This window comes from Beta vulgaris, chromosome 1 (genome assembly GCF_026745355.1).
Source record: "Beta vulgaris subsp. vulgaris cultivar EL10 chromosome 1, EL10.2, whole genome shotgun sequence".
Classification (NCBI taxonomy): Eukaryota; Viridiplantae; Streptophyta; class Magnoliopsida; order Caryophyllales; family Amaranthaceae; genus Beta; species Beta vulgaris.
In genome coordinates this window covers 23,313,478-23,385,566 of record NC_079202.1, presented here as the reverse complement: position 1 = coordinate 23,385,566, position 72,089 = coordinate 23,313,478, and the positions used below count along the sequence as shown (strand labels likewise).

The window sequence follows — 72,089 nt, the reverse complement described above, 5'->3', positions numbered from 1 at the left end:
CCAAGTCCCTTTAACTCCTTATGTCCAAAACCATTAAAATCAGGTCCGAATAGCAAGGTGATACTTCCAGCAAATGAGCAATAATCTACTTTCTTTACTTCCCACCTTACTTAATTACAACACCTTAAATCAGATTTACAACTTAAATCAGATTAATAATTTAAACTAATTATACCACTTAATTAATTACTAATTTACTCAAATTACAAATTAATTACTTACAACTTAAATTAATTATAAAAACAGAATAATACATATTAAAACTAATATAATATATTCTATACATATTAGGTTTTATACCACTGCAACTTGCCGGCAACCGAACTCCGGCACTGGAACCCTCACGCATGTCACTTCGCACCACCACAGCAGTGACGCATGACGAACAACACCTTCACGACCCGCACATAGCCAAACCACGTCAAAGGCTCGCACAACCTCCGAGCTTCTCGCACCACTCGTCGCTCGCATGTCGCACAACACTCTCACAACCTCCTCGTCCATCGCATACACCCTCGTCGACTCGTCGCTCGCTCGCACAACACTCCAGCAGCGACGACTCGACGTTCCCTCGCATAATACTCACCCGAATCGTACCGCCTTGCTCGCACAAACCTTTGTGGTACCTCGCGTCACACTCGCTCGCATAACCTCCTCGCTGGTTCGCACAACAGTCGAACTCCACACACACACACAACTCGATTACTCCCCTTGCTCGCATAAGACCTTGTGAAAAGAGATAAAGGAGGCGACGAGACAGAGAAGGAGAGAGGGGAGAGAATGAGAGAGAATTTGAGGGAGAGGGAGAGGGAGAGTGAGGAAAAAACGGCTGAGAGAGGAGATAGAGAGTTAGGGTTTTATTTTCTAATTTTTTTATTCTTATTCTCTCTATTTTTAGTGTGGCATATCTAGGTCTAGTAGGACTTGGTTTAATTTATTAATTTCGAAATTAAACTAAACCGAACGATAATAGAATTACGTTAAGGTTGTAAATCTACTCAAACTATATTATTATTATTCTATTATTATTTTTTTGTAAATAATGCTAAAATACCTTTCAATTATATTATTTATAATTTCTTATTTATAAAGAATTAACTCCAAAAATACGGAGTATTATAGAGTTCCTAGGGACTAAACCTCGAGCAAGCTCATAACTTGAGGAGAGACCAAGAGTTGGAGGAGTTAAGGACACGCGTAGAGGAGATGATGCAGCTGTGAGAGCAAGGTAGAGGTGGTGGGCGAAGAAGCAACACTCCTAGTCCTGTTAGGAGTTCTAGAAACACCAATCATGAATCAAGTTTGGAGGAAGAAGTACCCAACCCTAGGCATAGGAGGCAGCCAAGGGATGATGATTGAGGTTTATTTAAGGCTCGACATTCCCGAGTTTGATGGGAGTATGAAGCCCGAAAAATTCTTGGAGTGGATAAAAGAATGGAGAGAGTATTTGATTACAAGGACTATGACGATTCAAAGAGGTTTACGGTAGCAGTGTTGAAATGAACCGATTATGCAAGTTTGTGGTATGAGAACTTAAGTACAAAGAGGAGGAGAGACGAAAAACTAGCCTAAGTTCATGGGAACAATTGAAGACTAGGATGAAGAAGAGGTTCCTACCCTTTGTGCAAGACATGTTCTTAAAGTTATAATTTTTTCAACAACAAACTTTAAGTGTTGAAGAGTATGTGGCTGAGTTTGAAATGATCACAATGATATGTGATCTAGATGAGAAAGTCGAGCACAAAATAGCACTATTTATTACTATCTTGGATAAGAAAATAGCCAAGAAGGTTGATCTTTAACCATATTAGAACTTTGAGGAGGTGGTTCAAGTAGCCATGAGCGCGGAGAGGTATTTGAAGGCCAAGAAGAATTCTTACTCCAAACTGTTTGTCAATATCTTTGATAAGAAGATAGGAAAGAATGAGGAGGCAAGTGGTTCAGAGTTTGTTTCAAAATTTGATAAGTTTAAGGATGAGAAGGGGAAGTCTTCCACGCCTTTAGCCAATGATGAAAGAAGAATTTTCTTCAAGTGTAAGGGCTATGACCATATTTTGAAGGATTGCCCCAACAATAGGATCATGACTTTGAGAGACATCCAAGAGATTGATGATGATTATGCTACGGGCAAGGGGAGATTCGAAGAAGAGGAGTTTGATGACAATGAAACCAAGGACGAAGAGGATGATTGTGTGGCTCACTCTAAGGAAGAAACAATGAAGGAGGGTAAACAATTAATTGTAAGGCGCACCTTACACACATAACCATCCCTATTGGATGAGACTGAAAGAGAAAATATCTTCTTCACTCGTTGCTTGGTGAAACAAAAGGTATGTGTTTAATTATCGATAATGGTAGTTTTGCTAATGTAATTTCTACAACCCTGATTGACAAATTGAAGTGGCCTACAACTAACCATCCATGCCCCTATAAACTGAATTGGCTTAATGATGATAATGGAATTAAAGTTACAAAACAAGCCTTAATCACCTTTGAAATTGGCAAGTTATAGAGAAAGTGTTATGTGATGGATGCAACATGGATGCTTATCATATCTTATTAGCAAGACCATGGCAATATGATCATTTTGTTAAATATGATGGTCGTTCTAAAGTGTGCATTGCCACGGTGGAAGGGAAGAGAACAACTTTGAAACCTTTGCCATCTTCTCCTAAGTATAAGGGTTCCTTATTGGTGGGTGCTAAGGAGTTTGAGAGGGAGTTAGAAGAAGAAAGGGAGGTGTACTTATTGGTGGCACGTGAAGTAGAGGGGGAGCAGCGAGGGTACTAAGTGCCTAAGTACTTAGAGATCAGGGTCCTTGATGAGTACCATGATGTGTTTCCTCAAGATCTTCATCCAAGATTACCCCCTATTCGAGACATTGAACACCAAATCGATCTAGTTTCGGGGGCATCCCCTCCAAACAAAGTCTTCTATAGATGTAATCCTCAAGAGACTCGAGAGTTGCAAAGACAAATTGAAGAATTGATGTCTAGGGGTTATATTAGGGAGAGCATGAGCCCATGTGTCGTCCTTCTTTATTGGTGCCAAAAAAAGATTGTACTTGGCCCATGTGCATTAATTGTAGGGCTGCCAACAACATCACATTAAATTGAAGTATAGGTTTCTAATTCCAAGATTGGGTGATTTGTTGGATGAGTTGCATGTATCTAAAGTGTTTTCAAAGACTAATTTAAGGACTGGCTACCATCAAATCAAAATGATAGAGGGAGACGAGTGACAAACCGCTTTCAAGACTAAGATGGGGTTATGTATGTGACTTGTCAAGCCAAGTGGGCTTATTAATGCACCTAGTACGTTTATGAGATTAATGAATGAGGTGTTGAAACCCTTCTTAGGCATAAGTGTGGTGGTATATCTTGATAATATCCTTGTTTATAGTCGAAGTATGGTGGAGTATCTTACCCAACTTCGTGAGGTTTTTGAGGTGTTGTGTAAACAAAGATTGTATGGGAAGCTAGAGAAGTGCTCCTTTCTAGTTCATTGTGTTACATTATTGGGCTACATTGTCTCTAAAGATGGCGTCTTAGTTGATCCTTTTAAAGTGGAAGCTATCAAAAGTTGGCCTATTCCTTATACCATTTCAAAGGTATGTTCTTTCCATGGTTTAACTTCTTTTTATAGAAGGTTCGTGCACCACTTTAGTAGTGTAGTAGCACCTATGACTGAATGTATTGAACAAGGCAAGTTTCCATGGACTAAATTAAGCAGCCTAAGGTGCATTAACAATGTAATACTCCTATTCTAGCACTTCTAGATTTTTCACAACAATTTGAAGTGGAATGTGATGCTAGTGGGGTTTGCATTGGGGTTGTTTTAATTCAAAAGAACATACCTATTGCATACTTTAGTGAAAAATTGAGTGGTGCTTAGCTCAATTACTCTACATATGACAATGAGTTTCAAATGCAATAGTTCGTGTAATTGATTATTGGAGTCATTACCTTCGTCCAAGTCATTTTGTGCTTCATTCTGATCATGATGCTTTGATTTATATACATGGGTAGCAAAAGCTAAATTCGAGGCATGCTAAATAGGTTGATTTTTTGTAATATATAATTTTTCATCTAAGTACAAGGAGGGCAACGCAAATGTGGTGGAAGATGCTTTGTCAAGGAGGAATTCCTTACATGGGGTGTTGAGTTCGAGGCTTCTTGGTTTCAAATAGGTTAAAGAGTATTACAAGGAGTTTGAGAAGTTCAAAGAGATCATAGGTGAATGTTCCAAGGGTTTTTGTGGTGCATATGTGGTTCATGATGGGTTTTGTTTTCAAAGGAGATCATTTGTGCATTTCTTCATGTTCCATTAGAGAGTAGTTAGTGAGAGAAGCTCATGGTTTAGGGCTTGCTAGTCACTTTGGTATGAATAGGACTTTGGCTATTATTCAAGAGCATTTTTATTGGCCAAAGATGTAAGAGGATGTTCAAGGTGTTATTTCACGTTGTGCTACATGTCAAAAGTCCAAAAGTTCATTTCATCAAGGTATGTACACTCCATTACCTGTTCTGGAATGTCCTTGAGATGATGTTGCTATGGATTTTATTGTGGGGTTACATTGAACACAAAGGGAAAGGTTCTATTATGATTGTCATTGATAGATTTGCTAAGATGGCATATAAAATTGATGATGCTTCCAAAGTTGCTGATTTGTATTGTAAGGAGATCATTCGTTTTCCATGGTATACCTAAAACTATTATAAGTGATGGGGATACTAAGTTTATGAGTTAATTTTGGAAGACATTGTGGAAGTTGCTTGGTACTAAGCTATGTTTTAGCACATCTCATCACTCTCAAACTGATGGACGAACCGAGGTTATTAATTGCATATTGGGGGCTTTGCTTCGAGGTATAGTTAGCAAGAGTACTAAGGATTGGGATGTGGAGCTTGCATATGCCGAGTTTGCTTACAATAGGTCTCCTACATACGCTACAAAGTATTCACCATTTAAAGTAGTGTATGACGCAAATCCTAGAGTGCCTATTGATCTGATTCTTTTTCCTAAGGATGAGGTTTATCATGTTGATTTCGAGAAGAAGGTGCAAGACATGCTCAAGCTTCATGCGCAAGTGAAGGCTAGAATTGAGAAGGTAAATGCAAAGTACAAATAAATGGCTAACAAGAATAGGCAGCAACATGCCTTTTATGTTGGTGATTTGGTTTGGTTACATCTTAGGAAGGAAAGATATCCTAACCTTCGCAAGAATAAAGTCATGCCACGCTATGATGGACAATTCAAGATTATAGAAAAGGTTCATGATAATGCTTTCAAGCATGAACTTCTAGGAGATTATGGAGTTAGTGCCTCATTCAATGTGGGTGATTTGACGCCTTATGTCCATGATGATGATATGGCTCAATTGAGGTCAATTGTTTTCGAAGAAGAGGAGGATGATAAAGGAGTAGTTGATGCAAGTTTACTAGTTCTTGTTCATGAAAATGTTACTTTGGACCTTGGTTCAATTGTTTTTTATGAAGGACTCTTCATGGGACTAACTACAAAGGTGGTAGCATGCTTGTTTACCAACCTAGGTGTAGCATGAGTTTGCGTGTGCCATGAGCATGATTAGTTGCGTTATAGTTCTGTTGGAACTCTTCATATGTTTAATTTCTTTGGTGTGTTTATTTCTTATCTTGTTTTAAGAGTTTGTTTCAAAGTATAACTTAGGGGATATATATAGGAGGGAAGAATGAGGAAGCAAGTGGCTCGAAATTTGTCCCAAAATTTGACAAATTTAAACAAGACAAAGGGAAATCTTGCTTCCACGCCTTTAGCCAATGAAGAAATGAGAATTTGCTTTAAATGCAAGGAATATGGACACATCTTGAAGGATTGTCCCAACAATAGGGTAATGACTTTGCGAGACATCTTAGAAATTGAGGATGATTATGCTACGGGCAAGGGAGGCTTCGAAGAAGAGGAGTTTAATGACAATGAAATAAGGAGGAGGAGGATGCTTATGAGGCTGATTCGAAGGAGGAGCCAGTGAGGGAAGGCAAGCAATTGATAGTGAGGCGCACCCTACACACACAACCAACCCCATTGGACGAAACTCAACGTAATAACATCTTCTTCACTTGTTGCTTGGTGAAACAAAGGGTATGTGATATAATTATTGATAATGGTAGTTGTGCTAATGTACTGTCTACAACCCTAATTGACGAATGGAAATGGCTTATGACTAACCATCCACGACCCTACAAACTGAATTGGCTTAGTGAGGATAATGGAATTAAAGTAAAAATACAAGCCTTAATCACCTTTAAAATTGGCCAATTTAAAGATGAAGTGTTATGTGATGTACGCAACATGAATGCTTGTCATATATTGTTAGGAAGACCATGTCAATATAATCGTTTTGTTATGTATGATGGTCGTTCTAATGAATGTGATGTATGTGGGAACGCTCATTTCCACAAGTCCTAGTTCTGTTAGGACCTTTATGTAGTTCCCTAGTTCTGTTAGGAAACTATGTATTTTATTTGCTTTGTAACACTTATTATAGGTTGTTTTATGATGAAGGGATCCTATCAGGGAAATTTCCTCAGGTACCCCTCAGGTTTGGCGTGATTCGTAAATTATCCCTTACATTTGGAGAATTCCTCATACACCCCCCGAGGTTTGTGTTTAGGTCCAAAATACCCTTACTCTGGACGGAACCCTAACGTCGTTAGGTTTTCCTCTCTCTCCCCCCTATTTTCTTTCTCTTCACCCATCATCCTCCATTGGGTAGATCAAGAAAATTGGGGATGGAGGAAGATCCTCCACCCATCATCTCTCCACCCATCTTCCTCCATTAGGGAGAGAGGGAAAGTTTGGAGGTTCATCAATGGAGGATGATGGGTGGAGAGAAAGAAAATTGAGGAGAAAGAGAGGAAAACCTAACAGCGTTAGGTTTGCATCCACAATAAGGGTATTTTAGACCCAAACACAAACCTCAAGGGTATCTTAGGAATTCTCTAAATGTAAGGGGTAATTTGGAAAATTACGCCAAATCTTAGGGGTACCTGAGGAAATTTCCCATCCTATTATGTTTAGGAGTCTAATGCCCTTAATAATAAAGACTTATTAAATTCCTACTTGGATCAGGAGTAGGCTAGGCGTGTGATAGCATTGGTATCCAAGCTTAGATATGATTGCTTATGTTTATCTTATTAGGCGTTTGATGGTTGTTTTCTTTAGCTCGGACTCTTAAGATTCATCTTCTTATCTAGTTGTCCTTGTTTAGGACTTTTTTAGGGCGTATAATATAATATATATATACACGTTCAATATCAATAAAACAACAGATGAATGATTTTGAATTTAAGAAAATCGAATGCTTTGCATTGATTATTGATTATGAACCAAGAACATACAAACCGAGGTTTGTGTGCATCTCCTAATCGAGGTTAGCGAGAGATCCTCTAGTTCTCGAGGGAACAATAGAGCCTATCCATCATAAAGTTACAATCTTTATACCTTAAACCACATAAAGTTTGAATCTTTATTATTATAAACGTGAAATTATATTAGTTCGAGTGTTGTTCTTAATTTTAATATTCACAAACGCATCATTTGGTACAAGAGAAAATGCCTCTAAGCCCCCTTGGTACTCAGACGTTCTTGGAGAAGAAGAAAGAAGGAAAAAGAAAATCACCCGTAATAGACATACTTTTGAGGTAACTTTGAACAACTCGTTCTCCCACCTTCAATCGAAATTTTTGGTGATTCTTGAGCCTAAACTAGACTACTACTTATCTACTTTATTCTCCTAAAATTTAGTAAGATTTGAATTTATTTTGATATATATTCGAGATTGATCTTTCAAATTGGTTGAAAACCGGGTAAGTCTGGAACAGTTTGGGGGAAAAATTAACTGTGAACTTCTGGCTTTGAATAATTGAATGAAATTTTGGACAAGTGTTAATATATAGGGCTATCTCGTGTATCAATTTCGTGTGGTTTGGAGACAAAGAATTCACAGCGAGCAATTATTTTCGATGCAAATTCTCGTTGTTTTGTATCAATTTAAATCTATGGGTTCAAGTGGATGGAGACATGAGTTGCAAGTGGGTTTTAAAAGATTTGAAAAAGAGTTCAACTAGGCCTTAGAAGTCCATCAGCACTCAACGATGTATTGGCAAAAATTCGAGAGGATAATGTGGAGATTGAACTATGGTTACAACAACGAACTACATGTATAAATGAAGAAACAAAGTAGTTTTTGTTGATGATGAAACCGTGGAGAAGGTTCCAGAATTGCTGATGTTGAAGATGAGTTAAAGATTTAATCATTGACTTGTACAAATAACAGAGCTTCGATCTTGACCATTCGAAATGTGCACAACGATAAATTCAAGCGTTAAATAAAGGAGCTTGATATATTGCTTCCTGAGTTTTGTTTCCAAGGTTTGATTGTTGGCACATGTAAGCATATTCTTTAAAAAAGTGTGGCGACAATTTTGTTCCTCTTGTTAATGGATTTCGCGTATGGATGTTTGCATGGCTACATTAGATGCAACTTTGAGACAAGTTAAACTTAAGAAAGGGAGGATAATGTATGTGGGAAGGCTCATTTCAACAATTCCTAGTCCTGTTAGGACTCTTTATGCAGTTCCCTAGTTCTATTAGGAACCCTAGTAGAATAAATGCTTATTGATGCGGTCATTAAGTGTCCTATTGTGGCGGTTTTGACCGCGCAACAATTAAGGGCGCATCAACAGGTAAATAATATATTGCTGCAGTTTCTGGGTAAAACCGCAACAATATTAGTATTTTATATCAGAAAAATACAACATAATTTTTATTATTAAATACAACATATTGCTGCAGTTTTTCCCAGAAACCGCAACAATATACTTGATTTTTGTTTAAAAAAAATATTATATGCACGTATTTCCTCCTCATGAAGGATGCATCACACAAAATGTATCAATATACAACAAAATTTTCTGCATAAATTTCGGCAGAGCTCCGTTTGTAAATTGGATAAACCCATAATTGGGAATTAACCTGTACAACATTATGTGCAACAACCAACATCCATCATCAAAAATTCATCCAACAAACAACATCCATCATCCAAAATTCATCCAACAACCAACATCCATCATCCTTTAAGAACCAATTTTCCTCCAACATCCACCATCCCAATTCCAAGTTCAAAAATAAAAAAATATGATTCAATCCAACACAAACATCATGCGAATCCAACATATATATCATGAAAATCCAAGTCAGTACGATAATGTTGGTTGGTACAAGTTGCACTAATTTATATTCGTTTAAAATTAGAAAAACAAAGAAAATTAACATTAACTAACTAACATACGTAATGCAATTATCAATACAATATCTTACCCACTTATTTTTCACCTCATTGATTTGATCTTCCGTATAAGGATCATGGGTAAAGGTACGAGCAACCTGAACATAATTCACCAAAGTTAGTCTCAAATAGTTAAATATATAAAATATGAAATGAATAATTATAAGTAAACAAAAACTTAATTCACCGAGATCCTTCGAACCAAAAAATGAAGCAAGTAACTAGCTTCAAACTATTCATATTCATTCATTTTCAAGTAAAATGACCCAAAATGGGCTAAAATGACCTATTTTGGTTCCAACATGTCTATATTTTGTATTTTCAATCAAAACTACTATTGAACACATAAAACTAAGTATATATATGATGTTTGAGATTTTCATAACTTAAACTAGCTTCAAACTATTCATTTTCAAGTAAAATGGGTTAAAATGACCTATTTTGGTTACATGTTTATCATTTGTATTCTCAATCAAATCTACTATTAAACACATGGAATAAGTATATATATATATATATATATATATATATATATATATATATATATATATATATATATATATATATATATATATATATATATATATATATATATATATATATATATATATTATTTTTTAGGTTTTAAAAACTTAAACCGGCTTCAAACTACGCATATTCATTCATTTCGAAGTAAAATGGCCCAAAATGGGCTAAAATGGCCTATTTTGGTTCTAACATGTCTATATTTTGTATATCAATCAAAAATACTATTAAACACATGAAACTAAGTATCAATAAAAATACTATCAATCAAAAATACTATGATGTATGAGGTATTTATAGCTTAAACTAACTTCAAACTATTCATATTCATTCATTTTCAAGTAAAATGGCCCAAAATGGGTTAAAATGGCCTATTTTGGTCCAACATGTCTATATTTTGTATTTTCAATCATAACAACTGTTAAACACATGAAACTAAGTATATATATATATATATATATATATATATATATATATATATATATATATATATATATATATATATATATATATATATATATATATATATATATATATATATATGATTTTTGAGGTGTTTATAACTTAAACTAGCTTCAAACTATTCATTTGCATTCATTTTCAAGTAAAATGGCCCAAAATGGGCTAAAATGGCCAATTTTGGTTCCCACATGTCTATATTTTATATTATCAACCAAAACTACTATTAAACACATGAAACTTAGTGTATATATGATGTTTAAGGTGTTTATAACTTAAATAGCTTCAAACTATTCATTTGCAAGTAAAATGGCCCAAAACGGGCTAAAATGGCCTATTTTGGTTCCAACATGTCTATATTTTGTATTTTCAATCAAAACTACTATTAAACCCATGAAACTAAGTATATATATGATGTTGAGGTCTTTATAACTTAAACTAGCTTCAAACTATTCATATTCATTCATTTGCAAGTAAAATCGCCCAAAATGGGCTAAAATGGCCTATTTTGGTTTTAAGATGTCTATATTTTGTATTTTGAATCAACACTACTGTTAAACACATGAAACTAAGTATATATATGATGTTTGATGTGTTTATAACTTAAACTAGCTTCAAACTATTCATTTGCATTCATTTTCAAGTAAAATGGCCCATAATGGGCCAAAATGGCCCATAATGGGCTAAAATGGCCTATTTTGGTTCTAACATGTCTATATTTTGTATTCTCAATCATAACTACTCTTAAATACATGAAACTAATTATATATATATGATGTTTGAGGTGTTTATAACTTAAACTAGCTTCAAACTACTCATATTCATTCATTTCGAAGTAAAATGGCCCAAAATGGGCTAAAACGACCTATTTTGGTTCTAACATGTCTATATTTTGTATTATCAATCAAAACTACTATTAAACACATGAAACTAAGTATATATATGATGTTTGATGTGTTTATAACTTAAACTAACTTCAAACTACTCATATCCATTCATTTCAAAGTAAAATGGCCAAAAATGGGCTAAAGTGGCCTATTTTGGTTCTAACATAACTTACCATAGTGTCTGTCCACATCAAATCCAACAAGGCAGGAAAAATGTTTCTCCTTTCCAATTGATGTTAATCCTGCGTATAGAAAGACCGACCCAAATACCATACTTGGCTCGCCAAGGACCTAATAGACAAACAATTAGAAATCAAACATTAAATTATAATAAACATGATAAATTATAACTATTTTACAATAAATGATTACCTGTTAGTCTTCCCAAATCATCAAACTGTAAGTGCATATCTCCTGTGTAGTGGAGATTCATCGTAGGACCTCTTTTGCTCTTTCTAGATGCCTTTGTATTCCCACCTGTCTTTTTCCCCCTCCCTTGTGCACCATAATATGCATGGGTCTGACGATGATCTAAGAATCAAAATAAGGAAACTAAATTAGAGGATGGAAATAAATTACATATTCAATATTTACAATAATCAAATAAGCACGAACCTGAGGGGGGGGGGGGAAGGGTGGCTGATCAGATCTCACCTCAATGCCATGTAAAGCATTTATATCAGCATCTAGTTCCATTCTTTCCATCCAATCATCAAACACATTTGCAGCACAATCATTGTCCTCCCCCTGGCCAACCTCCTTTTTTGGGTGAAAAGGTGCATCGAAATTCGATGAATGATCGCCCAAACCGTCACTAGCCATATCTATAGCATATACATAGAAACAACAAAAAGTGTTAGCAAAATTTAAAACAATATATATCAACACGTTATTGTGATGAAATCTATTATAAGTACATCAATTTATAATTCAAATTACTCATATAGAACTTTTTTACCTTTAATTTTGGTCAATAGTTTGCTCGATGACCGTTATACCTTCTTGGTGATGCATTCGCATGTAACTATTTTTAGTATCAGACACATCCATCATATCATCATTTGGGATTGAAAGGGGGGGGGGGTATCATCAAACTTATCATATTCTTCTTCGCCGTCAACATCATCTACTCTATAAAATTCGCCTTTTACCAATAACAACAATGCACCACTGAGTGTCTACAGGACCAGTTACATAAACCACTTGTTTTGCTTGTGATGCGAGGATAAAAGGTTCTTCAGTCTCACGCAGACGACTCATATCGATTAGAGTAAAACCGCACTCATCCGTTTGCAAACCACGCCTATTATCCGCCCACTTACATTGAAAAATAGGCACAGTGAAGTCACAATAATCAAGCTCCCATATTTCTTGAATGATCCCATAATATGATGGTTTAGCATCACTCGAAGTTTTATCCTTTGCACTTGCATACTCCCTAGATGATGCAACCATTGAAATCCCACAATTCTGTACCACCTATGATTTCTTGGCCTGGTGTTATCCATTGATATCATACCCCTCATACAGTTTAAACCTGTCGTGTGGTCCGTATGCCAACCACTTAATTGTATCAGGTACATGATGGTTGTTTGCAGACAATTCACCAATTACTTTATTGTGGAACAATCAATGAAAGACTTGTTATGCTCATTCATTAAAGCCCTCTCCCCTTTTGACGGGTTTTTGTGGTGCAATTCACGCATATGTCTTTCTAAGAATGGATTAACTTCAGTAACATGGTGAAACACGAAAAGATGAGCTTTATTCAACTCACTCAATGAAGGTGATATATGTCGCATTCCGACCCCACCCTTGCCTTCTAATCTACCCTTGTGTATGGACTTTGGAAGACCTATCGTCACAACCTTAGCAAAATGAGAAGAACAATATCCTCCGACCTCTTCGGCAATTGTTCCTTAAATAATACTCGCCTCTGGTCTTGTTGGATTCTTCACTTTCTTTTTCAAAGAACCCATATGTCTCTCAAAAGGGTATGCCCATCTTAAAAACACAGGGCCACACAGTTTAACCCCCCTTACCAAATGAAGGACTAAGTGAACCATAATGTAAAAAAAAAGAAGGTGGAAAATACATTTGAAATTGACAAAGTGTGATCACCACCTCATTTTGCGAAGCATCCAACTTATGAGGGTCAAGTACCTTGTTGCATATGGTCTTGAAAAATGAACACAACCTCGTGATAGTAAGCCTGACATGTTTTGGAAGAATCTCGCGTATTGCAATCGGCAAAAACACTTACATCATCACATGACAGTCATGGGACTTCAACCCAATTAATTTCAGATCAATCATAGAAACAAGTCTTCTCATGTTAGATGAGTATCCAGTGGGAATCTTAATACCGTATAAACACTCGCAGAATAATCGTTTCTCTTGCCTCGACAATGTATAACAAGCTGGAGGCAAATATGGTGTTGTTCCCTTTGCTTTCTTAGCTTTTTCCTTAACCTTTGGCCAGAAATTAGGACGAATCTTCAATTTCTCCATATCTCTACGAACCTTCAGACCATCTTAGTCTTTCCCGACATATTCAACAGAGTACCGATAATTGCATCACAAACATTTTTTCAATATGCATTACGTCGAGACAATGTCTAACTGGTAAGTATTTCCAATAAGGAAGTCTCCAGAATATAGACTCTTTTTTCCAAATGACACCATTGTCATCCGAAAGTCTAACCCCCTTACCAAATATTGCGCCCATTTTCTTAACACGATTATAAACTTCTTTTTCGGCTAACAGTCTAGGAGCTAGAGCATTTGCAACTAACCCGTTAAATGGTGCTTTTTTCTTTCGATATGGATGAGAACTATGTAAGAATTGCCTATTAATGATATAGACATGTTTCCCACAATGCGGCAAATGTGTAGTCTCCATACTATTCTCACAAATGGGACATGCCTTTTTCCTTTGACCTTATGCCCCGACAAATTGTCACAAGCAGGATAATCATTTATAGTACGGAATAGCATAACACGAAGCCTGAAATCTTCATTAGAATATGCATCAAACACCATAACACCTTCGTCCCACATCTTTTTGAGATCTTCGATGAGAGGTGCAAGATAGATGTCTATATCATTTCCCGGATGCTTAGGCCCAGAGATCAAGAGAGACAACATAATATATTTTCGCTTCATGCACAACCATGGAGGAATATTGTATATCACCACAAGAACAGGCCAAGTACTATGTTGACTACTCAAAGTACCGTAAGGGTTCATTTCGTCCGTACACAATGGAAGTCTCTAGTTCCTAACTTCCTGATCAAATTCTCTATATCTAGAATCGATAGCCTTCCGTTGAGGAGAATCTACTGGATGCCTAAGCATCCCATCTTTCTTTCTCCGATCAGCACGCCATCTTAGGTTCTTTGCATATTATTTGATAGAAAAGAGCCTCCTGAACCTTGGCTAAATTGGAAGTTACCACAACACTTTCGCAGAAGGACCCGTATTACCCGGCCCGAGCTCAACCCCATACGGTAATTTGTAGCGGGACTTACCACACCTCGGGCATTCATAAAGGTCCGCATACCCATTTCGATATAACAAGCAATCATTCGGACATGCATTAATCCGCTCATATTCCAAACCCAAAGGACACATTTTTTTTTTGGCATAGTAGGTGGATTTTGGTAATAAATTACCGTCAGGAAACATATCTTGTAAAGCTTCTAAGAGGTCTATGAAGCCTACATCAGTTGTAACACCCCAAAATTTCTCTAAAATTTTCTCGCGTTAATTATTATTATTTGAGTGTTAAATTATGTTTTATTAATATATTTTCGGAAAGTATAAATATATATATATACTTTTACACCTACATTATTTTGATCAATATTGTTTCAATGTGTTTTATGTGTGGCATTGTTTGATAGACGTATAATACTTGTATCCGCATTAGTTATATGAATCGGACAATGTAGTGCTCGTGTCTGTGCAAAGTGTATAATGTGATAGTGTGGTAAGTACGTATTTGTATTACGTTAATAATTATAATTTTTAATTATAAAGATATTTATTTATACATATTATTTTCAACGTTTTACTTGGTGCCTGAAATGTACATTGTACTAGTACTTTTGTAAATTGTATTATTTGTTTTAGGAAGTCCAAATTTCTGATTTTATTGGTGGTATATGAACGGTTGTTGGGCAACCTTATTAAGCTCTTGTAACGAAAATTTAACCAAGAGTCATCTCTTCATTTACCTTTCTTAATACACCTCTTAAAACACAAACTCTTCACCTTCATTTTCTGAAAATAAAATCAGAAAAATACCTCCCTTGTCACCTTCATTTTACACGCCTAATACAAGAAAAAGGGAGAGGAAAAGTTTTGTTCTTCCTTCACATTTTCTCACACAAAAATCAGTCCACATTTCTTGGTTTCAAGCTATTTTTGCACCGGTTTTCAAGAACGTGTTGAGTTTGTTGTGATTGTGTTCGTAGGAGACGAAGGTGGTGATTACTCACAAGGCAATTAGACTACGATCGAAGTGTTCTACTACTTACCTCTTCAAGAAAAAGTTAACTAGCGTTATTCTAGTTCGATAGGGAATAGATGACGAACTTAGGTTGTTAGAATTGCGTTAGCGAACTTAGAATCATGCTAGGTGAAACTTAGATGATTGTATGATTGTAGTTTGACGTATTATCATGTGAAGTATGGTTGTTCTTGTGTTACTTTTCATGTAGTGAACATGTTGTTATGATCATCTCGTTGGTTCTTGCTAGTTAGTTTGTCAAATTTCATGTTTTTGTTGTTCAAATGATTTGGTGTAAGTTGGTTTGTTTATTGGATATTGGAGTATTTGATTGTTGAGGGATGTGTCTCATGTTAAGGGTGTTGGTTGATGATGTTTGTGTTGGTGTGGATTGAGTTGGTCATTGGATCACGTACGAGCCTAGCTCGAAGACTACGAGCACTCGCTGCCAGCAAGGAGCCGCGGCTCCTCTCTGGAGCGCTCGCTCCTCACTGAAGCGCTAGCTCCCATTCGTCAGTTTCCCTGACGAGGTTTTTCTTTTGGGAATCGGTGCATGTCTTTTGTGTTTATGGTTGCTCCTTTTCATTAGTAAGTCTTTCCTAGTATTATAGGGATGTTATATAAGGTATGTATGCTAAATATGTTTGAGTAAGTTGGGTTGGTTGAGTAAGTATATTAAGGGTATGTGCCCAATTTTGTTGGGTAGCTTATGGTTGTTTGCCTTGGAGAGTGTTGAATGCTTGTGTTGTGGTTGTGTATTCTCACGATTGAACCGTATTGATTAGCTGGATTTGATTTGCTTATATATCATGTTGTGTATACCTATGAAAGTTGGTTTAGTCGGATTGTGCGTATACCTTGTCGTGTATACATTGTGTTTGAAGAGTTGGATCGATCCTATGAACGGTATGGTTCTAGGAATTTGGGTTTGATGATCCTAAGGGCGGTATGGTCCTAGGAACTTGGTGACTTAACCTTGGACAGTATGGTCCATTGGTTCACTTACGGGTGGTATGATCCGTAGATTATAGCTATTCGAAAAGGGCGGTATGGTTCCTCGAATATGCAACTTAGGCCTTGGGTGGCATGGTCCAATGAGTCTACTCACAGACGGTATGGTCTATTATGTTTGAGCTTGTTGACCACATTTGTTGCATGGTTGATCAGGACTTGGTGTGATATTGAATTTTCCTTATTGGTTACTTGTGATTATTTGTACCTCTTGGTGAGATTGGTAACTCGTTAATGTGTTATTTGAGGTTGCTTCTAATTACTTTTAAGTTCATTATTTGTTTCTATTTGAGCTGGGAGAACTGCTAGTTACTCCCCACTGATTGTGGAAGTTGTTGATTTATTATGCAGATGGTGATGTTGTTTAGGATCGTCACGATTTGGACCGGGGTTGTACGTTATAACCATGTGAGCAAGAAAGTGGTGCTAGTCATAGTGGACGAGCACTTTGAGGCAGGAATTAGGACTAGTTAGTTGGTCTTAAGTAGCTATCCCTTTCGTGTTGTCACATGTTTCAAACTACGGATTTTAGTTGTCTTTTCGTTTGGATATTCTCTATTTTGAGGTTTCTTTTGGAAATCATATGATGTTTTGAGACTTTTTGGAGTGAGGGTATGGGACTTTATTTTCCCTTTTTATATATATGACTTTGGAGATTGAATATTGTCTTTGAAGGATTTTACTTATTATAGATTCATATTCTACTCCTTAGAGCAGCATCTCCGTCTTATTGGTATTTCCGCTGCCGCTATTTGCACTACTATTCTTTTATTTTGTCTCTCTATTTCTTGCACATTGGATCAGAGATGTTACAGTTGGTATCAGAGCAAAATGTTCCAGAAGCTCTCTTTGAGTTGCTATTTATTTCCAGAGCATGAGTAGACTTGTGACTAGGATTACTAATGTCTTAGGTTTCAAGTCTAGTGCTTATTGAGAGTTACTTGGGTAGGAAAGTAACCTTGGGAATCATTTTCGTTTACCGTATTTATCGATTTAATGCTTTCTTATGTGAATTTAGTTGACTAAATTGAATGCTTCTGTTTTGTAGAATGCCTCCACGACAACAATTGGCTGCTAGAAAAGAAGCCGCTCGTCGTCGCCGTGTAAGCCTGAAAAATGCTTTTATATCCTTGGCTAACAGAGCTACTACTCCCGCTGGTGGGTAGTTTGCTTTCGACCGATTTGACTGTCATAGGCCTCCTACTTATGATGGTGCTGCTGACCCTGTGGCTCTGGAGAATTGGTTAAGGGAAATGGAGAAGCTCTTCACGGCAACAAACTGCCCCGTTACTGAAATGGTACCTATTTACCTAAAAAGAGAGGCTGATAATTGGTGGAGTACGGTGAGGGCTGCATGTATGGCTACTGCTGGATTTGGGTGGACTCAGTTCTCCGCCAAGCTGAAGGAGAGGTTCTACCCTGATGAGTTGCGCTGGCAAAAGCAGGAAGAGTTTCTATCTCTAACTCAGGGGAATATGGATATCCAAAAGTACACCGACCACTTCACCGAGCTGTCTAAGTTTGCTGGTACTGTCATTCCCACCGAAGCTGAGAGGGTTAAGAGATACATAAAGAAGATGGATCCTAGGGTAAGGACTCTTGTGCTGTGTGATAAGTGCGTTCCTAACGCACTTTATGACTTTCTTTTGGCTTGTTTTGGCTCTCCTTTTCCCCTTTTCTTCCCTCTTTCTCCTCACTTTTCTCTTCTATTTCATTCACTTGATCAAACTTGATCATACTGACATTTTGCTAGATTTTCGATCTATTTTGATCGAATTTCTAGCACATATGCTTTCACCATGTTTGCTCTTGTTTTTATTGCAGGTATGACCCTTTTCGGGGCCGAGTAATGCGAGATATGGCACAAGGGAACGAGCTAGAGGATGAGAGGGAGCATGAGGTGCGCCTAGAGTTCCCCCGCACACGATGGTGCGCCCGCACATGCTGCTGGTGCGCCCGCACCATCGACTTATTATGAGACACATTACAGACGACTTCGGTGCGCCCGCACCAAACACCAGGTGCGCCCGCACCTGTGTCACGTGCGCCCGCACCGACCAATGGTGCGCCCGCACCAGCTGCGGAGGAAATTTTCCATGAGACAAAGACTCAGGTGCACCCGCACCTGAGGTCTGGTGCGCCCACACCATAGCATGGTGCGCCCGCACCTCTTTACGGTGCGCCCGCACCTCTTTATGGTGCGCCCGCACCATGCGTTCCGGACTAAAAAATTTACATCTCTAAACCCCTTTTGCGCTGGGAGTTTTAGACTTACGCTTTCATTCTAGTTTTTACAGAATATTTTAGGGTTTTGTATTAGAGAGCAAACATTTTAGTTTCCATTGATAATTGAGATTAGTGATCACAGTTTGTGATTCGATTGACATTCAAGGTACTTTTCATTCAATTCAAGTCAAAGTTTTAGTTTTTATTTCATTCTTTCCGTCTTTGTTCTTGCTTTTGATTATTCTAGATCTTTATTCTCTTAGTCCCATAATTGCGATTTACATTAGTTTAATCATTACTTAATCATGTTTACCCTTAGATTAGTCATAGATTCATTGTTTAATTGCTTTAACTCCATGATTAGTGAATAGTTTCATAATCTAAGGTTAGGGTGAAAGTATGAATTAGGGTTTTAAATATGATGTTGATGTGATTGTGATGTTGGAGAAGTTTATGCATTGATCTTGGTGTTTTGAGACCTTAGGATAGATATTGATCACATTTATACTTTGGTATTTTGATTTCAAATGTTCTTAAATCGGATTTTGAACTCTTTTATCATCCCCAAGAATCAACTTAATTTCTATACCAAGATATTGGATGAAATTAAGAGGATCCTTCATTAGGGGTTTTCCAAACTTATTGAATCTCTTAATCAATTAACTAAAGACCATTCGAGAGAGGATTTAGTTGATTGATTAAGTGATTACTCTTGAGGACCATTCGAGAGAGGACTCGAGTATTTTAGAGGAGAACTAAACCTTGCATAATCGTCTTTGTTGCTTCACAATCGCATTAACAATCATTATCCGTTCTTATTCATACTAGTAACCTTAACTCTAGTGTCTTTTATTTGATATTTAAACTCGTGATATTTGCTTATTCTAGTTGTTAGTTAGTCTTAATTGTTACCAAACATCTTTCAAACCCCCAAATACCTTTCAATTAGGTAGTCTGGACTTGATAGACTTTAATCAATCCCATTTTCCCTGTGGATCGACCCTTGACTTGCCCTTACTATTCTCTTAGTAATTGCTTGTTAGGACTTATAAATACTGTTTGGAAAGCGGTTCTTAGTGCCTTAACGACACACTAAAAACCTCTTATCACTGTGTTAGGGAGTTACTACTTTCCAAGCTGCTATGAGATGGCCCTGAGTGTCCATGCGTCAGTATAGGAAGAAGAAACTGCTAAGATTGCGTCTGTGAGGAAGCCTGTCCCATCTTTTGCTCCTGGTCCAGCTAAGAAGCCGAGGTTTGAACCGAATTTCCGTGGTGGATATCAAGGTTCCAATTCTAGGCCGAGTTTTGATTCGTCCAAGTGTCGGAGGTGTGAGAAGCCTAATCATCCGGGGAAGGATTGTGATGGATCTGCTATTGTTTGCTTCTACTTTAGGGAAGCGGGTCACAAGAGTTATGAGTGTCCTAAGAATCTGAGGGCTACAGCTAAACCTCCTGCTACTCCTAGTCATTCTGCTTCGCCGAAGAATCGAGTTTACAAAATGACTCATTCTGACGCCGATGTTCATCCCGACGTCATCTCTGGTACCTTTCTTATTAATTCAGTCCCTGGTTTTGTGTTGTTTGATTATGGTGCTTCCGTGTCTTATGTGTCTACATCTTTTGCCAAGAAAGCTAACCTGTCTTCGAGTTCTCCTCTTCGAACTCTTATATCTTTGCCTTCTGTGGTTGTTATTGATTGCCGGGGAAATTGTGCTATTGATTGAAGTATATTTTAGTTTAGTTTGCTTAGTTGATTTTTCTTTTATTTTCTTTTTGACTGTGGTTGTTATTTGCTAATCCTCTGCTTAGCTTTGTTGTGTTACATGAGAAGAAGAACTCACGGTTCACTCACATTGCCTCTAGATCCTGAAATCGACCGTACATTGCGAAAGCTTCGGAAGAATTTGGAAAATCTGACTTTGGGTTCCGAGCCATCTTCACCAATCTCAAGTACATCAAGTGAAGTTGAATCAGAAATGGGTGAAGCAAATCCACAACTGTTTAGGGATTTCGAAAATCCGGTTCCTATGTTCTTCAAGGTGGAATTCGACTCCCCACCACCACTACAAATTTCAGCATTCACCCTCAGTATACTCGGATGGTGAAAGCAGAGCAGTTTTGTGGGGGGTCAGATGAAGATCCTCTATACCATCTCGACAGGTTTCTTGAGATCTATGCCATGATAACAACTAATGATGTCTCTCCTGACTACATCAAGATGCATTTGTTCCGGTCCTCTCTTACCGGAAAAGTAAAGTCATGGCTCAAGAGCTTGCCTGCTAATTCCCTCACTACATTGGAAGAAGTCACAATGGCCTTCTTGAAGAAATACTTCCCGGAGTGGAAGACTGCGGACATAAGGAGGAAGATCTCCTCATTTGAGCAAGAGAACGATGAGACACTTGCCGAAGCTTGGGAGCGGTTCAAGGAGATGATCCGTTCATGCCCACACCATGAGTTCAACAAAAATCTACTCATGCGATTTTTCTATGATGGTCTTGATCCGATATCACGGGCCAACCTTGATGCTGGAGCGGGAGGTCAACTTTCGAAGATCCCGCAAGAACAACTTGAGTCCACAATTGAGGAAGTGATCAAGAACTATTCATGGGGTGGAAGACGAAGAGGTGCTCAACCTAAGAAGAGCGGGAAGTTTGAATTAGACCCGATGGATCAAATTCAAGCCAAGATGGACCAACTCGACAAGAAGCTCTCTAAGATCAATCTTGCATCGTCTACTCCTTCACAGGTAAACTCTTTTTCTTGTGATATTTGTGGTGGTACTAACCATGATACTTCTTATTGTGGAGGTACCCATTCGGAGCATGTGGCGGCAATAAATTCAAGAGGAGATGGGTATCAAGGAAACCAAGGGTATAGGAAAACACAACAAGGAGGTTGGAGACAACCTCAACAAAACTACACCCAAAGATTCAACCAACCTCAACAAGGATGGAATCAACCTCAACAAGGGTACAACCAAGCTCACAACCAAGGGTTTGCGCAAGGGTATAACCAAAACCAAAACTATAACCAAGGTGGTTCCTCCTCACAAGGGTCCAACACTTACCAAGCTCCACATCAAAGGACCAACAACCCAAAACCTCCCTCCAATCTTCCATTCCCCAAACAAAATCTCGAACCTACACCATTTCCCGATCCAACCTCTCTCCAAATTCTCCAACAACTCCAATCCATGAATCAAATTCTCCAAAATCATGAGCAAAGGATTCAAGAGCTACAAGCCCACAACAAAATGCTTGAAACCCAAATCGCCCAATTAGCTGAGAAAAATCCCTCAACCCCCACAAATCAACTTCCAGGTCAACCCATCCCTAACCCCAACCTCCATCAAGCCAAAGCCATTCATTTGAGGTTGGGAACAAGCTATGCGGGTCCTAGGATGCCTAATGGGGAGTTAGAGAAGGATGACGAAGCTGAGGTTGTTGAGAAGGAGGATAGAGCTGAGGAAACTGAGAAAGAGGAAGTTGAAGAGAAAGATGAGTCACATGTTCAAGTTGGTGACAAAAACCCATTGCCATCACCTCCACCAACCAAGTCTTATGTGCCTCCGGTTCCCTATCCTCATAGGTTGGTAGAGAGAAAGTTGAGTGACAAGTTCACTAAATTTCTCAATGTGATAAAGAGCCTGCAAATCAACATCCCATTCCTTGAGGCTATGTCTCAAATGCCAGCTTATGCTAAGTTCTTGAAAGGGATCCTCTCCAATAAGCGAAAACTTGAAGATGAGCTTATCTCTCTACCTTACCAAGTGATGCTCTTGTGCAACGAACTATGCCCAAGAAGCAAAGAGATCCTGGGAGTTTCACTTTGCCGGTGAAGATAGGTGATTTAGAGCCTAAGGGTGCACTAGCCGATCTAGGAGCAAGTGTCAATTTGATGCCCCTCTCTATTGCAAAGCATCTAAAATTTCCTCTTCATCCTACGCGCAAAACGATTCAATTGGCGGACCGCACTGTGAGAGTCCCTTGTGGTGAGTTGGAGGATATACCGATTCAAGTTGGGCATGTGTTTGTACCATGCGACATTGTGGTGATGGATATGGAGGAAGATCCTGAGACTCCTCTTATTCTGGGAAGAGAAGCTCTAAAGATCTTGGGTGCCGTGATAAACTGCAAAAACGACACAATCACGGTTGAGGTAGCTAATGAGCGGGTGGTGTTTGAGTTCTCTAAGACATTGAAGAGACCTATGATGGAGAAAATTTGACGGGTAAGCCTAGTGGAAGATGAGGTAGAGGATGCCATGAGTATGGTTAACACTGGGGATGAGTTGTATGCTACACTTACCGACACCCTTAGCTTGGACATGGAAGAGGAAACACAAGATGAGGCGTTTGAGGTTCTAGCTACATCATCCACTGATAAAGAGGAGTGTTCTAAGCCTCCTCCCAAGGAGTTCGATTTTGAGATGAAAGAGAAGAAGGGGACGGAGAATGTGGTAGCTGACCATCTTTCTCGCCTCCCTCTTGACAATCTGGAGGAGATTCCTATCGAGGAAGATTTGAGAGAAGAAGCATTTTTCGCCATTATGAACAATGAGGTTCCATGGTTCGCTGATTATGCGAATTATTTAGCTTGTGGGATTGAGCCTCATGGTTTTACTTCCCAATAAAGGAAACGGTTCTTTAAAGAAGTTTCAAGGTTCTACTGGGATGACCCGCTCCTTTTTAAGAAGTGTGTTGATGGAGTGTTTAGGAGATGTGTGCCTAATCATGAGATGACCTCTGTTTTGACTCATTGCCATACTTTGGCATGTGGAGGGCACGGTGGAGCAAGCAAAACTGTTGCTAAGGGGCTCCAATGTGGTATGTTTTGGCCGACATTGCAAAAGGATGCTCGAGAATTTGTTTTGGCTTGTGATAGATGTCAAAGGAGTGGTGGCATCACAAAGAGACATGAGATGCCTCAACAGAACATTCTTGAGGTTGAGCCGTTTGATGTCTGGGGTCGACTTTATGGGTCCATTCGTTCCTTCCTGTGGGAATGTGTACATTCTTGTTGCGGTCGACTACGTGACAAAATGGGTTGAAGCCATTGCCTCTCCTACCAATGACCATAAGGTAGTGAACAAACTCCTTAAGAAGATAATATTCCCTCGATTTGGAGTGCCCCGTGTGTTGATTAGTGATGGCGGTTCACACTTCGCCAAAAAGCAATTAGAAGCACTATTGAAGAAAACGGGGTGAATCACAAAGTAGGTCTTCCTTATCACCCCCAAACTCAAGGCCAAGTTGAAGTTTCGAACCGAGAAGTTAAGAATGTCCTTGAGAGAGTGGTGAATAGGACACGAAAGGATTGGTCTTTGAAGCTTGATGACGCTCTTTGGGCTCTTCGCACGACTTTCAAGACGCCTATAGCCACCACTCCCTATCGCCTTGTGTATGGCAAAGCATGTCATTTGCCGGTTGAACTAGAGCACAAGGCTTGGTGGGCAATTAAGGAGCTCAACATGGATCTTCACTTGGCGGGAGAAGCTCGAAAAGAAAGGCTAGTAGAGCTGGAGGAACTTCGTATTGACGCTTATGAGAGTTCTAGACTGTACAAAGAGCAAACGAAGAAATGGCACGACCACCGGATTCAACAACGAGAATTCCGGGTTGGGGACAAAGTCTTGTTGTTCAACTCAAGACTAAATCTCTTCCCCGGAAAGTTAAAGTCCAAGTGGTCGGGTCCCTTCTCTGTGTTGAAGACTACTCCATATGGAGCTTATGAAGTTATGGGTGAGAACGGTCCATTTTGGGTGAACGGTCAAAGATTGAAGCTCTATCATGATTCTCATGCCGTTGGTTCCATTGGTTGCTTGATTCTTCGCTCACCTGAGCGACTCTTGTGATGGATGTATCCTTTTTAGTCTAGCTAAAGACTTAAAACAAGCGCTACACGGGAGGCAACCCGTTTCTCTTCTTCCTTTTCTTTTATTTTAGTTTATTTTTCTTTTGTTTGTTAGTTAGAATTTTGATTTATCAGTTAGCCATGAGAGATACATTGGGACATCTGAGTTATTGTGAAAAGTTAAGTGAAATGAGTTATTCGAAAAAGAAAGAGTGAGAAAACAGAAGGTTAGGTGCTCCCGCACCGCGTGGAAGTGCGTCCGCACCATTCTAATTTTTTTTCGAAAGTTTAGTTTGGTGCGCCCGCACATCCCGTAGGTGCGCCCGCACCTTTCTCTAAAACGTTTTTCAAAAAGAACAGAAGATTTGGTGCTCCCGCACCTCCGCAAGGTGCGCCCGCACCAAGGAAATTTTTTTACGAAATTAACTTTGGTGCGCCCGTATACTTGGTGCGCCCGCACCAAATTCTCCGGAGTTTTTCTGAGAAAATAACAGAAGATTTGGTGCTCCTGCACCTCCTCAAGGTGCGGCCGCACCAAGAAAAAAAATTTTCAAAAAAAAACTCAGGTGCGCCCGCACCAAACCCTCCGCAAATTTTGAAAGAAAACAGAAGGTTTGGTGCGCCCGCACCTCTTGGTGGTGCGCCCGCACCAAACGTTTCTGAAATTCTTTTCTACGATTGGTGCGCCCGCACCTTGGAGAGGTGCGCCCGCACCAACCCGGCTGGGCAAAAAAACGCAAGTTGTAAAACTTTTTTTCGGCCCTCCTCACTCATTCTTCCTCATATTTTCGAAACTTTCTCTCACACTCACTCACTTTCTCTCTCTTGCTCCTCTCTAGATCCGGCCACCACCATCTTTTCCGGCGACTTTCAACGGCAAATCTCACTGGAATCTTCATCATCTTCCTCTCTACATCATTCAAGAGCACAAAAATTGGGGTTTTGCAAGGATTTGATTTTTAGGGTTTTGAAATTGGGGATTTTCATCTCCATGTTGGTAACTCTCTTCTAATCCTTGCTTTTTCATCAATAATCTGGTAAATTGGACTTCTAGTGTGTTTTCTTTTAGATTGCATGCTTGTTTTCCTTAATTTTTTTTTGATTATTCATGACCTTTGCTCATATTTGTGTTTGATGATGTGGTGAACAAGTGCAATTTTATGTGGTTTGTGATAAATTCATCATATTCTGACTTTTTGAGAACTACATTGCATGAAATTCTAGGTGTTGTTGATTCTTGTGCATAATTGTAGTTGGTTTGGTGAAATTGTCTTGAAAGTCTCTTTGTGTGGTGATATCCTTGCTTGTTAGCAACTTGGTTGCTACTAATTGTGGATTGGCTAACTGGTAGATTTTAGGATTAGTTTTTGATTTTTCTTTTTGTGTGGTGTGGTTTGATTTTTCTTTTAATGTGTGTCCTTGTGTCGAGAGTCTGTTTTGTGGTGTGTCATTGCAGCAGATCATCACTCATCCTTCCCCTTTTTGCAAAACAAAAATTTTTACCACCATGGGAAGAAGTAGTGGTGAAGGCTCCTCTAGGGCTAAGCGAGCAAAGACCGGGTCCTCTTCACAAGGACCTTCGTCTAGCTCACATCCCCCTCCCCTCTATGCTCTAAAGTTTCCCAATGCCGCTCATAAACAAATTTTTACGCAACTTTCTGAGCGCACACTTCGTCCAACGAAGTTATATGACTACACTACCTGCAATTGCCTTAACATCGAAACGATGATACAGGAGATGGCAGGTAATGTCGGGCTATCGGACTTCCTTGATGTCCATGAGCCTACTTATTATCAACTCACTCTCGATTTCTTGAGTACGTTGAACATAAGTAAGGTGACAGGTGCTCTAACTATTCAGTTTCGTATGTTTAATCAAGCTAGAGCACTGTCTTTTGACGAATTCTGTGAGGCATTAGGGATGGATCCTCGAGCTCCTTGTGATGCCCCTTTGGGCACCATCTGGCAGGGATACAATGAGCACGAATGGTGGACAAAGATCACCAATGGCACGACTCCGTTTCGGACGAACTCGTCCAAAGCGTCGGAGATCATCCATCTTGCTCTCCGTTACTTCCACAGGATGTTGGTTTACACCGTCTTTCCTAAACAGGAAGTCGGGCAGTTGAGGAAGGACGAGCTGTTGGTTCTTTGGTTGGCCACTGACGGGGCCCACCATAGAGCCCGCATTAACTTTGCTGCTCTCCTCCTCAACCGACTGCAGGAGTTTGGGGGGGGGGGGAGGGACTACGGTGACTGGGGAGATCCTTTGTGGTGGCATGGTCACCCGGCTAGCGTCCTACCTTGACTTGCATGATGACCTGGCTCGCTTGGAAGCTAGCGTGCCTACTGTTGGTCAGTCCAACAGATTGGATGGTGCCATTCTGCAGCATATGAAATTTTTGCGCAATTACCAAAAGGAAAACTACACTTTGCTTGTGGGAGGTCAACCTTATTGTTATATAGGACGTGACTTCATCTGGGACCTCCCCGCTAACTGTGAAAACCGTTGGCGGGTTCCCCCTTCCCATGACATTCCACGGGCTGTCCCTGAGCCCATCCCTACGGAGCGCATTCCACGCGTTCCGAGAGGTCCCAGGCCCGACCACCGCATTCCTGAGAGTGAGGTGGCCGAAGCTTCCTCCTCTCAATCCTTCGACATGGGCTCCGTCATGGCGGCCATAGGCCCAGATGCAGGCCTCTCAGGAGGCCAATCACCGTGCGGTTACTGCTACTCTTGCCGGTATCCGCACCGACCTCGACCATGTGTCTAGGGTGGCTTGGCGCACTCACCTCGCCAATGTCCACTCCGGACATGAGCCTCCCTTCCCTAACCATCCCCACTATCCTTTTTCTTTCGACCCTCAGAAGGGCCGTTTGAGGAGCCTTCTTCTCCTTATCCCCACTACCCATCCTACTATCCTGATGGGTACTCTGGTGGGCTTTCCCTCCTTACCCCCCTCCCGATGGGGGTAATGGTGGGAATTATTAGGAGCTTTTCATGACCCCCTCCCTCTCCCTCCTTTTGCAACTCCGAGCGCGGAGTTTTGCTTAAGCTTGGGGGACTTGCATGTATGTCTATATCTTTGGGATTTTGGGGTCATCGATGGTTAGAATTAGGGGTCTCATTCGTTTTCGGTATCAGTTGGTGATTGTTCCTGTCTGTTGGCTTTGATTTCCCCCACCCCTGCTGACTTCTCTTCACCTGTACAGCTTTGCTTTGGTAGTTTTTTGGTAGTTTTGTTTTGCTTTGCATATAATAAAAAAAAAAAAAAAACAAAGAAACATTTTCCTCTTTTATTCTTTTTTTTTTTTTTCTGCATTTAGGATAGCTTGGTTGCATGCATGATTTGTGGCTAAATGTTCATGACTTGATTGGAAGACCTTCCTTATATTAGACTTGATGATTTTGGAAGCCCTGTTGTGACTTTAAGCGTCTCTTGAAACGATAACTTTTGGTAGAGTCTCTTTGAAATTAGGCGAGTTGGATGAATGGATTGCCTTGCCCCTTGTGCGACAAATCCCGAAGGAGGGCCAAGAACCTCGTAAGACTCACTCACAACCCTCACCATTGATCGCCTAACTTGTGACTTGCATTTTAGCTCCCAAGATTACATAAGACGAGCCTCTAGGAGAATGATTTTGGGCGTTTCTTTTGCTAGTAATAGGAGCTACAAACCAAAAGCTTGAATACCTGCATAATATTCGCTTCTCAACCCATCTGAGCCTTTCTATCCTATTTTGCTTAACCCACATAATGAGTCATGGCCAAACTTTCCCCAAAGTGGAGTGCATGTGTAGTTTGTGTTGAGTTAAGTTGTTTTGATATTAAGTCTTGGTTGAAAGTGAGTTAATGTGCTTGTATGATGAAAAGTTGAAAAAATTTGTGAAAAGAAAGACAAAAGAAATAAAAGAAAGAAAGTTCTTATTGTTTGATTTGGTTTATTATTGAAAATGAAAAGAAAGAAAGATCAAATTGATGAGAAAAATAAAAAGTTCACAAAGTAAAAAGAAACAAGTGAAATTCAAGGTTATGTGTGAGATTTCTTTAATTGAGAATGTGTTAGGACTAGCTTGGGGAGTATTTACCCCTAGTTTGTACTCCACTTACCCTTTTTGCACCACATTCCTAGAATTAATCCACACCCTAACCTCGCCCCGTTACAACCTTAATAAAGTCCCTTTTGACTTCTAGATTGGACTTGATCTATTTAGTAGTGGCGGGTGAGATTTTGTGCAAGTCATGATGAGGGTCATAAAACTGGTAGAGGCGAGCAATTATGGTTGAGCATCCCTAGGGAGGAGTCAAACTTGGGTCTTGGAAGTGGAGAAGAGTGAGAAATCATTCTTGGAAAGCTTTCTTTCAAAAAGACTCGGTTGATCGGTGGATTGAGACCTTAGAGTCACTCTTGTGCTTCCTAATCATCTTCCCTCTTGTGTTTGGTTGGTCTCCTAAATCTTGCTATGAACACATTTAGCTTGCATGTCATGCTTGTAACCTTGCATTTAGAGCATATAGGTTAGTTTGTTGCATGTTTCCCTTTTCTTTTTATTCTCTTTTTCTTCTTCTTTCCTTCATCTCATTCTTGGTTTACTTGAGGACAAGCAAAACGCTAAGCTTGGGGGAGTTTGATAAGTGCGTTTCTAACGCACTTTATGACTTTCTTTTGGCTTGTTTTGGCTCTCCTTTTCCCCTTTTCTTCCTTCTTTCTCCTCACTTTTCCCTTCTATTTCATTCACTTGATCATACTTGATCATAGTGACTTTTGCTAGATTTTCGATCTATTTTGATCGAATTTCTAGCACATATGCTTTCACCATGTTTTCTCGTGTTTTTATTGCAGGTATGACCCTTTTCAGGGCCGAGTAATGCGAGACATGGCACAAGGGAACGAGCTAGAGGATGAGAGGATGAGGTGCGCTAGATTCCCCGCACACGATGGTGCACCCACACATGTCCCTGGTGCGCCCGCACCATCGACTATTATGAACACATACAGACGACTTCGGTGCGCCCGCACCAACACAAGTGTGCCCGCACCTGTGTCATGTGCGCCCGACGACCAATGGTGCGCCCGCACACTGCGAGAATTCCATGAGACAGAAGACTCAGGTGCGCCCGCACCTGAGGTCTGGTGCGCCCGCACCTTAGCATGGTGCACCCGCACCTCTTTATGGTGCGCCCGCACCTCTTTATGGTGCGCCCGCACCATGCGTTTCGGACTAAAAAATTTACATCATTAAACCCCTTTTGCGCTGGGAGTTTTAGACTTACGCTTTCATTCTAGTTTTTACAGAATATTTTAGGGTTTTGTATTAGAGAGCAAACACTTTAGTTTCCAATGATAATTGAGATTAGTGATCACAGTTTGTGATTCGATTGACATTCAAGGTACTTTTCATTCAATTCAAGTCAAAGTTTTAGTTTTTATTTCATTCTTTCCGTCTTTGTTCTTGCTTTTGATTATTCTAGATCTTTATTCTCTTAGTCCATAATTGCGATTTACATTAGTTTAATCATTACTTAATCATGTTTACCTTATATTAGTCATAGATTCATTGTTTAATTGCTTTAACTCCATGATTAGTGAGTAGTTTCATAATCTAGGGTTAGGGTGAAAGTATGAATTAGGGTTTTAAATATGATGTTGATGTGATTGTGATGTATGGAGAAGTTTATGCATTGATCTTGGTGTTTTGAGACCTTAGGATAGATATTGATCACATTTATACTTTGGTATTTTGATTTCAAATGTTCTTAAATCGGATTTTGAACTCTTTTATCATCCCCAAGAATCAACTTAATTTCTATACCAAGATATTGGATGGAAATTAAAGGATCCTTCATTAGGGGTTTTCCAAACTTATTGAATCTCTTAATCAATTAACTAAAGACCATTCGAGAGAGGATTTAGTTGATTGATTAAGTGATTACTCTTGAGGACCATTCGAGAGAGGACTCGAGTATTTTAGAGGAGAGCTAAACCTTGCATAATCGTCTTTGTTGCTTCACAATCGCATTAACAATCATTATCCGTTCTTATTCATACAAGTAACCTTAACTCTAGTGTATTTTATTTGATATTTAAACTCGTGATATTTGCTTATTCTAGTTGCTAGTTAGTCTTAATTGTTACCAAACATCTTTCAAACCCCCAAATACCTTTCAATTAGGTAGTCTGGACTTGATAGACTTTAATCAATCCCATTTTCCCTGTGGATCGACCCTTGAGTTGCCCTTACTATTCTCTTAGTAATTGCTTGTTAGGACTTATAAATACTGTTTGGAAAGCGGTTCTTAGTGCCTTAACGACACACTAAAAACCTCTTATCACTGTGTTCGGGAGTTACTACTTTCCAAGCTGCTTATGAGATGGCCCTGAGTGTCCATGCGTCAGTAAAGGAAGAAGAAACTGCTATGACTGCGTCTGTGAGGAAGCCTGTCCCATCTTTTGCTCCTGGTCCAGCTAAGAAGCCGAGGTTTGAACCGAATTTCCGTGGTGGATATCAAGGTTCCAGTTCTAGGCCGAGTTTTGATTCGTCCAAGTGTCGGAGGTGTGAGAAGCCTAATCATCCGGGGAAGAATTGTGATGGATCTGCTATTGTTTGCTTCTACTGTAGGGAAGCGGGTCACAAGAGTTATGAGTGTCCCAAGAATCTGAGGGCTACAGCTAAACCTCCTGCTACTCCTAGTCATTCTGCTCCGCCGAAGAATCGAGTTTACAAAATGACTCATTCTGACGCCGATGTTCATCCCGACGTCATCTCTGGTACCTTTCTTATTAATTCAGTCCCTGTGTTGTTTGATTATGGTGCTTCCGTGTCTTGTGTGTCTACATCTTTTGCCAAGAAAGCTAACCTGTCTTCGAGTTCTCCTCTTCGAACTCTTATATCTTTGCCTTCTGGTGAGAACTACCCTTGTTTTGCCGAGTATCGTGATGTGCCTATTTCCATGTTGGGTACCAATCTTTCTGCTGATCTCAAGGAATTCTCCATGATTGAGTTTGATGTTATCTTGGGTATGGATTAGTTGTTTAAGTATCGTGCCCAGATTCATTGTCGCGATCAAAAGGTGACTCTTCGTAGTCCGTGTGGCAAGTGTATCTCCTATAGTGGAGTGGTGTTGAAGAAAGGAGTAAAGATCGTGTCTGCTCTCAAAATGCAAAAGCTTCATCAGAAAGGGGAGCAAGTGTTCCTCTGCATGGTTAAAGATCTGACTCAAGAGGTGAAGTTATAGGACATCCTCGTTGTTTGTGAGTACTCGGACGTCTTCCCTGACGAGTTACCGGGTATCCCTCCCGAAAGAGAGGTCGAGTTTAGCATTGATCTCGCTCCGGGTACTGCCCCTCTATCTAAGGCCCCGTATAGAATGGCGCCTGCTAAATAGCAAGAATTGAAGACTCGGTTGCAAGAACTGATTGATAAGGGATTCATTAGGCCGAGTGTTTCACCGTGGGGTGCTCCTGTCCTGTTTGTCAGGAAGAAGGATGGGAGTATGCGGGTTTGCATTGACTATCGTGAATTGAACAAGGTGACTATCAAGAATAGGTATCCCTTGCCCCGCATTGAGGATCTGTTTGACCAGCTAAAGGGTGCTGGAGTGTTCTCTAAGATAAATTTGAGGTCATGATATCATCAGATTCCGGTGAAGAAGGAGGATATTCCTTAGACCCCCTTCCGTACAAGATATGGGCATTATGAGTTCGTGGTTATGCCCTTTGGTCTTACAAATGCTCCTGCTGTATTCATGGACCAGATGAACCGCTCTTTCCATGAGTTCCTGGATACGTGTGTGGTTGTCTTCATTGACGATATCGTGGTGTACTCTAAGAATGAAGAAGAGCATGAGAAGCATCTGAGGTTGATCTTGGGTATTTTGAGGCAATAGAAGTGGTTTGCGAAGTTCTCCAAGTGTGAGTTCTGGCTTAAGGAAGTGTCGTTTATAGGCCACGTCATCAGCAAGGATGGTGTTATGCTAGACCCTTCGAAGACTAGAGCTGTGGTGGATTGGGAGAGTCCTAAAAATCTTTCTGAGATCCGAAGTTTCCTAGGTCTTGCTGGTTACTATCGAAGGTTTGTTAAGGATTTCTCAAAGATAGCTCAGCCGTTGACCAAATTGATGAGAAAGGAGAGCAAGTTTATGTGGTCCAAAGAGTGCGAAAAGGCATTCCAAGAATTGAAGAAGTGCCTCACTACTGCTCCTGTTCTAACCTTGCTTACCGAAGGGGTTGGGTTTGAAGTTCATAGTGACGCATCGAAGCACGGTTTGGGTTGTGTCCTTATGCAACAAGGAAAGGTGGTGGTGTATGCCTCTAGACAGTTGAAGGTGCATAAAAGGAACTACCCTACTCATGATCTAGAATTGGCTGCTGTGGTGTTTGCCCTTAAAATCTGGCGACACTATTTGTATGGAGTTTCATGTAGAGTGTTTATCGACCACAAGAGCCTTAAGTATATCTTCACTCAGCGAGATTTGATCTGAGGCAGAGAAGATGGTTGGAATTGATCAAGGATTACGATTTGCAACTCGATTACCATGAGGGTAAAGCTAATGTGGTTGCAGATGCCCTCAGTCGTAAGTCAAAGCATTCTCTTAATGCGGTTAGAACCCCGCCGAGGGACTTGTGTGATGAATTTCGGAAGCTTGAAATCGAGGTTATACCTCAGGGTTCATTAGAAACTCTTTGTGCTATGATTGTCGAGCCTGTCTTGTTCCAGGAAATGCGAGAGAAGTAGAAGAGTGATCCTAAGTTGGAGAAAATCCGTGAAGCTAAGGTTCAGGGTCGAGCTGAAAATTTTGAAGTGGATTCCGAGGGAGGACTGAAATTTATGGGTCGTTGGTGTGTACCTAATAACCTAGAGCTTAAAAAGAAGATTCTCGAAGAAGCTCATTGCACACCCTACTCTGTTCATCCTGGGGGTGATAAGCTTTACAAGGATCTCAAGGCTAATTTCTGGTGGCCTTGTATGAAGAGGGAAGTGGCCGAATTTGTGGCTAGGTGTCTGGTGTGTCAAAAGGTCAAGATTGAGCATCAAAGACCAGGTGGATTGCTACAACCATTACCTATTCCCGCATGGAAGTTTGATTCTATCTCGATGGACTTTGTTATGGGTCTTCTGAGAGCTGTTGGTGGTAAGAATGCCGTATGGGTGATCGTAGACCGGTTGACTAAGGTGGCCCGGTTTATTCCGATGAAGAATACTTGGTCTATGGAAGAGTTAGCGGAAGCTTACGCTAATGAAATCATTCGATTGCATGGTGTTTTGAAGGATATAGTCTCTGATCGTGACCCTAGGTTTTTGTGTCATTTTTGGGTTGCTTTGCAAGAAGCTTTTGGTACTAAGTTGAAGCTGAGTACCGCTTACCATGCTGCTACAGATGGGCAAACTGAGAAAACTATTCAGACTCTGGAGGATATGCTCCGTGCTTGTGCTTTGGGATTTCAAGAGTCCTGGTTGAAGTTGTTGAATTTGGTTGAGTTTTCTTACAACAACAGTTACCATGCTGGCATTCAGATGGCTCCTTATGAAGCCTTGTATGGGCAAAAGTGTCGTAGTCCTACTTGTTGGAGCGACATAAGTGACTCTTTGGTGATGGGACCAGATTTGATCCAAGATACCGTTGAGCAAGTAAAGGCGATTCAGGCTAGAATGAAGGCTGCTCAGGATAGGCAAAAGTCTTATGCAGATTTGTGTCGGAAGCCTATTTCTTACGCCGCAGGAGATAGGGTGCTGTTGAAAGTATCTCCGATGAAGGGTGTGGCAAGATTTGGGCAAAAAGGCAAGTTAAGCTTACATATTCTCGAGAGGATTGGGGAGGTAGCTTACAGATTGGCTATGCCACCCGAGTTATCGAGGGTGCACGATGTGTTCCATGTGTCGCAGTTGCGAAGATATCGCAGTGATCCGTCTCATGTCATTCCTATAGAGACGGTCTCTATTGAGTCGAATATGACTTTCGAGGAGCGACCTGTCCAGATCTTGGACAGTCAAAATCGTGCCCTGAGAAGAAAGGTGATACCCTTGGTTAAGGTACTTTGGAGAAGCTAAAAGTACGAGGAAGCCGCTTGGGAAACGGAAGAGTCAAAGAGGCTTAAGTATCCCGAGCTTTTTGTCCCAGGTATTACCTTGTTATTTTAAGTTTCGAGGACGAAACTTCTCTTAAGTAGGAGAGATTGTAACACCCCAAAATTTCTTTGAAATTTTCGCGAGTTAATTATTATTATTTGAGTGTTAAATTATGTTTTACTAATATATTTTCGGAAAGTATAAATATATAATATATAATATATATATATATATATATACTTTTACACCTACATTATTTTGATCAATATTGTTTTAATGTGTTTATAATGTGTTTTGTGTGTGGCATTGTTTGATAGACGTATAATACTTGTATATGCGTTAGTTATATTAACCGGGCAATGTAGTGCCCGTGTTTGTGCAAAGTGTAAAATGTGATAGTGTGGTAAGTACGTATTTGTATTACGTTAATAATTATAATTAAAAATATTTACTTATACATATTATTTTCAACGTTTTACTTGGTGCCAGAAATGTACATTGTACTAGTGCTTTTGTACATTGTATTATTTATTTTAGGAAGTCCAAATTTCTGATTTTATTGGTGGTATATGAACGGTTGTTGGACAGCCTTATTAAGCTCTTGTAACGTTAAGTTAACCAAGAGTCATATCTTCATTTACCTTTCTTAATACACCTCTTAAAACACAAACTCTTCACCTTCATTTTTTGAAAATAAAATCAGAAAAATACCTCCCTTATCAACTTCATTTTACACGCCTAATACAAGAAAAAGGGAGAGGAAAAGTTTTGTTTTTCCTTCACATTTTCTCACATAAAAATCAGTCCACATTTCTTGGTTTCAAGTTATTCTTGCACCGGTTTTCAAGCATGTGTTGAGTTTGTTGTGATTGTGTTCGTAGGAGACGAAGGTGGTGATTACTCACAAGGCAATTAGACTACGATCGAAGTGTTTCACTACTTACCTCTTCAAGAAAAAGGTAACTAGCGTTATTCTAGTTCGATAGGGAATAGATGACGAACTTAGGTTGTTAGAATTGCGTTAGAGAACTGAGAATCATGCTAGGTGGAACTTAGATGATTGTATGATTGTAGTTTAACGTATTATCATGTTAAGTATGGTTGTTCTTGTGTTACTTTTCATGTAGTGAACATGTTGTTATGATCATCTCGTTGGTTCTTGCTAGTTAGTTTGTCAAATTTCATGTTTTTGTTGTTCAAATGATTTGGTGTAACTTGGTTTGTTAATTGGGGATTGGAGTATTTGATTGTTGAGGGATGTGTCTCATGTTAAGGGTGTTGGTTGATGATGTTTGGTGTGGATTGAGTTGGTCATTGGATCACGTACGAGCCTAGCTCGAAGACTACGAGCACTCGCTGCCAGCAAGGAGCGTTGGCTCCTGTCTGGAGTGCTCGCTGCCAGCTCCACAAGGGAGCGCCAGCTCCCATTCGTCAGTTTCCCTGACGAGGTTTTCTTTTGCGAATCGGTGCATGTCTTTTGTGTTTATGGTTGCTTCTTTTCATTAGTAAGTCTTTCCTAGTATTATAGTGATGTTATATAAGGTATGTATGCTAAATTTGTTTGAGTAAGTTGGGTTGGTTGAGTAAGTATATTAAGGGTATGTGCCCAATTTTGTTGGGTAGCTTATGGTTGTTTGCCTTGGAGAGTGTTGAATGCTTGTGTTGTGGTTGTGTATTCTCACGATTGAACCTTATTGGTTAGCTGGATTTGATTTGCTTGTATACCATGTTGTGTATACCTATGAAAGTTGGTTTAGTCGGATTGTGTGTATACCTTGTCGTGTATACATTATGTTTGAAGAGTTGGATCGATCCTATGAACGGTATGGTTCTAGGAATTGGGTTTGATGATCCTAAGGGCGGTATGGTCCTAGGAACTTGAGTTTGATTATCCTAAGGGCGGTATGGTCCTAGGAACTTGGTGACTTAACCTTGGGTGGTATGGTCCATTGGTTCACTTACGGGTGGTATGATCCGTATATTATAGCTATTCGAAAAGTGCGGTATGGTTCCTCGAATATGCAACTTAGGCCTCGGGCGGCATGGTCCAATGAGTCTACTCACAGACGGTATAGTCTGTTATGTTTGAGCTTGTTGACCGCATTTGTTGCATGGTTGATCGGGACTTGGTGAGATATTGAATTTTCCTTATTGGTTACTTGTGATTATTTGTACCTCTTGGTGAGATTGGTAACTCGTTAATGTGTTCTTTGATGTTGCTTCTAATTACTTTTAAGTTCATTATCTGTTTCTATTTGAGCTGGGAGAACTGCTAGTTACTCCCCACTGATTGTGGAAGTTGTTGATTTATTATGCAGATGGTGATGCTGTTTAGGATCGTCACGATTTGGACCGGGGTTGTGCGTTATAACCATGTGAGCAAGAAAGTGGTGCTAGTCATAGTGGACGAGCAGTTTAAGGCAGGAATTAGGACTAGTTACTTAGTTGGTCTTAAGTAGCTATCCCTTTCGTGTTGTCACATGTTTCGAACTACGAATTTTAGTTGTCTTTTGGTTTGGACATTCTCTATTTTGAGGTTTCTTTTGGAAATCATATGATGTTTTGAGACTTGTTGGAGTGAGGGTATGCGACCTCATTTTCCCTTTTTATATATATGACTTTGAAGATTGAATATTGTCTTTGAAGGATTTTACTTATTATAGATTCATATTCTACTCCTTAGAGTAGCATCTCCGTCTTATTGGTATTTCCGCTGCCTCTATTTGCACTATTTCTTTTATTTTAGTCTCTACTATTCTTTGCATTGGACGGGATGTTACATCAGTTAAATTATGTTTCGCTTTAATGTTGAAAAGAGTTAAAATACCATTCAATTGAGTGTAATTTGTACACCCTCGATAAAGGGGTTTCCCAGCAGCTTCAGACAAACTGTCAAACACTCGTGGTCGCTCATTAAAATGATCACGAGCCCCTTCCAACATCTCACCTAATCGATCGTCACCAAACTCTTCATCCATAATGTCACTATATCTCTATGGTCATTTTCATCACCTACTACATCATCACCTTCAGTCCTAACATGATCTCCAATCACAACTTCATTCTCAACCCCAACATTCGACATATCAATCTCTAATGAGTTACTAGTGCCAATATCAACACTAACCCCATCCTGAGTATATTTTTCCTTCTCACCATGCCATAACCAAATATAATACTCAGCCCTAAATCCACGACGAATAATATGATCGCTTATGGTCCTAATACCAGAAATCATATTCACATTGTAGCAATCAACATACGGACAATAAATCTCATCCTCGCAAGTAAGTTGTTGATGTTCTACAGCACGTTTAAAAAACTCATTCACACCTTGTACGAACTCCAACGTATTCCGCTTTACATACATGCAACTTCGATCCATTTCTAAAAACCACCTACACATACATACATACATAAAAAATTATTATCAATTAAAAAATTCACATAAATATAACACAACAAGCTAATATTCAATGCATGCTTCCTTTGAGTCCTTATCACTCCAACCTAACCCATCCTTAAACGTCCAATACCACAAGTGAATGCATGTATTATCTTTGATTCCAAGTAAAATTTGTTAGCATTTCCCTTCAGTTCTCTAAGTACATAATAAAGATAATTGTTTATCTTATATGTACTCGAAGAACAAATTAGGAAAATGACTAACCGTATTTCACATAGAATCAAAGAATCAACACACATTCACTACTTAAGTGAGATGTGACGTTTAAGAACAGTCTCAAAACGATGACTATTCAAGACTTACTTTTAATGAGTAAGTCTTGAACGGGTAAAATAGGCAATATGATGTACATAAAAACAATCGCATTCAAGCGATTCCAAGTCATCACCAAACAATAATCGCATTCAAGCGACTTCAAGTTATCACAAAAAAACAAGTACCAAACCATTCCTTAGATTTCCCTTCCCCTCCCATTGACGAGTCTATCAATATAAAGCCATTGCATATCACTTGAAATAAAGAATTACAAAAACATTACAAGAACTTAAGCAAAAACAATCCCGTATAACATTTTAGGGCATACAAAAACTTAAGCAAAATCATCACAAAATCAGTTTTTAATCATCAAATCTTATAACTAATCATATATGTACTTTATACTAAGCATTTTAAACTACTATTTAAGCCAAAATTTTCATTAAAACACTATTCATTAAGAAAAATTTATGGAAAACTAACCTAATATGACAAGGAGAGGGTGGCACCGGCGGTGAAGTGCAACAGTGGCGCCGGTGAAGGAGTAAAAGAGTGGCGCCGGTGAAGGAGTGAAAGAGTGGCGCCACTGTTGACACCGAAAAGGGGCGAAGCGGATGAGAAGTGGAGGAGGAGAAGCGAAGGAGATTATACGAACCCTCGCTGGAAATTCTACCGACCCTTTCGCCGGAAAACCGACGCATCTCGCCGAAAATTGAAACCCTTTTGCCGGATTATGTGAGAGAGTGTGAGAGTAGAGAGAGTGTGTGAAAGTAGAAAGGGTCGAGAAATTGAAAGAGGAAAAATGAAACGATTCACATGTTTTTTTAAATCTGGCAAAATATATTGCGGCGGTTATAGTAATGGTATCGTAGCTTAGATAAGATTGCTTATGTTTATCTTATTAGGCATGCAATGTTTGTTTTGTTTATCTAGGAGTATTTATCTTCTTAGCTAGTTGTGCTTAATTAGGACTTTGTTTACGCATGTAATATATATACACGTTCAAAATCAATAAGACAACATATGAATGATTTTGCGTTTAAAGAAAGTCGAATGCTTTGCATTGATTATTGGTTGTGGACCAAGAACATAGAAATCGAAGTTTGTGTGCATCTTCTAATTGAGGTTAGTGAGAGATACTTTAGTTCTCGAGGGAACAATAGAGCCTATCCATCATAAATTTACAATCTTTATACCTTAAACCACATAAAGTGTGAATATTTATCATTATAAACGTGAGATTATATTAGTTCCAGTGTTGTTCTTAATTTTAATATCTGCAAACGAAACATTTTGTATAAGAGCAAAGGCATATAAGTCCCAATACCCAGACATTCTTAGAGAAGAAGAAAGAAAGAAAAAGAAAATCGTCGTAATAAATAAACTTCTAAGGTAACTTTGAACAACTCGTTCTCCCACCTCTGATCAAAGTTTTTGGTGATTCTTGAACCTAATCTAGCTACTACGTCTCTAGTTTTTTCTCCTAAAATATAGTAAGATTTGAATTTATTTTGATATATTTACGAGATTGATCTTTCGAATTGGACAAAAACCGGGTAAGTCTAGAACAGTTTGGGGAAAAAATTAACTGCGAACTTCTCGCTTTGAATAAGTGAATGAAAATTTGGACAAGTGTTTAATATATATAGGGCTAGGGTTCTGTAACAATTTCGTGTGTTTTTGAGACTTAACAACTTCACAACGAGCTATTACTTTCAATGCAAATTTTGGCTGTTTTGCATCAATTTAAAATCTATGGGTTCAAGTGGATGGAGACATGAGTTGGAAGTGGGTTTTAAAAGATTTGAAAGAGTTCAACTAGGTTTTAGGAGTCCATCAACACTAGACGAGGTATTGGCACAAATTCGAGAGGAGAATGTGGAGATTGAATTGTGGTTACAACAACGAACTACATGTATAGATGAACAAACAAAGTAGTTCTTGTTGTTCATGAAACTGTGGAGGAAGTTCCAAAATTTGTTGTTGATGTTGAAGATGAGTTAAAGATTTGAATCTTTGACTTGTGCAAATAACAGAGCTTCGATCTTGCCGTTCGAGATGTGCACAACGTTAAATTCAAGCGTTTAATAAAGGAGCTTGATATATTGCTTCATAACTTTTGTTTCCAAGGTTTGATTGTTGGCAGATGTATGCATATTCTTGAAAAAAGTGTGGCTATCTGCGACAATCTTGTTCCTCTAATTTATGGATTTCGCGTATGGATGGTTGCATGGCTACATTAGACGCAACTTGAGACAAGTTGAACTTAAGAAAGAGAGGATGATGTATGTGGGAAGGCTTCATTTCCTCAAGTCCTAGTTATGTTAGGAGTCTTTATGTAGTTTCATAGTTTTGTTAGGAAACTATGTATTATATTTGCTTTATAACTCTTATTTTAGGTGGTTTTATGATGAAAGGGACCCTATAATGTTTAGGAGTCTAATACCCTTACTCATAGAGTCTTGTTAGATTCCTACATAGATTTGGAGTAAGCTAAGCGTGTGATAACAATGGGTAGCTTAGATAAGATTGCTTATGTTTATCTTATTAGCCATGCGATGTTTGTTTTGTTTATCTAGGAGTCTTTATGTTCTTAGCTAGTTGTGCTTAATTAGGACTTTGTTTAGGCGTGTAATATATATACATGTTCAATGTCAATAAAGACAACATAAGAATGATTTTGAGTTTAAGAAAGTCGAATGCTTTGCATTGATTATTGGTGGTGGACCAAGAACATACAAATCGAGGTTTGTGTGCATGTTTTAATCGAGGTTAGTGAGAGATCCTCTAGTTCTTGAGGAAACAATAGAGCCTATCAATCATAAAGTTATAATCTTTACACCTTAAACCACATAATGTTCGAATATTTATCATTATAAACGTGAGATTATATTAGTTCGAGTGTTGTTCTTAATTTTAATATTCGCAAAATAAATATTTTGTATAAGAGAAAATGCATCTAAATCCCTTTGTTATCTAAACATTCTTGGAGAAGAAGATGAAGCAAAAACAAAATCGCCGCAATAAACAAACTTCTAAGGTAACTTTAAACAACTCGTTATACCACCTCCGATCGATGCTTTTGGTGATTCTTGAGCCTAAACTGGACTACTACGTATCTAGTTTATTGTCCAAAAATTTAGTAAGATTTTTATATATTCGAGATTGATCTTTCGAATTTGTCAAAAACCGGGGAAGTTTGGAACAGTTTGGGGAAAAAATTAACTGCTAACTTATAGCTTTGAATAATTGAATGAAATTTTATACAAGTGTTTAATATATATATAGGGTTAGGTCCTGTAACAATTTCATGTGGTTTGGTGATAAAAAAAACTTCACAACGAGCAATTACTTTCGATGCAAATTCTGACTTTTTTATAAATTTAAAATCTATGGGTTCAAGTGGATGGAAACATGAGTTACAAGTGGGTTTTAAAAGATTTTTAAGATTTTAACTAGGTCTTAGGAGTCCATTAACACTCGATGATGTATTGGCACAAATTCTAGAGGATAATGCGGAGATTGAACTTTGGTTACAACAACGAACTACATGTTTAGATGAAGAAATAAAAGTAGTTCTTGTTGATGATGAAACTGTGGCGGAGATTCCAGAATTTGTTGTTGATGTTAAAGATGAGTTAAAGATTGAAACTTTGATTTGTGCAAATAATAGAGCTATTATCTTGGCCATTCGAGATGTGCACAACGTTAAATTCAAGCGTTCAATAAAAGAGCTTAATATATTGCTTCCCGATTGTTGTTTTCAAGGTTTGATTGTTAGCACATGTATGCATATTCTTGAAAAAAGTGTGGCTATCCACGACAATCTTGTTTCTCTAGTTCATGGATTTCGCGTATGGATGGTTGCATGGCTACATTAAAGGGAACTTGAGACAAGTTGAACTTAAGAAATGGAGGATGATGTATGTGGGAAGAATCATTTCAAGAATTCCTAGTTTTGTTAGGATTCTTTATGTAATTCCCTAGTTCTGTTAAGAAACCATGTATTTTATTTGCTTTATAACTCTTATTTTAAGTTGTTTTATGATGAAAAGGGTCCTATTATCTTTAGGAGTCTAATGGCCTTAATCGAAAAATCTTGTTAGATTCCTACTTAGATTTGGAGTAGGCTAGGCGTGTGATAGCAATGGTATCCTAGCTTAGATAAGATTGCTTATGCTTATCTTATTAGGCATGTGATGTTTGTTTTCTTTATCTACGAGTCTTAATATTTATCTTCTTACCTAATTTTGCTTAATTAGGACTTTGTTTAGGCGTGTGCTATATACACATTCAATATAAATTAGACAACAAATGAATGATTTTGAGTTTAAGAAAGTCGAAAGCTTTGCATTGATTATTGGTTGTGGACCAAGAACATACAAATTGAGGTTTGTGTGCATCCTCTAATCGAGGTTTGTGAGAGATCCTCTAGTTCTCGAGGGAACTATAAAGCCTATCCATCATAAAGTTACAATCTTTATACCTAAAACCACATAAAGTTCAAATCTTTATCATTATAAACGTGAGATTATATTAGTTTGAGTGTTGTTCTTGATTTTAATATCCACAATCAAAACATTTGGTATAAGAGCAGTGGCATATAAGTCCCCTTCGTACTCAGACGTTCTTGGAGAAGAAGAAAGAAGGAAAAAGAAAATCGCATGTAATAAACACACTTTTGAGGTTACTTTGAACAACTCGTTCTCCCACCTCCGATCGAAATTTTTGGTGATTCTTGAGGCTAAACTGGACAACCACATATCTAGTTTATTCTCCTAAAATTTAGTAAGATTTGAATCTATTTTGATATATATTCGAGATTGATCTTTCGAGTTGGTCGATAACCGGGTAAGTCTGGAACAGTCTAGGGAAAAAATAAACTACGAACGTTTGGCTTTGAATAATTGAATGAAATTTTAAACAAGTGTTAATATATAGGGCTATTTTCTGCAACAATTTCGTGTGGTTTGGAGACATAAAGACTTCACAGCGAGCAATTATTTTCAATGCAAATTGTGGTCATTTTGTATCAATTTAAAATCTATGGGTTCAAGTGGATGGAGACATGAGTTGCAAGTGGGTTTTAAAAGATTTAAAATATTTCTACTAGGTCTTAGAATTCCATCAACACTCGATAATGTATTGGCACAAATTGGAGAGGATACTGTGGAGATTGAAGTGTGGTTATAACAACGAACTACATGTATAGATGAAGAAATAAAATAGTTCTTGTTGATGATGAAACTGGGGAGTAGGTTCCAGAATTTCTTGCTGATGTTGAAATGAGTTAAAGATTGAATCTCTGACTTGTGCAAATAACAAAGCTTTGATATTGGCCATTCGAGATGTGCACAATGTTAAATTTAAGCGTTGAATAAAGGAGCTTGATATATTGCTTCGTGATTTTTGTTTTTGAAGTTTGATTGTTGGCACATGTATGCATATTCCTGAAAAAAGTGTGGCTATCCACGACAATTTTGTTCCTCTAGTTCATGGATTTCGCGTATGGATGGTTGAATGGCTACATTAGACGCAACTTGAGACACGTTGAACTTAAGAAAGGGAGGATGATGTATATGGGAAGGCTCATTTCAACAATTCCTACTCCTGTTAGGACTCTTTATGTAGTTCCCGAGTTCTGTTAGCAAATTAGGTATTATATTTGCTTTATAACTCTTATTTTAGGTGGTTTTATGATGAAAGGGATCCTATTATCTTTAGGAGTCTAATGCCCTTACTCATAGATCTTGTCAGATTCCTACATAGATTTGGAGTAGGCTAGGCGTGTGATAGCAATGGTATCGTAGCTAGATAAGATTGCTTATGTGTATCTTATTACGCATGCAATGTTTGTTTTGTTTATCTAGGAGTCTTTATCTTCTTAGCTAGTTGTGCTTAATTAGGACTTTGTTTAGGCGTGTAATATATATACATGTTCAATGTCAATAAGACAACATATGAATGATTTTTGAGTTTAAGAAAGTCGAATGTTTTGCAATGATTATTGGTGGTGGACCAAGAACATACAAATCGAGGTTTGTGTGCATGTGTTTATCGAGGTTAATGAGAGATCCTCTAGTTCTTGAGGAAACAATAGAGCCTATCAATAATAAAGTTACAATCTTTATAGCTTAAACCACATAAAGTTCGAATCTTTATCATTATAAACGTGAGATTATATTAGTTTGAGTGTTGTTCTTAATATTAATATCCGCAAAAGAAACATTTTGTATAAGAGCAAAGGCATCTAAATCCCTTTGTTATTCAAACATTCTTGGAGAAGAAGAAATTAGCAAAAATAAAATCATCGTAATAAACAAACTTCTAAGATAACTTTGAACAACTCGTTCTCCCACCTCCGATCGATGTTTTTGGTGATTCTTGAGCCTAAACTGGACTACAATATATCTAGTTTATTGTCCAAAATTTTAGTAAGATTTTAATTTATTTTGATATATATTCGAGATTGATCTTTCGAATTCGTCAAAAACCGAGTAAGTCTGGAACAGTTTGGGGAAAGAATTAATTGCTAACTTGTGGCTTTGAATAATTGAATGAAATTTTGTACAAGTGTTTAATATATATAGGGTTAGGTCCTGTAACAATTTCGTGTGGTTTGGCGACATAACGACTTCACAGCGAGCAATTACTTACGATGCAAATTTTTGCCGTTTTGTACCAATTTAAAATCTATGGGTTCAAGTGGATGGAGACATGAGTTGCAAGTGGGTTTTAAAAGATTTTGAAGATTTTAACTTGGTCTTAGGAGTTGATTAACACTCGACAATGTATTGCCACAAATTCTAGAGGATGATGCGGAGATTGAACTTTGGTTATAACAACGAACTACATGTTTAGATGAAGAAACAAATTAAAAGTAGTTCTTGTTGATGATGAAACTATGGAGGACATTCCAGAATTTGTTGTTGATGTTGAATATGAGTCAAAGATTGAATCTTTGATTTGTGCAAATTACAGAGCTATGATCTTGGCCATTCGAGATATGCACAACGTTAAATTCAAGCGTTCAATAAAGGAGCTTAATATATTGCTTCCTGATTTTCGTTTTCAAGATTTGATTGTTGGCACATGTATGCATATTCTTGAAAAAAGTGTGGCTATCCACGACAATCTTGTTTCTCTAGTTCATGGATTTCTTATATGGATGGTTGCATGGCTACATTAAACGAAACTTGAGATAATTTGAACTTAAGAAAGGGAGGATGATGTATGTGGGAAGGCTCATTTCAACAATTCCTAGTTTTGTTAGGATTATTTATGTAGTTCCCTAGCTCTGTTAAGAAACTATGTATATTATTTGCTTCAAAACTCTTATTTTCCGTTGTTTGCTGATGAAAGGGGTCCTATTATCTTTAGGAGTCTAATGTCCTTAATCGTAAAGCCATGTTAGATTCCTACTTAGATTTGGAGAAGGCTAGGTTTGTGATAGCAATGGTATCCTAGCTTAAATAATATTGCTTATGATTATCTTATTAGGCATGTGATGTTTGTTTTTTTTTTCTAGGAGTCTTAATATTTATCTTCTTGGTTAGTTGTGCTTAATTAGGAATTTGTTTAGGCGTTTAATATATATACATTGTCAATAACAATAAGACAACAGATTAATGATTTTGAGTTTAAGAAAGTCGAATGCTTTGTATTCATTATTGGTTTGTGAGAGATCCTCTAGTTCTCGAGGGAACAATAGAATCTATCCATCATAAAGTTACAATCTTTATACCTCTAACCACATAAAGTTCGAATCTTTATCATTATAGACGTGAGATTATATTAGTTCGAGTGTTGTTCTTAATTTTAATATTTGTAAACGAATCATTTAGTATAAGAGCAAAGACATCTAATTCCCCTTCGTACTCAGACATTCTTGGAGAAAAAGAAAGAAGGAAAAAGAAAATCTCCCGTAATAGACACACTTTTTAGGTAACTTTGAACAACTCGTTCTCCCATCTCCGACCAAAGTTTTTGCTGATTCTTGAGCCTAAACTGGACTACTACATATCTTGTTTATTCTCCTAAAATTTCGTAAGATTTGAATTTATTTTGATGTATATTCGAGACCAAGCATTTCAGGTTGGTGATATGGTTTGGTTACATCATAGGAAGGAAAGATTCTCTAACCTTCGCAAGAACAAGCTTATGCCACGCTCTGATGGACCATTCAAGACTGTAGAAAAGGCAAATGATAATGCTTGTAAGCTTGAGCTTCCAGGAGAGTATGGTTAAATGGTACATTCAATGTGTGTAATTTGGTGCCTTATGTCCATGATGATGATATGGCTGAATTGAGCTCAATCGTTTTCGAAGAAGATGAGGATGAAACAGAAGTAGTTGATGAGAGTGTGCTAGCTCTTGTGCGTAAGAATGTCACACTTGATCTTGGCTCAATTGATTTGCATGGAGGACACTTCATGGGACTAACTACAAAGGTGGTAGCATGCATGCTAACCAACTTAGGTGTGGCATGAGTTAGGCGTGCATGACATGCATATTTGAGTTCTTTTAGGACTTTTTATATCTTTATTGTTAGAGTTGACCAATGATCGAAAGCTTTTGGATCTTTAAAACATTGGATTTGCGAGCCTAGGTAAGATCTGTTCAGGATCATGGGCGTCCTTTTCCAAAAATTGAAAAGATGAATCGATATATTTATTGATGAATCCATTGGACTGACGAGGCCCGAACCCGTAACTTATCTTAGACCATGAAGACTGATCGTGCGTATTAGTGGTTTCTTTTCAAAAGAGATTTTTTTCTCACAAGTTTTTGTTTTTCCATATGGATTAGGTTTTTCTTGTTTTGAGTAGTTTAGGACTTTTAGTTAAACAATCATGGAGACTTCATTCTAATCTGACTTATCTATTTTCCAGCGTGCTTTATATATATTCTTTGACCTCCATTTGTATTAATGGTCTCTCTTTGAAGGGCTCTAGGTCCATGTCCTGGGCGTTAAGAGATTTAACGCATGCTCGGTTAATCTCCTTAATTGTTCATGGATAATTGGTAATGGAGAGTCTACTAGAGCTTTTAAAGATCATTGGGTGGCAAATAGAATTCATGAACCTTGCTCTTAGGTCACTTTGAGACAAATTTTCACTAATAAGGTGAGTAATTCGATTCATCCTAATCAGAATATTTGAAAAGTTGCTCAAATTCGTTCTCTGTTTGAGTTTAAGGATGCTCAACAAATCATGGCTATAGAAACTCCAAATGCAAAGGCTTAGGACTTCCTATATTGATCCAATCATATTTCTGATAACTATACTACTAAATCTGGCTATGCTTCTCTTATAGCTAAAAAAAGCTAACATCATCCAAATGATGTTCTTTCCAAAATGTTCAAGATTTTATGACATTTCCCGATCTTACCTAAATGGAAATTGTTCATTTGGAAGCTCTTATATAATAGACTCCCTACTAAGGAGCAACTTCTATTCACCAATTAACAGATCAAGCTCATTATGATCTTTTTCCTAATTCAATTAAATTAGCTAATTATTTGTTTCGTCAATGTAGAGTAGACACACAAGTTTTGGATCACATACCTCTCCTTAATCAACTTTCAGACAATGCCGCCACTTCAATTAGCGAGTGGATTGTCACATATATCCTATGCTTTTATAGCTAGGATGGTTGTCAAAGTATCTATATTCAGCGCTTTATAACAACCTTATGGTGTATTTAGATTCATAGGAATGAACTGATCTTTCGACATATGGAAGTGAACTTGCAAGTTGTGATAAAATAAAATTCATGCTCTACACATATATCATTCAGCTATTTCTAGTATGTCGTCGCCTCTTAGCCTTCGATTCTTACATCCACCTCCAGGTTTCGATGTTGGTAATCTAGGTCAAACTCAGGGTCGATCACAACATGCTCTTCAGATAGATGGAGCCTAGTTCCGTAAATGCACAAGCTCATGCACTAGATTTTACATTTACTTTATATATTAGTTTTATATATGATATACTAATGATATTTAGATTCAGATTAAAAGATATGTGTCTTCTTTTATTTCTAGAACACACGTCTGTAGAAATTGAGTTCTCAAATTTTAGAACTTCGAATATCTAGGGCTTTGCTAAACGACGTCCTAAATTTTCCTATTAACGCCCTAAATACAGTATTTTATACTGTATTTTTATACTTTGTATTTTTTTTCTCTCTCCTCCCATTAACCCCTCCTCACATGGCAGTGATGATTTTTTTTACCCTCCCTCACCACTGCCTCACCACTCCCTCCACCTTGCCACACCACCACCACCAACACCACCTTACCCCTGTCAGACCAACAGCAGCACCACCTCATCCCCGACAAACACCACCTTCTTCTCTCTACCTTCTCTCTGTTTTTTCTTTATTTTTTTGAATTTTTTTTTAAATAAGGGGAGGCGTCCACCAACGACGCCCCACCACCGGTGGCGGCGTCCTTGGCAGGCGCTCCACCACATGGTGAGGCGCCTGCCAAGGACGCCGCCACCGGTGGTGGGGCGTCCTTGGTGGACGCCTCCCTGTTTTTTTAAAAAAAAATCAAAAAAATAAGGGGGCGCCCACCAAGGACGCCCCACCACCGGTGGAGGCGTCCTTGGCAGGCGCCCCCTTATTTTTTTGGGAGGCGTCCACCAACGACGCCCCACCACCGGTGGCGGCGTCCTTGGCAGGCGCTCCACCACATGGTGAGGCGCCTGCCAAGGACGCCTCCCTGTTTTTTTAAAAAAAAATCAAAAAAATAAGGGGGCGCCCACCAAGGACGCCCCACCACCGGTGGAGGCGTCCTTGGCAGGCGCCTCACCATGTGGTGGAGCGCCTGCTAAGGACGCCTCCCTTTTTCAAAAAAAAAAAAAAATCAGATTTTTCAGAAAAATGGACATGAGTGATGAGTGTTACTGAGATTTGTTGCTTTGGTGTTGCCGAAATTTCGAAGAGGTGTCGCCGGAATTTCAAAGAGAGCGCCGAAATTTCGAAGAGAGTGGAGAGAGAGTGAGGGAGAGTCAAGAGGGTGAAAGAGAGTGGGAAAGTAGTGATGAGAGTGAAGGAGAGTGGAAGTGGGAGAGTGGGAGTATAAGAATACACAAATACAAATCTATGTATTTATACAGGGCGTTAGTATGAAATTTTAGGGCGATGTTTAGCAAATGAGAATATCTATGCATTTTAATTCAAGTCCAGTCTCTGGACCCTTTAGGGTAAAAAATCCAGTGTCTCTACATACTGTACAGAGTAACTAAGTTGCAAAATTAAATCACATTGGCGGGGAAATATCAAAACTACCAATGTTCATCACAAAGTAATAATCTCTGGATAATTTTCTCTCTCACGGATTACAGCCAAGTTAACCAAGTGGCGCATAGTCGGTCTTCCATGCGGGCAGTTCCATGGAGATTTCAGTTCAGCCAAGTGCTCGAGTATCTGTTTTTGAATATGTAACATATTACACGATTAGACCTATAACAGACAAGACCAAAGCAGGGTAGCGAGAAAACTGATATGGAACAGGTAAGAAATATATTCAGCATCTTTTTTGTATTTTTCTTAACTGCAATATGTTAAGCAAACAAATTAGGAAGAGAGAAAAAGTTGCACTTAAATTCATCCCGCAGGAGGTTGGGGGCAACAAGTCCTCACGCCACATTTCTGTTAGTTATACGATACCATGCCATACCCTAAAAATGTGCCTTCATCAACCAATTTAAAAGCGTCTATTTATTCAGGTAGAATAAGGGCCAACTCCTCATTGCCAAACACACAAGAAGATGGGCTAAGGGGACATGTTTCTAGCCATGCTGACCTAGGCTCACTACTGTACTACCCTTCATAATCAAGGGGACTGACCTGGCACCAGGGAAATGAACCTTGTCATGGTGGAGAAATACATCAACCACATTGCTTAGTCACAAACGCGCCTCTGTGAGCTTTTGATCTAATGTGTACACATGTCACAGTGTAAATCTATTGTAGTTTCCTCTTCATCACACTTCACATTATACATCTATGATTCTATTCTAGTTTCCTCTTCATCCTTCAGAAATGTAACTGATACGATTGTGTAATTTTATGCTTATCAGTGATACGACAACACAAAAGAAACTGGACAATGATTCATTTATCAAGTTCTTCATGCAATAGGATCATCAACATTTCAAAACTTTTGCTGCTTCTCTGAATTGAACAGATTTATTGGTGATAAGACATTGAGCTCTAAATAGAAGAAAGAAATCCTTCAAGGTCTATCGATGACAATATCTCAGTATTTCAGATTCTAAGTAGAATAGACCCTCACTAAGAAGTCCAAAACAATCAAATCAAGATGCTTAAATTTAGAACCAGATTAACTAAATTGATAGATCTCTCTCAACTGTTAGCATGTACATTATATGGACAAAGGAGAGGAGGTGTTACATGAATGCATAAAATGTGGTGTGGTTTCAATGTCTAATTAGCTAGAAAAGTCCGTATTAGGAGCCACCTTTGACTAGAAGATTCTTTAATTATTTGGCACTGAACAGCTAAAGAAAATTCTATTGCATCAATTATTATGGCTATCCTTTACATTGCACCTATTGAGATGCTTGAGTTTCTACCTCGCTCGTTCTCTTTGTCTGTTTCTACTTCATTTCTAAAGCCACAGTTGCGAGTTGGGTGGAGGGTGTAAGAGAGACCTATCTTATTTGGGCTGTGTGAATCTCCGAAGCTACATTTATCATATGTCTACTGGCTCTTATTCAATCTATAAGTCGGTAGTTTGTGCTGGAATTCAACTCCAGAATTTACTTCACTTCCAACAAGGCAGCTAAGGAGATAGGAGTTCTATAGGACCATCATCAGTCATAAATGAAATAGTTTGAGATAATACTATTTGTTTAGGTTCAGGAGAGCTAAATATGAGACCATCATCAGTCACAAATGTAATAGTTTGAGGTAATACTATTTGTTTATGTTCAGGAGAGCTAGATATGAGAAGCAAACATTAAAAAAAGTCACTCTGAGAAGACAGCAAACATTACCTTCTGCATTTCATTCCTTCCAAGTGCATCACCAATCATAATGGACGACCTGCAGGCACGTGATGCTAGCATAGCACGTACTCTCGTGGGGCAAACTGAATCAGAGGTATCCAGCTTATAAGTACTCATAATCGAGCATTCTCCTTGACCATCCGAAAGAGTAGAAATGAGCTCTTTCACGTCTGTGGTAGAATAAAAAGCACATTAAGAATAAAAAATGTGACAGAAGAGTTGCATCGAAAGAAATATAGCAATATACATAGATGTACATCGAGCATCTGAGCGATAAGCATCCATCCATTCATACACAATAATATATGGAGTCATTAGTCAGATCATTTTATACCCAGAAGATAAATCGCCAAAATTTATGAAGTCCTTAGTTAAATTTGTCTTTAACCCATAAGAGATGCCTGAACATCAAGAGAGCGGCTCAGCGGCACTGTACTATTAACCTTGAAATTCTTTTGTTGAACTACGGCCAGCAAAAGACAATATTATACTGGTGCCACAGCTAATCACACAACACTTGGCAACAACAATCACCTGCTATATCCCATAGATGGATCCATGTTAACAGGATACAAATCATACTTTGGATCGATGGGTGCACAGACAATCCAACATGGGATCAGATTGTAGAATCATATGTTCTGAGAAGTTAATCAAAAAATGATAGATATACTATACAGGATCGGTAATAATAAGCAGAAAAACGAATGGTCAATTCTAATAATACATAAGCAGGTGCTAGACAGGTACTACATTGCTAGCAATGCTTATAGTTGTCTGTGTGCGTGCTAGTGCATGCATTGCATAATAACATGATTGAGCTTCTTTTTTTTTTTTTTTTTTTTGATTTGGTAAGGAGAATTCCTTGCAAGAAAGGGAAGAAATTGGGGATCCTTCTTGCAAGAGGTAAGAATCGAACCCCTGTCACAGGGGTGGAAGGAGAGCCTCACAACCACTAGGCCAACCTTGATCATAAGAGCTTAATGCCACCAAGTATTTTAGTAAAAAACTAGTAGCTGATCTATAAGGTATATTGTTATAGTGATTTCATAAAGTAATCATGCTCCCAGTATTGAAGAAAATGAGACAACCGATCAACTCTCTTCAGAAAATCCAGATGCCTGGCACAGTTTAGTGTGAAATCTTAATCAGCGGCATATTGAACATTTTGAAGAAATGATAGATTTCTCACAACCATCATAGAAACATCAACGTTCTAAGATGGTTGACGTCATAATTGACTTCTAAGCTAGTAGTGAACAGCATCATTACCTATGGAAGTAACCAAGTCGAGTGATGACTTCCCAAGTTCAAAGGAAATTTGACCACTCACAAGTCACAATTAAAAGAAGGAAAAATTGTTAGGAATAAGTCAACCTTTGGCTCATGTACTCAAATCAAGTCAATAATTGGTTTACCTCAGAATAATCAGCTTTATAAGAGTGTCTACTTTTAATGGGTTCAACCTTTATTGTAGGTAAACCCATCCACGTGTCTTTTCTTTATTGGTTTAAAATTTTCAATTTTGATTTTGTTTTAATTTTAAAAAAAACTTGACTTCCCTTCCAACCCAGAAAGAAAAGAAGGGGATAACCTTGTGCCACGCAGAAGGAGAGCTCTCTCTCTTAGATTCCAATTCCTTCCCTGAGGTTAGTACTGGGTGGTGGCTTGCAAAGGAGGGGGAGAAGAAGTGTTTGGTGACTTGTGAAGGAGGGGAAAGAAATGGTGGTGGACTGGTGGCTTGCAAAGGAGGAGAAAGAATTGGTGGTGGACTGGTGGCTAGAAAAGGATGGAGAAAGAAGTGGTGGTGGACTGGTGGCTTCCTAAGGAGGGAAAATGGGTGGCAGTGCTGGGTGGTGGTGCTGGGTGTGGTTTAGTGCTTGGTATTGGAGGTAGTGTCATCGGTTGGGATGTTAAAAAAGGAAAAAGATATTACCTATTCATCAGGTTACCTGTCAACTAATTGAAAGCAAATGCGCTCGTAGGCTTGTATTAATCTAAGTTAATCCAAAGATTGACTTAATTTCTTCTTCAAAAATCAAAGATTGACTTAATTTAAGCAGATGAGCCAAAGGTTAACTTATTCCTGACAATTTTTCCTACAAAGAAAGGATATTTTAGTTTGAGCAGTATGAGTACAAGCATTACCTTCAACTCCAAATGTTACATTTTTACTGAAGGGCACAGATTTTAACTTAAAACGATTGCCTGGAGATGCATCTAGATCCTCTTCCAAGGAAAATCCATTTTTCCTACAGATATCATAATCAAACTGTTAGATTAAACGATAAAAAAACGGACACTTGATAGAAACATATGAATTTTATAAGAGGGACCAAAAACTTTTCTCTTAAAACCCGGAAGTTTTGGATAAGAAAACATTGAAAATGAACTTTTCTCAAATAAAAAAACAAATGAACCTTGGAGGAGATTTCTGATATTTGAGGTAGAAAACGAAGATAATGACAATAAGTTCTCAATATATATTTATTTCTATACAGCTATGTGCTGTCTAATCTTTAATGTCTAGCCCTACAGCTATAATATTTGGACACCAACAATTTAAGCATATATTGATTCCATGAATGCAGAGTTCAGGCTCTACTGGAGCTGCAATTTATCCCATAAATTCAATTACCTCAACAAAAATTATGCTGAGGTCTCACTTCATCCACCCATGCTTTCTGAATCCAACTAGCAGGTTATTTGTCCACCGGTCACTATTTTTCCAGCACTTCCGTGTAATTAAAGTTTTCCTTTTGTTGGAATACTTCACCATCTTTGTAAAGTGAGCAAAAGCTTACTATCCATTTACGATGCTCTATTTCCTAGTGAACTTATGGAGACAAAAGATGGTATCAACAGAAGCTTTTCATTTTTTAAGATTGTTATTATATCAGCAATCCAGCATAACATAGATCCTAAGATTATGGATCATAGACTCGTTATCCAAGAGTTAATATATTTTTCAGGAAATGAGCTCTAAAATCATTGCACTTAAACAGGACGACAGCTCAGCAACATAATATCCCAAAAGATGCCTTAAAAATTTTGACAAAAAATGTCATTATGCCGCTATTATACTCAGAGTTGCCAGAGTTTGGGCCTTCTGGCCCTTGCCATTGTCCTGATCCCTGATTTCCATTAATTGAGTCCATACTGGATTGCCATGGATGCAAAATTCTTCACACAACACAGCTCAAACCCCTCCCCCCCCCCCCCGGGGGGAAGATATTATTAATGGAAAACCCTCCAAATAGTGGTAGTGTACGTTGAAGTCATGAGGTATAGCAGTTCAAACCACTAGCGGGAAGATTAATTGACTAAAAAACAACTTCGCGACTTAATGCCATGTGTACATTAGATCAAATGTACTCAACACAAAGGGAAGAAGAAGAGACTCATGATCTAAGTTACCTAATTATATCCATATGCATTGAGGCAACTATTTCCTCCTCTGGGGACAGTTCCATCCTAATGGGCCTGCTCGTACAAACAGAGGAAACAAGGAATTAGCATTAGATTATGCTTAATAACATTAAGATTATATATCTGCACTGAAATATGTGAATAATTTAAAATATAAACCATCTACATTTCTATATGGCTATAAGCACAATTTTTCTACCTAAAAAATAAACAAGCACAACCAAAAGAAAAACAAGAAAAAAATGAAGTACAGCGCAAGCACACCAAGTTAAGATAAGAACCTACATGCCTAAAGGAAAACATATTCCATGTATATCAGCAAGAGAATTTACATAGGCGAAGGCATAGAGCACTTGAGCTCAATGCGTAATATGTCAAAAAGTAAGTAATTAGTCAATCAGTCTTGTCTGAAAATTATAAGCACGTCCTACACTTCCTGGCTCCTGCTAGTAGCAGATTACAATTGAATAGTAAACAGAAGATAATAACTCTTAAGCTGCCTCAGAAAGACATTGGCTACCTGATCAAGAGCAGAGTACGGGTTCGATTTTTCAACTCGGGTTCAGTAGGCCAACTTTTGGATATTAAAGTAATTTCACGGAAAACTTATGACTAATAACTTTTGACGTGAAAAAAAATGGAAAACCAAGTACAAACGAGCATAGGCGCACAGCCACAAAGTGGGATACCTGAAACACTTTACATGATTTATTTTCGTTCTTTGACAAGTTTAGAAATGAGAAGTTGTCCTCAAGCACAAAACAAAATTACAAATAAGCTCGAGTTCTTTGAAACTCCCAAGTTGCCTGTTCCCTTAACTGATAACGACGGTAAAGAAGTTATTTTTTTCCCAGAACAGAGCACATGATAAGAGATCTCCTGAAAAGACACGGGACTTTTGCTCCAAGCCTCTAACCATACACTGCATAAATCTACATGATCGCCATAAAGGCATTACATCATAGCAGAATCCACCAAATCACACAACTTGGAACTGAAGTGGAACAAAATTTCCTCAGGACAAACCCAAGACTCCTCATACAAAGTAACAATCTCCTCCAAGAATAATATTCGACCTTGCAGTGAAGAGAAAAACTTGAACAAGATTCATCGTGACATTGGCAAAGCACGCAGCATAAAATAGCCAACCCCAGCCTTGGCAATAGGGCTTATTGTAAATAAGCTTGCATTATCTCTTTGTGTATCTTTGTGAAGATTCTAGAATAGGTATTTACCTATTATGTAGCCTTAATTGTAGCACCTCCATGTAAAAGTTCGACAATCGGTGAAATGATAAGGAGAAAAGGATTTGCTCTATTTATCATTAAATTGATCCTCCCCAATGTTGACACCCATAGGAAAGCTCTCAACTCAGGAGGAATCTTGCCTTGCAGATGAAGTTTGCTACTGGAAAAGCTGAATACCTTGGGAATCAGGTTATGCAACATTATAATTGACATACAAGAGAATGCCCTTACATAATTCTCCATCCACACCCAGAAGTCCTCCACTTCAGTTAGCTGTTAGACAGTTTCTGGACAAGCTCAGAAATTCCATACATGGGGTGACCTTCAGAAATGTAAACCCCTATCGATATAGAGAACAGGACATTATGTAGAGACGGCAAGTGGAATATTTGTGACAAAGGTAACAAAGAAGTCCCCTCCTAAAAAAGAATGTCACGACCATCCCTTATGTTAATTCTCAGTTTCTCACAAAGTGGAGAAAAAAGAGGAAAACTGTGAAATAATTTTCTAGGGACAATCATGCGTCACTCTAACAGAATCCTGAGCATCCCACAAATTCGAACATAACCCATACTTGCTCTTGATAACAATATACCACACCGACTTAGATTCAAGAGAAAATGACCCAAAACCACATCCCACAAGAGCTTTGTTAGAGCAAATCTCTCCCAGAACCACAAACGTTCTTCTGCCTTTGGATGACACACCTCAAAACATGGTTCTCCCTAACATCACCAGCCAAACAAGAGCACATCCCTCATTAAACTCTCAGACTTATTTGATGATTTGAGTTTTATTACTCACATATTTCAACAGGATCGAAAGAAATGTGGTAAGGATTACACACAAAGCAATGAAGCCAAGATCATTGACAAGACTAACGAATTCCAGAGTCCACTTAATTGGCTGATAATGTAAAAGGATTTAATCAACCAGGACTTAAGGTTTATATAAAGAATTAATATACCTCTTAGCAATATGTATAGCAGTCACCATATCCAGGAATGGTGCCGATCGAGATGAGAAAATTTTCAGGTTTTTTTTTTTGGTAATATACCTATTTTACCTCTTAGAATAAGTGAAAACTGGCAGCCAACAGCACAGCACCAATTTTCCCTTCTTTTTCTTTTTTTTTATAATACACCCATTTTACCTTTGATCAATTCTGCTAGCATTTTTAGTAGCAGCGAATTCCAGTACCATAATCCAAGTAACAGGTAAAGGCCTTAATGTGTTGGTTGTGTTTGTATGAGATACCGTTCTAGTCATTTTCCTGTAGTTTGAGAAGCGAAAGGAGGTATCCATCTAAGGGGTCTGTATCTGATTAGCTAGTTGGTGAGGCAATAGCTTATTATGGGGAAGAACAGTAGCTGGTCCCAGTGGATGATCTGCCACTCAGGAAGACAGCAATGAGGGATTTACCGCATTGGGTGGAATCTTGATGGAGCCAAGTTGTTGAGGTTGAAAGTCCACTGGTAGTGAACTTCTTTTTCCAAAGAAGCAACAATGACACAAGCATCAATTAACTCAATACTAGCAGCTGCCTGCCGTAAAGCAGAGGATGCAAGTGCTATGAAAAATTACTGAGCGTAAAGCATGGCAGGTGGCTTTTTAAATCCAACCCTACAGAAATACCAAGCTGGAGTATGGTAAGGGCCATGAGATTCTTTAGTGAAGTGGCGAAATGCATATAGATCAAAGAGAACACCAAGAAAAGAAAAAGCACTGGGCTTACGCAGACACAAAAACTAGAAGATGAAAGCCAGAGCGAAAGGGAATCGATACCTCAGAGTCTTGGCCATGAGCCACAAATATTAGGAGTCGTGTGTTTCGACCCTTGCAGTATTGTAACTAAGATGACAGATACAATGCCACATGGGAGTACATTAGCAAGAATGAAACTCAAAAGAAATTGACGAGGGCTTATATAAGCAATAAAGCATTGAAAGTTTACCTTTTCTAAATTCTTTAATGCATAAAGTAACTTATATATGCAATACATATCAAAGCTATGATCCGAAGAATAATATAACTGGTCAAATACTATTTATATCAGATTCCATAAAACCCATGAAGTAAGTCAAAATTGGAATGCAAACTAACATAGTAGATAAGAAATTGTTTTAAGAAAAAAAACAAAGTTTAGCATGTCCCTTCATACAAAAACTAAGCATTACCAAAAGGATTATTTAATGGTAGTTTATATGTATAATATAAAAAAACATTTCCACCTTATAAAATAAGAGACCAAACAGAAGAGAAACTAGAAACTGGGAGATCAAATTAGATTATACTCCCCTAGTTTATTTATGTGCATTCCAGTTTCCCCATTGAGGTGTTTCAGAAAGTTCTTCCTAGAGGAAAACTTAACTTATTTGGACAGCAAAAAGTAAAAGAGAAGTACCAAAAAGTAAGACGCAAGAACTACTGTATTAGAAAGTAAGAGAGAAGTTCCAAACAGTAAGAGAGAGTTCGCGAAGAGTGGGTTTTTCTTGGTTTCTTCCCACATCCCCTATAAAAACATAAAGAAACAGGTGGAGTATATTTATATATCAGATAAGGATATGAAACACAAGACAGATTCTTTACAATGTTAGTTATAGTTGGCGGCACATCTTTTTGACAAGTGACTCAAATGTGCTAAAGTATAAACCTACTTTACTTTTTTCTTTTCTTTTCTTATGAGGGGACTTTGATTCTAATAGTTGTCAAATAAATTTCTACGATTTAAAATATCAAGGATCACACCCAAGTACAAAAATCTGTTTGAGGTGTTGGGCATCTGTTAGACAAGGTTAGAGGGTGTCAAATTAAAGCTTTTCTATGCTTCAACATTATCCAGGATCACACCCAAGTACAAAAATCTGTTTGTGGTGTTGGGGGCCTGTTGACAAGGATAGAGGGTGTCAAATTAGAGCTTCTCTACATTTTAGAATTATCAAGGATCACACTCAAGTACAAAAATCTGTTTGAGGTGTTGACACAGGTTAGACAAGGATATAGAGTGGTAATTGCAGGGCCAGTGTCACGGAGGTGAAAAATACAACTTAGGCCATCTTTCAAAGTATAGGATCTGTATCCAACAAAAACCTAACTACCTAAGGCATGAAGGAAGTTGAGTCATATATCCAACTCATCGTTTAAAAGCAACAAAAGTGAAAGTGTGCACATCACAGCATAAATTTGGATGTTATACCTCCAGTTCCTCCATTAGAACATAAAGAATTTGTATAAAGAAGAATCTTAGATGTGAAAGCAGCTGAGAATAAGCATCTCACTTGCAACAGCTCAGTGAAACAAAAGTGAAAATATTACCAATATTTAGTCACCACTTGTCAATATTTGGACAGTTGTATAAGCTACAAAGGAACGCAACAAAGATTCTCCAAGACCTCTGTCCTTCCAGAAAAGAAAAATGAAGGTGGGAGGAAAGAAAGGAAGAACGGAAAAAAAAGGTTTTCTGGAGCCTGCTTTAGAGGATAGAGTTCAAAGAATTTACATGTGGACTATTCAGACTGTGACCGTCACACAATGCTAAAACAGTTTAACCACCCACAGCTTCTGTGGGTATGCCACAAATTATTAGCAAGAAAGATACACTTTATGGGCTGCTTGGTCAGTATAGGGAAACAAACCGAACTTTACTGGCTCATGGCGGATCTCAACATTGAACTTGCTCATACCTTAGACAAGGAAGTCAAGTGATTTGCAATTCTCTTCAGTCAAAATGGACAAGGTATCACATACCAAGAATCGATAACAGCATGAAAGCGTGGTCGCAGAGTCATAATTTACATTTAACACTTGACTACACTATAGTCCACTCAACATTACATTAACAATGGCAAAGAAGTTACAGTACAGAATCATAGAAGTTTGAAGAAAAAGTTAACTCTGCAGTAACAAGAAAACTCCATTCTTGGTCACAAAACTGAGTCATTCAACTCCTTTGTTGTTACTTTGATGTATAGAGTTTCTTTCAATCATTAGTATGCCGTCCAACATACCATTCAAGTTCGCCATTGAAGAAAGTCAACAGATTTGAAGGCCAAGCTACAGCAAGATTGGCAGTCCAATTCAAGTTTTGCTTGTCCAGAGTTGGTATCCATCTCTATCTCTCATTCAGATAGAATAACAAGTAGTAAATTCCCCAGCAGATTGCTTATATACACCAGAAGATAGTGATGATGGTTATTTGGGCCTTAGGGCTATACTCAGCTATCTTTACTATTTGGTTATACGCTCAGGAAAGTGACAAGTTCTGGTAGAGTGGATGAAAAGAAGTACACGCAATAAACAGCACTTGACGCATGAATAGCGTCAAATCTTCTTCAATCATATTCTTGGAGATCAAAAAGATATGTAAAACTATAAAAATCTAGGAACTCACCAAATGTGTATTATATAATGATCAATCCTCAAACCCATAAGAAACAATATAGTGGGATGTAATAAAGTACCACTGCCTATGCTAGAAAAAAGTGGATACCAGCTATCGTGAGGGATTAATCAGTACCCTTCCAACAAGAAAATATAAAAAAAAACTCCTGTTGCAATGGACTACTGATAGAAGACAGAAGATTCAGGAACTACTCAGGAAATCACGTCTTTGACTTCTACCCTATCGCCTCATAGATGAAAGGAGTGAAGGGAGGGGGGAGGGGGGGAGAGTTGGACTAGTTTTGGAAAAGTATGATGGCTGCTTCTGAAGAAGCATACACCATACACGATATAACAGCTCACTTTTAGAAAATGCAAAGGACTTCCTTCACAAGACATCACAACTCACAACACCAGTATGACTATCCGCAGACCACTTACGAAACAAATAATTACTGCAGTAAAGGCTGCTGCTTCATGATTGTTAATTCTGAAACTTTTAGAAAATGCAAGGACTTCCTTCAAGACTTCATAAGACATCATAGCATCAGTATGACTATCCACACACCACTTACGAAACAAATAAATTACCGCAGTAATGGCTGCTGGTTCATGACCGTTACTTCTGAAAGGCGCTCAAAATTATATTTCTCATCAGCTGCATGCTGGAGACCAAAAAGAAAAAAAAAAAAAAAAAAAAAAAACCAATAGGACATGAAGACAAGAAGTTTCTATTTATAATATTTATCTTGCAGCATAAAAGAAGAAAGCAAAAATGATCATTACAGACCAACCACTCTCAGAAACTGGTTCTATTGATGAAAAAGAAGGAAAAGAAACGCCAATGCATAAGCTGGCCAAAGATACCTGATCCACAATAAATAAGTCTTCGTCTAGCTTCCCAATTATAAAGCCCAGATTGAATTGCCCAATCACCTAAAATTGAATCTGAATTGGTTATATTACACCATCAAAAGCACAATTGTCAGGTGTCAAAGATGCAATGAATTACATGCATCACATCCATTACTCAATGATACCAAGCTAGTAAATATTGCCAGTCTGCTACATTATCAGAAATCTGAGATGGTATATAGTATATAAAGTATATAAAAGTACTGAGGTTTCAGGAACGACGTAAACATAGCATTGCTCTTACTTGTTCAAGTAAGCAAGTCCCACAATATTTTATTCAAGAAAAGTTCAATGTTATAGCTTTCACCTGCATAAATGCAATCAAGGCAACTTTAGTCGTTCATTGGCCAAAAGGGCAAAGAGTATAACCTGAACAAGTGATAGCTTGAAGGATCTTGATAGGGTGACAACTGAACAGGTAATGCTAAACAAGGGGATAAGGTGCCCAAAGTCAGAAGGTAGATTAAGAGTTGCAGCACCTGTGAAGCAGGCAATGTTATTATCCAGATTATGTTCAGTAGATAGAGCTGGCACATCTCTCCATTTATCAAGCTCGCGTCACAGAGTATTCTGCGTTGTGTTCAGAAATACTTGACCTTCACCAGACTTCTGAGTTTGGGTTGATGGTGCTATATTGTTATTATTACAAAAATTTGACACGAACAATCCCAACTATTGTCAAATTTAGTTACCCTTTGGGTTCAGGTAGAGGGTCACAGGGTTTTGATGTTAGGTTTGCAGGTCAAGTGGGTTTGCGGGTTCCAAGGTGGTTAGGCTGATGAGGGTGACTGCACTAAGGCTAGGGCCTAGACAATGGAGGTAGAGCATATAAGATTTTTCAAAAAAAATTGATCTGCTTAACCAATTACAAATTACAGGAGTGGCAGGTCAATCATTTCTCTAAAGTATAGCAATTACATTGGCAACAAAGAACACCATAACATTTACGACAATGACAGCAATGATCACAGAAATGACAAGCTGACACACATAGGGAAGAAACAAAAGTGGATATGTAATGAAGGCAAAAGTAGTCGTCTTTAAACAGTTGAACTGTTGTAAATATTGGATTTCTTGTTGTTCGAGAAGAACAAAATCATTTGACAAGATTTTGGAGTCATCCAGATTAACCACTTGTAACCATAACCCACACTGACAGAATTGGGTTTTAAATTCAATTGTTAACATCCAGGGCAGCTGAGATACAGTAGCATGTGGTCAGGTTTTCAAGACATAGTTTTAAAACATAACATAAAAGAGTATTGCTTCAGTTTCCTCTTCAAACAAAGTCAACCACAACATCAATATCTCATACTTGCCCACAGGTCCTCATCCTAGCACTGTAAAAAATACAGAGGACATTTGGCCATGAACCAATCCCTCAGGATGTTGGATCCAAGAAATAACTGCTTATACCCCACCAAGCATCATGAATAGATTTTGAGCAAATTGGAAGGTTTCTACTATGAATCTACTTACAAGGTAATCAATATCCTACCTTCATCCTATTGAAGTCCCTTTTCCTGAAAAGCCTTTCTAGTTCAGTGGTGGCAGCAGCAAGAGCCCTAGATTTCCACTCTTCATTGTCCGCTTGTGAAAGTTCAAGTGTCGCAGCAGCATAGCACCTATAAGTAATCAATTAGCTTATGAAGGAAAAGGGAAATACTGCCGGCCTTTCCTCACTTTATATCTAAAATGAGTCTGCGACCCAAATCTCCTTCTTGGAGTTAGGTTGTATGCCATGCATTGAGCTTTGGTCAGGGTTTCCCCGAGATGAAGATTCTGGAAATCCCTGTTGGGAACCCAATTGAATTTCTTCGTTTAGGAGGTCAACCTTTTCCCTCCAAAAGAGTGGTTTTTTGCCTGCAAATTTCTTCCTGTTCTTGTGCTTTATTTTTTTACAAGAAGCTTACTTACATCCAAAAAACAGAAGAACAATAAATAGAAAGAAAACAAAAAGAAAAGCGAATTTATTTCCCAAATCAAAGCTTTACAGACCTTTTTGTTTTTGTCCTCCTAAATGTCGATAATTTTTGCTTCCTCCTTATCATGAGTTCTTTCATATCAAATTCCAAAGTAGAAGAGGCCTTTGGAGCAGATGGAGGAGGGGGGTTATCTTGTAATGGTAGAGCTCTGTGTGATTCATCTTCTAGTATACTTTCCGAGTTTGCTCTCCCTGAACCACTTGGTATAACCGCTTCTGCAGGAGGCACTCTTTCCTTTTGAAGCATGATGTCCTGAAATTGAAGTGGGATTTTAAAGTCCAAAAGACCAAATTAACAACTTAGTAATATCTGCATTAGCATATAACAAGAGAGGTCTCTGCACATGAACATTTTCACCAGTGTTGTGCAGTCACAAGCCAGGGAAAATGACTATTTCGTTTAGGTTACTTCCTCATTAGCTTGTACTTGAGAAATACCAGATACTTTCTTTAATCAGACCCCCAAGTTAATATATATATTTAATTACGTCAAGTACATGATACTTCATATATATGCCAAAGTTGATGTACATATAAAATACATAAAAGTTCTTTTAACTGGAAACCAATTGATCTTCATTGCCTAAATTCTGGTTACCCTCACCAAAAAAAAAAAAAAACAGAACCAGTGAAAGAGATTTTTCCTCATATATAATCACTTCCCCTATCCTGTAGATCCCATAAATAATCATTTCCTTAAATGATGCATTCTGAGTGAAGATGTCATTCCTATCAATAATAAAGCATGTGTTTTACAGATGATAGCAGATTTTCTATGTGCGCGGTCATTATAATCTGTCCACAGAAATATTCATCAAGAGTATACAAATGCACACCTCTGTTAACACTTCCATGCACGCATCACCATCATTTGGAACTGGACTAGTTGCTTTACACAGACCTGCAGCAGCTTTAGAATGCTTGGATGACTGATGCGCATAAATCCCAGAAGAATCGTGAACATGATGAAATTTAGTGGCTGAGCTTGCAGCAACAAATTGCAATTCACAATCATTGCTTTCTCGGTTACATTGACCAGATTCAGTTCTCAAGATAGGAGCTTCAGATAAGGGTATAGACATATTTTCATATTTCCGCTTCTGCAGAGTAACAAACTTGGTAAGTGAGGATTGAGTAGAACCCGACCTAGTAGTCAAATTACTATTGATTGTGACGTCCCTTTCTGCCGCTTTTAGGCATTGTTGATCAATACCAATATTTGCTTTTTTCTCATTATATCCGGGTGAATAACTATAATCCTTCTTTATACTGTGGACCTTAAGACTAAAGTCCCTGTTTTTTGACGTTTGAACATTGTTGTGGAGACCAAAAGATGAAAGATGGTTGTCTATCCCAATAGATTCTGTACTCATGCTATCTCCAGAAACTTGCTTCTTATCACATACTTCTTCAGCTTCAGATCTTTTTCGAGTTGTCTGCTCAGAGGCCAGCTGCAACCCCACAGGACATGCAGGTGACTTCTCATTCTTTTCATCAGGTACATCTATATTCATAACATTATAAGTGACAGAACTGGCTGAATAGATCATCCCCAGAGCTTCTCTCAAACATTTTAGGATAGATCCTTCATCCGAGAAAAATATCTTCCTTTTGTCTGGTGTCACATTCACATCATAAGCCATAATTGGAAAAATGAAGTTCAGGATTGCAACCGGATATTGTCGTGAATTTGCACCTTTATACAGCTCATTCACAAGCTTACTAACTTTTGGCATATCAACAGGTCGACCATTTACATAAAAGAATTGCCTGTCACCCGTATTTCGTCCACTGCCATTACCTGCTTTAGAGACAAAGCCCTCAACTCTGCAGTTCTCTGGCATTGGGATACACAGGGGCTCCAAACAAATAAAAGTGCCCATGCCAAATAGGGTTACGATGTTATCTTTAAGTGATCCACTTCCTTGGGTTTTCAGGACCATAGATCTTGCACTTTTCCCGGACATATTTGTGCAGACAAGTCGAACTCCTTTTGCAATGATAGCATAGGCCTGGAAAAAAAAGGTTAAAGAAATGCCACATCAAAATGCCACAAAGAAGGAATCTTTTAGTCACTTTCCACAATAAAAGATAGCCTGGGAAAGCGGGGGGTAATCCTCAGTATGCTTGACAAAATTATAAATTCACTCATCAAGTATTTTAAAAGCAACTAAAAGGCAATATGATCCCCATATTTCACTCACATTCAACAAAGATAAAAGTTTCCCATATTCCTTACGAATGTTACGTTTAAATTCCTTGCTCCGCACAGGCAAATTTGAGAACAACTTCTTAACAGTTACAGTGGTACCAACTTTCCGTGCTGTCTTCTTTTCAGCTATTAATTGGCCGGAGTTATCAAATGTCAAGTGGGTAGCAACTGACTCATTTTTAGTTCTAGTTTCAACTGTCAAACTCCCCAGGGCACAAAGGGAACTCAGTGCTTCTCCTCTGAAGCCAAATGTGGTAAGAGATTGAAGGTCAGGAAAATCTGCCAATTTTGACGTATGATGCTTAAGGGCAAGAACCTGCACCAGAAGCAAAGAATAAACTAATCGATACATCATTGGCAATGAATCCAGGCCAAATAACAACCAAACACTAAGTAATGAATAAACCAGTGCTTTATTGCAATATATTCCTAGAGTTTTACCAATGCAGTCATTGATTCAGCATAAAAGCAACCTTATGGCACGTAAAACGAATGTCCACAGACATGACTTTTTATCAGCATTGGAAGAGAATCACTAAATCCAAGTAGTACGATATCACACATGAAGTTCAGAGTACAGTCGGAAATTTACAGCCTTATACTTGCAATTTTAGAGGAGTTGTTTGTTGTGGAACCTTAAAAAGCATTGCCACATAATACTTCACATCAACATATCCAACTGTTCATACAGTCAGAAATTGGTCAGTTGTAATTTGAAGATAATAAACTGCCAATAGATACTTCGTCAGATTTGTTGAAAACAGACACAAGCCAAAGATCGACAAAAATGAAAACCCTATAGCATAGAGAAGATCAATACTTGTGGTGACGCTCGCCATATTCTTGTGTCACTCCATCACCGACTTCTAGTATAATGAGTCTTCTTTGGAACAGTACTGATGTATATGGGATCTAGGCCTTTGAGTATGATAGATTAAAGGAAAGAATCGAAAAGAGCAAAAGAGAACACACATACAAACCGGTTGCTTAAAGCAACAACCACCCAACTTTCCACCCTTAAACCACCAAGACAAGATGCCTCAAGCTTAGACAAGCTACTAAGGACACCCACTCAACTCACCTCACACCTTCACAAAGGCTTTAAAGTGGTTAAGATTTGAAGAACACAAAACCGGAAATCCGGTTAAGCTAAAACAAGGTACTCTTGTTACTTGGAGTATAACTCTCAAGTTTTTATTGCAAAATCTAATTTTCAAGCTTACATACATCCCCTATTTATACTACTATGATGACATAAGAGATGGCATCATTTACAAGCCAAAAAGCTATAAAATATTACAAGAGAAATCAAAATCTGTTTCTTGTAAATTGCAGATCAGCACACCTTCACTATTTCGGCTATAACTTTTTCTTGCATGATGATTTGGCCACGACACCAGTTAGAGGTTCTTCTAGACTTGGAGCTTTCCAACGAGTGGTCACACGCTATCATTGGACCAAAAATGAGTTCTGCCCAGAAGTTTCAAGAAGGACGTGCAAAACTGCCTGTTTTGCCGCCTCTTGATAGCCGTCTTTCTTCACTTGTGGGTAAGCTCCTAATTGGTTGTTTCAAGTTGCTTTGTAAGCCGTATGCTTCACCAATGACCTAATCTAGATGGTTAAGCATCAAAAATCCATTAAAAACTCTAACCAATGAGCTTTTGACACCCCAAAACTTGATTATCCAAAACTGGATTTAGTGTGCTTGTAGTTCTGACTCTTCTTCTTGTCTTTTGGCCCTGTGAGCTTATCTTCACTACCTTTGGAGTTTATGAAACCCTTGATTAGCCTCTTAACCCTTAAGATTAGCCAAATCAAAAAGTTAAACATGCTTATCTTTAAGCTCTTCTCAGATGCGTATGCATCAGTATCCCATTGCACTAAAGCTCCAAGATAGTTGAAGAGGTCTGGTCATGCTAGCGACTTTGGCAAGCCATCTAATTTAAAGGCAAGTTCATCTTGACAAGGAAAAGAAGAAAGCACCTCTTGATATGCTTTCTCCTATATCATCTTTCTCAGTTATAGTTGGGTGCCATCTGCATGGACACCTCTATAATGAATGGAGTTGATCTTTCATTCATTGAAATTAATCATTAACCAACCGATATATCACAATTATATAATCCTACATATGACTTGAGATCTTGCGCTTTGCAAGTTCTAACATAACAAGCAAGTCGATCTCTTTACTTCAATTATTCTGACTAATAAAAATAATAGAAAGACAGAAAGAGGAAAAGGTAATTTTCATTGATGAAAAGTTTGATCAAACCATACTCTAAAGTATGTGACTTCAAGACTCAATCTCCAAGATCAACCACACAGAGAACAAATTCTTTTTGAAACCTTAGTCTCTAAGAGCTCTTAAAATTTTGAAAATCAAACTCAACCCTAGTTGATCAAACAATATTCATTAACTACCACAAAGCTAATACTACAACCCTTGCATGACACAAATATATTAAGGAAATTATTAATTTTTCATCAATATGACAATGACAATGACAATAACATGGTTGATCACCAGGCCGAAACTAAAGATCAAGCAACAGATTTTATATGATTAAATTGCCACTTTATGCAATGTAGAATACAAAAATATAAAGTCATACAAAACCTTTCAACAATTTGTTAATGTATCAAATTCACTGTCCTTTATTTCATGGTGGAACCTAATTCCATTCTCTTCTTGCTTCTGGAATCATCAACTGATCTCAGATGATGACCAGACAGCATTGTCTAATTTTTTTGCTGAAAGGCTTCATATGAGCAAAACTGCGCGAACATTCTTTCTAATTTACCTAATTAGGTATACAATTGACCAAAATTCCGAGCAACCTAAACGGAATTAAATCCCTCAACATGAATAATGCATTCATTATTGCAAACAATAATAATCACGAATCCCAAACCCAAGTAAAATGCCAGAAACATAATTACACCCGACAACATTTCCATACTATATTATTTCGCTAATTCATCAAAAAAAGGGAAAAGAAAAGTTACAAACCTCGAAATTATTTGGAGCAATGCCGCAACCATTGTCGATGACTTGAAACCAGTCTTCGCCGTAATCCTTGAGAGAAATCTCGATGCTGTTAGCGCCGGCATCCAAGCTGTTCTCAACGAGCTCCTTCACAGCAGAAGAAAGGTCCAAAATTACTTGACCCGCGCAAATTTTATGTACCACACTCTTGTTTATTGGCTTGATCATCGGCGAATTCGCCATTTGAGAAGCTTCTTCCGCCATTTACGACGTTGGAGCATTCAAGCGAGAGTTGATTGGCGATGATTGAAGACAGATTAAGGATTTTGGGGAAGGAAAGAGTGTGATGGAACCCTAGACTGAAGTATACACACAGTTGGGTTACTTGGTAAGTTTTGCCGCCAAATATATCACTTTATGTACTTTGTCAACCGGTCTCTCAAAAAAGTCAAAAGTGAATAGGATTTTTTGGACATTGATTGAGTGACCCTAAGGGTTGCCAACCCTCTTATTATTGAATTTTTATTGGTTAGGAATACATTAAAACATTATTTTTATCTCTCTTATCTCCTCATTTATTACATACATATTAATATTTTATTCTAATGTGTCTAAGAGGGTTGGCAACCCTAAGGGTTACTCAAACATTTTCCGGATTTTTTTCTGATGTTTCTTAATATTCACTAGGTATCCTCGCGTTTCCCAAAATTCACCAGGTATCCCTGAGGTTTGGAAATAATTTCTGAAATGTCTCTACTGTTAAGTTTCCGTCAACTTCGTTAGGTTTCCGTCCAAATCATTCATATGAACCCAAATAACTCTAATTAACCGTAATTAAACTCTAATAATCCTAATTAATTCTAATTAACCCTAAAACCCTAACTAACACTTATCCAACCCCACCAGCCCCCACCCAACCCAAACCCCAACCCCACCCAACCCAAACCCCAACCCCACCAACCCCCCACCCAACCCTAACCCCACCAGCCCCCACCCAACCCCAGCCCAACCAACCCCTCCCTCTCTTCCTCCACCGCGCAGCCCCGTCCCCCTCCCTCTCCCCCTTCGCCACGCAGCCCCTCCCCCACCCTCTCGCAGTCCCTAAGCCGATTTCCCCTCCCCTCCGCCCCCTCCCCCCCCCCCCCGCGCGTCGAATTTCGCTCCCCTCCCCCTTCCCCGTCGAGTTTCGCTCCCCTCCCTAGTCGTTGCACAATATTCACAAGACCAGAACCAGAAGGTTAAGGAAATTAGATGGGGTGGGGGGAGAGGAGCGAAATTCGACGGTGGTGGGGGGAGGGGAAATCGGCTCGGGGGCTGCAAGGGGGTGGGGGGGAGGGGCTGCGCGACAAAGGGGGAAGGGGGCTGGCGGCGGATGGGAGGAGGAGAGGTAGGGGGAGGGGGGTTGCGTGGGTTATACCAGGGAGGGGGAGGGGGGTTGCGTGGGTTATACCAGGGAGGGGGAGGGGGGCCTACGTGGCTACTGCAGGGGAGGGGGATGGGCTGCGGCAGGTGGGGGTGGGGGAGGGGCTGCGCGGGGGTGGTGGGAGGCTTAAGGGTTATGGTAGGGTTAGAAGTTAGGGTTAATTAAGTTTTTTAAGGGTCATATTTAACGAAAAGATGACGGTAAGGTCACGTCTAATGATTTTTCAAAATAATAGGGTACTTGGTAATTTTCGGAAAACGCGAGGATACCAGGTGAATATTAAGAAACCTTAGGGTTACCTGGTGAAAAAACCGTTTTTTTAAAGAGAAATTTCAATCAGGACTAACAAAAGTTGACCCAACTCGATAACTCGACTTGAAACTAACCTGAAAATTTTTTATTTGGGTTGAGATTTTTGACCTGAAATAAAAAATGGGTCGACCTAACCCGACCTGAAAATATAATGGTTTTGGTTCGGGTTGACTTTTTGAACTTGAAAATAACCCGAATAACCTGATTTAAAAGGTCGGGTCAACTTAAAATTAACCTAGACTTTCATAACTTATACAACATATCTTTTGATATTCTTATTTGTATTGGGCCAAGCTCATTTCTTAGATCACCTAAATTTTATTTCAGGTCATCAACCCGTACTTTCATAACTTAGCGTGTATAGTTGAGTTTCATTTTAGGTCATTTTGGGTTGATTCCGGGTCAACTTGAAATCGGTAAAGTCGGGTTTGGGTTATGTTTTTTACCTGAAATTAGAATCAGGTCGGATTTGGGTTAGGGGGTAGACCTGAAATATAAATCATGTCAGCCTGAAATTTACCCAACCCAACCTAGTTGACAGCCCTAATTTCAATAATTGAAGGTCAAACGGCATCTATAATAAAATATCAAACAAAAATAAGATACAATCAAACAAGGTTAAATCTAATTCGTCTTCCAATAAACTACAATGAACCAGATCGAGCAATACAACGCAACTCCCTTGTATTGGCTGAATCAAGTAGCTATTGATGAGGAAGTCTATCATTCTGACATAGTTTGGGAAGAGCATTTTTTATCGAGTCATATTTACCGCATCCGAGATTTCAATACCTTCATGTTGAGTCTCGAACTTCAACCAATGAGAATAATTTCTCATATACCTAAAAACAAAAAAACATACTCTGAACTCCCATAGGGGAGAAAGACATCTCTACAACAGAGACTAAAAAAATCTCATAAGAGATACTAATTTATTCAACAAAACAATAAAAGAATTAAAAACTGAAAATAAAAGGAAAAAGGGGGCTTACCATGGATGAAAATATCTATAGCAACCCCTAACTGATGAAGATGGGGGAGGAGAGGCTATGGTTTTAGAGAGAAAAGAAAGAGAGGGGGGCAATATAGTCAATAAGATGATAATTCATACTTCCTCAATGGCTGCTAGTCTTATATGCACGCGTGCAAAAACATGTAGAAAACTAAATTAATCGGTAATTATATCTAATAAATTAGATATTCAAATTCTTTTAAGAATTTAGTTGGGAGGGAAGTAACTTACTGTGTAGTATATTCTCACTATTTTCTTTTTATCATTCCTTTTTCTATCTGTTTAATTAATTAGGTAGTTCTCCTTTTTAAATTTTCTTTTTTTCCTTTTTTTATTTTTTTTGTATCCTACCCCTGTTGCCATATAATAGATATAATTGAGTTTTTACGCTTATTAATGCACAACTTTAACTATAATATCTTTCATTAATTTTTAGTAAAAATTATAAAAAATTTGATATTTTAGAAGTATATATCGAGACGAATCTAACAAGACCCACATGACTATATTGTTCCTTATGTAAAAATCACAATAGATAGTGAAAAGGATGG

General features: G+C 38.4%; 2 protein-coding genes, 1 long non-coding RNA gene and 1 other non-coding gene across 7 annotated transcripts; 1 reads left to right on the top strand and 3 right to left on the bottom strand.

Moving 5' to 3' along the window:
- The first annotated feature begins 14,375 nt into the window (after window positions 1-14,375).
- LOC109136555 (uncharacterized) lies at window positions 14,376-20,678 on the top strand. The gene is made up of 4 exons (XM_048636669.1): window positions 14,376-14,445; window positions 17,775-17,829; window positions 17,922-18,315; window positions 20,130-20,678. The coding sequence occupies exons 1-4, from the start codon at window positions 14,376-14,378 to the stop codon at window positions 20,676-20,678; spliced, it is 1,068 nt and encodes a 355-aa protein (XP_048492626.1).
- Window positions 20,679-21,307: 629 nt separating this feature from the next.
- LOC125494461 (small nucleolar RNA R71) lies at window positions 21,308-21,414 on the bottom strand. The gene has a single exon (XR_007270710.1). It is a non-coding gene; the product is annotated as a small nucleolar RNA R71 (small nucleolar RNA).
- A 28,335-nt stretch (window positions 21,415-49,749) lies between these two features.
- LOC104899154 (DNA mismatch repair protein PMS1) lies at window positions 49,750-69,187 on the bottom strand. 4 transcript variants are annotated; one of them, XM_010686296.4, is made up of 11 exons: window positions 68,816-69,187; window positions 65,798-66,121; window positions 64,430-65,605; window positions 63,608-63,846; window positions 63,108-63,234; window positions 61,562-61,630; window positions 61,286-61,359; window positions 55,056-55,121; window positions 53,787-53,890; window positions 51,627-51,808; window positions 49,750-50,031 (listed from the first exon to the last, which is right to left on the bottom strand). In XM_010686296.4, the coding sequence occupies exons 1-11, from the start codon at window positions 69,053-69,055 to the stop codon at window positions 49,903-49,905; spliced, it is 2,730 nt and encodes a 909-aa protein (XP_010684598.2). In that variant the 5' UTR covers window positions 69,056-69,187; the 3' UTR covers window positions 49,750-49,902. The 4 variants fall into 4 exon arrangements, 2 of the variants coding, with proteins under 2 accessions (XP_010684598.2, XP_048501272.1); XR_790912.4 differs by lacking the exon at window positions 49,750-50,031 and adding an exon at window positions 54,277-54,474 and having other exon boundaries at window positions 51,787-51,808; XM_048645315.2 differs by lacking the exon at window positions 65,798-66,121.
- On the bottom strand, window positions 52,461-53,780 carry LOC130590413 (uncharacterized). The gene is made up of 2 exons (XR_008968326.1): window positions 52,911-53,780; window positions 52,461-52,759 (listed from the first exon to the last, which is right to left on the bottom strand). It is a non-coding gene; the product is annotated as an uncharacterized LOC130590413 (long non-coding RNA).
- Window positions 69,188-72,089: the final 2,902 nt, after the last annotated feature.

Coding starts and splice junctions, on each gene's coding strand:
- LOC109136555 (XM_048636669.1), top strand. CDS start 14,376: ATGGAGGAATATTGTATATCACCACAAGAACAGGCCAAGTACTATGTT. Junction 17,830..17,921: donor AAGCCGCTCGTCGTCGCCGT/GTAAGCCTGAAA, acceptor TGACTGTCATAG/GCCTCCTACTTATGATGGTG. Junction 18,316..20,129: donor TAAAGAAGATGGATCCTAGG/GTAAGGACTCTT, acceptor GCGTCAGTATAG/GAAGAAGAAACTGCTAAGAT.
- LOC104899154 (XM_010686296.4), bottom strand. CDS start 69,055: ATGGCGGAAGAAGCTTCTCAAATGGCGAATTCGCCGATGATCAAGCCA. Junction 53,891..55,055: donor ATGCATATGGATATAATTAG/GTAACTTAGATC, acceptor TGATATCTGTAG/GAAAAATGGATTTTCCTTGG. Junction 50,032..51,626: donor GAAGGAATGAAATGCAGAAG/GTAATGTTTGCT, acceptor ATTCAAAAACAG/ATACTCGAGCACTTGGCTGA.